This window comes from Phyllobates terribilis, unplaced genomic scaffold (assembly GCF_046119375.1).
Source record: "Phyllobates terribilis strain yellow unplaced genomic scaffold, ASM4611937v1 Scaffold_1__5_contigs__length_1240528914, whole genome shotgun sequence".
In the NCBI taxonomy this organism is placed as follows: Eukaryota; Metazoa; Chordata; class Amphibia; order Anura; family Dendrobatidae; genus Phyllobates; species Phyllobates terribilis.
This window is the reverse complement of record NW_027362761.1, coordinates 186,500,113-186,572,201: the sequence shown is the minus strand read 5'-3', so window position 1 is coordinate 186,572,201 and position 72,089 is coordinate 186,500,113. Positions and strand designations below refer to the sequence as shown.

General features: G+C 44.1%; 1 protein-coding gene across 1 annotated transcript; it reads right to left on the bottom strand.

Annotated features, from left to right (window-relative positions):
* Positions 1-18,885: 18,885 nt before the first annotated feature.
* OSTF1 (osteoclast stimulating factor 1) lies at positions 18,886-60,463 on the bottom strand. Its single transcript, XM_073670677.1, has 10 exons — positions 60,286-60,463; positions 41,195-41,241; positions 40,829-40,879; positions 38,531-38,594; positions 33,114-33,167; positions 28,657-28,764; positions 27,791-27,840; positions 27,294-27,372; positions 21,976-22,074; positions 18,886-19,544 (listed from the first exon to the last, which is right to left on the bottom strand). Exons 1-10 carry the CDS (start codon positions 60,317-60,319, stop codon positions 19,486-19,488), a joined length of 645 nt encoding a protein of 214 aa, XP_073526778.1. The 5' UTR covers positions 60,320-60,463; the 3' UTR covers positions 18,886-19,485.
* Between the last annotated feature and the right edge of the window lie 11,626 nt (positions 60,464-72,089).

Here is a 72,089-nt window from a genome sequence, read left to right as displayed (position 1 = left end):
TGACCTCGCATATGATCTTCTGGATGAACACGTAAAGGTTCCCACAGACACTCTCCAAAAACTTGTAAAAAGTTTTCCTAGAAGAGTGGGAGCTGATATAGCTTCAAAATGGGAACCAACTCCATATTAATTTCTATGGATTTAGAATGGGTGTCATGAGAGCTCTTGTAGGTTTAATGTGCTTGTGTCCCAATACTTTTGTTCATCTACATTAAACATTAGACGTTTTTATTACTGGAAGGTAATGGAAATTTAAATCAATGGTAATATGTTTAATTACAAGTGTGTCGGGTATCCTGAAGTGAGGTCTATTCTCCTCTTTGACTTACCGAGGAGGAGTTGCCAACTAAATGCCCAACTTTTAACATCATATACTTCTTAGGACCAAAATTCTGAACAGATTAATGGCTTAATAAAGTTTTATAATGGTCGGTGCTCTGATTTTTGTGATACACAGATACATTTATGTACGTATATACACTGCCATTCTTTAAAAAAGCATGTAATTCAGCTATGTCAGATTTATCATGGACAATGTCTTGGAAAAATACCATTTCTGCGGCCTATGCAGACAGCAGTGCACATATACCTATTTCTCACTCTCGAGCATTGGCCGGTAATATGTATAGTTCACACACAATTTCTTATTTTTTGAAGTATCTATCAAAGCAGCAGCACATAAGGGAACGCATAACCTTGCTCACCCCTCTGTGCCTGCAGTTTCTCTGATTGCTGATAACAGCACAATGTGTTTTATTTGAGCGGTAAAGGTTGGAAACCTTTTTACCTTAACTCGTACTGGCCTGTACGGCTTGTAACAACTAGTCAAAGCAACTTAAGCAACTCTCTTTTAGTTGAAGGAAAGTTTGCTTTGCTATTCCATTTGTGAAATCTACAGGTCAGAAATGATAGGTCCTGCTGAGCTAGTGGAATGTATGAGTACATACTACCTGCAGAGAGATATAGAAACTTTCAATATTCTCAAATGCTTAAGGGCGATCAACTGATTTATTTCAATTAAATAGAGTGCGCTTACATATACCTATGACTGCACTACTACCGCATCAGAAAAAGTGTGAACATTTGCTTGTCAAATACAGCAATGTAATGCTGAGGGTGAGATCGGCAGCAAAATTCCATGACACATCAACAATAATATAGATAATAATAATAGACATATTGTGGCTCAGTGTTGCCTTGCAGTGCCCAGGTTCTGGGTTCAAATTCCACCAAGGACATCTGCACAGAGTTTGTATGTTCTCCCCGTGTTTGCGTGGGTTTCTTCCCACACTCCAAAGACATACTGATAGGGGATGTAGATTGTGAACCCCAATGGGGACAGCGATGATAATGTTTGTAAAGCGCTGTGGAATTAATGGTGTTACATAATCAAGTAAAATAAATAAACTTTGATCAATTCCCTAGCTTAGTCATATAATGCCCCATGCCTCCATACAAAAAAAAATCAAAAACTCACCTCACTTCTCACCTGCTGCCACTGCTCCGGACTCCTCAGCCGCGTTGCCGGCATCTTCCCGCTCTGCGCTGTGACTGCTCAGAAGAGAGCGCGATGTAAAGACGTCATCGCGCCCTCTGACCTGAGACGTCACAGTGCAGCAGTCGCGGAAGAGACAGGAGCTGCTGCGGAGGCACGGGGAGGGGTAAGTATTGTGCCGGCTGCCGGGGCCCTGAGCAAGCGGGGGGGAGCGGGCGCTGACACCGGCACCGCGCCGCTCATGGGTCCCATAGCACGCCGGGGTGCTGACGTCGGGCCTGCCCAAGAGAGTGGGACGATTTTTTTCTCACTTTTTCTCTGTGTGGTGTCTGTATGAAATCTGTTTTTATTGTTACTCAGCAGCTATTAATCTTTTACAGGACCATTTACAGTTTCCTATATTAAAGAATTGCAATGTATCCATAAAAATCGGATGCTATACTGATGGTAAGTATGGCATCCAATTTTTTTTTTGCACTTACCTGATCTTGGAGTCAAATCGTAGCATGCTGTGATTTTTTACTCACACTGAATTCAGCTGAACCCCCCCCCCCTCGCAGATCTGCACTGCCTTTTTATCGGATTGCACTCGTCCGATTTATACGCTAGTGTGAGCAAACCCTTAGTTAATTGCTTGTGGCCGTAACTGTGTATACCTAAGCTACTGCAATGCCCTTCACATGGGGTAAGTGACATACCGAATCATGAGAACTACATTTCCTCTCTAATTGGAGGTATTTGCTTAAATTATTCAGATTATACCTACTCCATATTGGGATGTGATCTTGGAGATGGGAATACCCCTTTCATGAATCGGGCCAATTGTTTTTTGTTCCAGTGATCCAGCTATCTAGCTAGCTTCAGAGCGGCTAGTAAGCGGTAAAGCATAGAGGCTGCTTGTGCGTCATGCTCCTTGCCTAGGTAACCGCCCAGGATGGGACTGCAGGGTGGCCGCTGACCTAGGCAATGAGCTGCACACTATAAAATAAAAAATCCTTCCATTCTTGAGAGCAGAGAGGATTTCTAACAAGGGTTACGTTGCGAAGTTGTTTATTTTTACAAGCACGTTGCAATTTTTCCTATTCATGAACTTGAGACAACCCCTTTAAGGAAGCTATAACTGCAGCTTTTTTCTTCTCTACCAAAGCTAAAAAAAAAAGCACTTTAATGAAACATCCAAATCCTACAAGAAAGATGAAATCCACAGACTTAAAAAAGAAACACTGTGGATTAATTTATTTAAGCGCACTAAGACCACATGAGGTTAATGAAGAAATGTTACTAAGAGACACTTTTATAATGAATTTATTCCCAGTGCCTCATTTGTGTTAATTACAGTGACCTTTAATTACTTTTATAGCTTTTCTCTTCAGGTTCGGATATTCTGATGTCTTTTTATATTTGTAATGTCACATTATTTTGATTGCAATTATTTAGAGAAATGCTCTTGTTGTTATGGTTTGACTTAATGTCTAATCAAACCAAAATGTTAGTGGATTTATACCTGCACTAGAATGTAATGTATCTCCGGTAAATCAGTATGTCCAGCAAAGCCAGTATGATTTTGTGTTGCTAAGGCTGGATTTACAAATGGTTTTGGGTGGAATTCGGGCATCCTCCAGATTCACCTATCTGGACAATGTTCACAGATTGACGGCCATTACATGTTCCATACACTTGTTGGCAGGGGCTAATGCAGAAATCCTGGGGCTAATAGTAAAGGTATAAATTTGGGCCTACCATGGGCCTGCCTGCGGCCATGACAACAACCAATTGGGTTCCTATGTTTGCATCACAAGAGCACAAAGGGGGTGATAGTGGACCCCTTGTCTAACTTCTTAGATACTGTGTTCACTACAGCATCTAAGTGGTTAACCACATTCTTCACCGCAGAGCTAAGTTCTCCTTACTTATGCCGTGTATATACACTGCTCAAAAAATAAAGGGAACACTTAAACAACAGAATATAACTCCAAGTAAATCAAACTTCTGTGAAATCAAACTGTCCACTTAGGAAGCAACACTGATTGACAATCAATTTCACATGCTGTTGTGCAAATGGAATAGACAATAGATGGAAATTATTGGCAATTATCAAGACACCCTCAATAAAGGAGTGGTTCTGCAGGTGGGGACCACATACCACATCTCAGTACCAATGCTTTCTGGCTGATGTTTTGGTCACTTTTGAATGTTGGTTGTGCTTTCACACTCGTGGTAGCATGAGACGGACTCTACAACCTACAGAAGTTGCTCAGGTAGTGCAGCTCATCCAGGATGGCACATCAGTGCGAGCTGTGGCAAGAGGGTTTGCTGTGTCTGTCAGCCTGGTGTCCAGAGGCTGGAGGCGCTACCAGGAGACAGGCCAGTACACCAGGAGACGTGGAGGGGGCCGTAGGAGGGCAACAACCCAGCAGCAGGACCGCTACCTCCGCCTTTGTGCAAGGAGGAACAGGAGGAGCACTGCCAGAACCCTGCAAAATGACCTCCAGCAGGCCACAAATGTGCATGTGTCTGCACAAATGTTTAGAAACCGACTCCATGAGGGTGGTATGAGGGCCCGACGTCCACAGATGGGGGTTGTGCTCACAGCCCAACACTGTGCAGGACGCTTGGCATTTGCCACATAACACCAGGATTGGCAAAGTCGCCATTGGCGCCCTGTGCTCTTCACAGATGAAAACAGGTTCACATTGAGCTCATGTGACAGACGTGACAGAGTCTGGAGACGCCGTGGAGAGCGATCTGCTGCCTGCAACATCCTTCAGCATGACCAGTTTGGCAGTGGGTCAGTAAAGGTGTGGGGTGGCATTTCTTTGGAGGGCCGCACAGCCCTCCATGTGCTCGCCAGAGGTAGCCTGACTGCCATTAGGTACCGAGATGAGATCCTCAGACCCCTTGTGAGACCATATGCTGGTGCGGTTGGCCCTGGGTTCCTCCTAATGCAGGACAATGCCAGAACTCATGTGGCTGGAGTGTGTCAGCAGTTCCTGCAAGATGAAGGCTTTGAAGCTATGGACTGGCTCGCCCATTCCCCAGACCTGAATCCGATTGAGCACATCTGGGACATCATGTCTCGCTCCATCCACCAACGTCACGTTGCACCACAGACTGTCCAGGAGTTGGCAGATGCTTTAGTCCAGGTCTGGGAGGAGATCCCACAGGAGACCATCCGCAACCTCATCAGGAGCATGCCCAGGCGTTGTAGGGAGGTCATACAGGCATGTGGAGGCCACACACAATACTGAGCCTCATTTTGACTTGTTTTAAGGACATTACATCAAAGTTGGATCAGCCTGTAGTGTATTTTTCCACTTTAATTTTGGCGGTGACTCCAAATCCAGGCCTCCATAGTTAATAAATTTGATTTCCATTGATGATTTTTGTGTGATTTTGTTGTCAGCACATTCAACTTTGTACAGAACAAAGTATTCAATGAGAATATTTCATTCATTCAGATCTAGGATGTGTTATTTGAGTGTTCCCTTTATTTTTTTGAGCAGTGTACAAAGGGCCATTCGGCACTGGACCTCCTATTAGCTGTATGGTCTGCTGCCAAAAACAGTACAACACTTCTTGGTGGTACATGTGTGTGGCCCTCTCCACTAAATTTTGCAGGAGTTGTGACAAGAGAGGATCTCAATTGTGAAAATGCCATACATTCCAGGATTAAAGGAGTGTTCTGAAACTAATATGAATTTTAATCCTAAGTGTCCATATTTTTACTATATTAATTTCATTGCTATTTTTATATATTTTAATTTAAAAGTCCCTACCATTCCCTCTTTAATCTAACTGCTTTTTTTTTCTATCTACTTCCATTTTGAAGACATTTTGTTTGACACCCCCAGTGCATGTTGGGATGCTCAGATGGGATGTCATTCAGGGGGCAGAGGCCGCAGTCATTGCTACAGCCTCTGTCCTCACCCTCAAACGAAGCATCATCAGTGTCATCCATTTCAGGGGATCGGCTAGTTCCAACTCAACTGACCATGCGTCGGTTATCAGTTCCAACAAATACTCAGTACGATGTCCATTGTCACAGTGCAATATTCTTTTCATTGCACAGTGACAGTGCGCTCTCTCGCCGGCACTAATGAGAAGTGACAAGCTGGCAAGAGAGCACACTGCCAGTGCACATTGTAAGGCGAGAACCCAGAGAGGTAGAAGCAGAGACCAGTCACACCCTGGAAACAGACGTCACTCTTGGGAGAGGGCCTTGTCTCTATTCTGGGGACAGAGGCTGTGACAGTACTACAGTCTCTGCCCTCTGATGATGACATAATCATTGAATCCCACCACTGGACCTAGTAATCATGCATAATGGCCAGGGAATTTCCCCAGTCCCACAAATTCACTGCCTCGGTGTAACCTTTGCCCTGTTTTTCAAACCACATAGCTAAGTCATTACCACCTCCAACTCACATTTCATGTGTATGTGTATGGCTTCATCATCTCACGCCTAGAGCCAGTAGCATCTTTCTCTGTGACCTTCCATCTAACTCTCTCACACTCCTTCAATCCACCCTCAACTCAGGTAATCCAGCTCTCCCTCACTACTCTTCTGCTCTCCCTTCACTGTCCACTCATTTCCCAGAGAATTCAGTTAAAAATACGAACAATGACTTACAAGGCCACCAATAACAGGTCTCCTTTATACATCTCTCTCTTTTTTCTCCTTTTGCCTGGTCCTCACACAATCAACTCCAAGATTTCTCCGGTGCATCGCTCTAGAACTTTCGAACCCAACTGGTCAGCCTTCCCCGATCTTCGAAACCTTCAAAAAATCCTACAACCTGCAATAACCCTGCTGCCACCACACTGCCATATGAGCAGCTTCTACCCCCAGTCACTGTCCTCATCCTTTTTCCCTTGGAGATTGCTAGTCTTTGAGTGCAAGGTCCTCTCTCCCTCCCTATACTAGTCAGTTACCCATTTAATCATGGTGCTTAGTTACATCAATTGTGTTATTTGTACTTAATGTCCACCTTATGTTATATATTGATGTATGTTATGCACTATAAACCCTGTTCACACCTCTTTATGTACAGTGCCATGATATTAAGGGTGATACAAAATAAATAATATGTCATATAGAAAGGAGTTGTCCAGAACTACTAGTTAACCCCTTAGTGACCACCAATACATCTTTTCACGGACCTACCATATAAGAGAATAGCATCCCGCGACAGGTGAACATGCAGCAGCTGTATACTATAGCTGTACACTCTGTTTCATCAGCCACATCAGTATTAGCACTGACCATGGCTGCTTAATCCCTTAGATGCTGCTATCAATAATCACGACGGCATCTAAATAGTTAAAAGAGTGCGGGAGGCTCCCTCTTTAACCCCATTGGCGCCTAAGATCGTGATTGTGTGGTCCTGATGGTTTCCGAGGCCAGGCCAAGTAATGGCCCTAGAGTCTGCCAGCTACAGTGATCAGTTCAAATATTAGCAAAATTTTAGTGGTGAAAATACTTTTTTTCATTTCTGTCATGCCACTTTGCGTTAATTCCTGAAAAGCACCTGAAGGGTTAATAAACTACCAGACAGCAGCTTTGAATACTTGAAGGGTGCTGTTTTTAAAATGGTATCGCATTTGGGGGTTTTCCAATATATAAGACCCCCAAAGTCACTTCAAAACTGAATAGGTCCCTAAAAAAATAAGTTTCGTAAAATTTCCTTGAAAAAATGAAAATTTTTCCAATCTCATTGGATGTGGTACTGCTCCATTCCTAAACACTGTGCAAAATTTAGGATAGTGCGCCATCTACTGATAGAATTCTTAAGTGAATTTTGTGCTGTAGTTATTTATTTCTTTTTATCTCTGAAACAAATGTTTTTATTGTTTTTATTAACAAAGAAAGCCTTTAAACAGCAATATAACAATTATATAAATGGGGATAAGAAAAGGAGATGGAAGGGGAGGAATAAAGGGATTATTTATGTATGGTTTAATATGCAATAAACTCAGATAAAAGGAGGAAAGGAGAGGGAAAGGTAATAATGAGTGGAGGGAGGAAGGAGAGAAGGGAGGAAGGAACAGGGGAAGGAATCAATGTATACTGCAAGTAGGGTCAAATACTGAACGTGTGAATGTGGCCTCAGACTGAAGACTCGCTAACACGACTGTACAAACTGGACTAGTGCAATCTGATAAAAAAAAAGGGATTGCACTCGGATCAATGTTATCCAATGAGGCCGTGCAGATCTGCGGATTTTTTCTCCGCTGTATTCAACATGAGTAAAAAATTGCAGCATGCTGCGATCTCCCTCCGAAATCAGATACGTGCGAGAAAAATAAAAATCGGTTGCCATTACAGATACATTACAATTCTGTAAGATAGGAAACTGTAAATGGTCCTGTAAAAGATTAATAGCAGCTGAGTAAAAAGTACAGATTGTATACGGACTGCAGACGGATTGTGAGAAAAATTTGTCCCACTCTCCTGGATAAGAATGGGACAGATTACTTATACGTAAGGGTGACCCCAGCCTTATTCTCAATATGATGTGATCGGCGAGAGATAATAGTGGAGGATTGCTTCTGAGATACCAGAGTATTAATGAGGTACCCTGGTTGCAGTTTGTTTATAAAACAAATTAACTCTGCTTTACTCCCCCTCCCCAGGTCCATCGCTGAGTCCCCACAGCTGCTCCCAGTATACATTATTGTCTGCAGATGACATTATGTGAACAGCGCTTGGTCAATAACGACGTTCAGCAGCTCTAAGTTGACGACACGAGATACTAATCTCACTGATTGGCTGCAGTGCTGTCGATGTGACGTCAGCGCTGCAGGCCATAATGGACAACTGGACCAGTAGCAGAGACTCAGCACTGTACCAGGGGAGGGGGGAGTAAAACTTTTTTTTTTTTTTAAACACACAGAGAAAACCCCTTTAAGGATCAAAGACAGTCCTTTTCACTTCCTGGTGAGCTTGTGGCTGAGCTGTATTTAGACACAGCAACCAGTCTGAAAAGACAGGGACCAATCAGGAGAAAGGAGGCGTGTCTCCGACTCCCTCAGACTCTCTGTAAACACTGTAGCTAAACTGTAGTCACTGATCACACCTCCGCCCTAATGGAGCTGAGCTAAAAGCAGAATCTGCGAAAAATAGCAGGTAATCATCTCCTGAAAGCAATTACTTAGAAAACAAATTTCCGCTCTTGACTGGAAAGATACTTTAATTACAAGTCCGTTTATACATTTGAAAAAACTAACAAGCAACCATTTTGTTCTGTTAAATTTAGCTCTAGTGAAGGAAACTTTATTTTGTGATTAGTTCCACATTTGAAGTACAAGAAAGTTGCAAGTTTTACTGCGCACCGTATTTTTCCTAAAATTTGCAACTTGTCATGCCTCATTCCAAAAGTGATTGTGGTTAAGAAGCGTTGGCCATCACTGGACCAATAGATTTTTAATGACTGAAACTGGAACAAATTAGAATGTTTATGACTTTGGGAACAGCCCAAAATAGATGCAATTTTTGAAGCATGTGCCCCTATATTAATTTGCCACATTTTCCTCTAATGCACCACATTATGTGACTGCGTAAGTATTCAGACTAGAACCAGGCGAAATTAAGGAGTTGAACTAGAACTGGTGTTTCCAATTACTTAATTATTAAAGTTTTAACAAATAAAATCTGCATTCTAAAATAATCATAATTCAGCCCTATACCCATTATATTTTTTACGTTAACTCCCAACACATTTTCAAGATGACACTTAGCACTTTACACTCATAGGCGTATTTCCACAACTTTGTAATAAAGCATAAAGTTTTGTTAGGGCTCATGCAGACGACCGTATTTTTTGTCCTAGTGCAAACAGTCAAAACATCGGATCGCACCAGGACCAATGTTAGTGCACATGTCCGATTCGATGAAAAAAAAAAACATATCATAATGATCAGATTGTGATTAGCATAATCGGACCGATTTTTTAAGGATGAGGGAAAATATGGTCTGTGACCCTAGCCTTAGAAACAAGTATGAATGGTTGTGGCTAGAGGGCCACCTTCACAAGGTAGTATTTTCCCCTCAGTATTAGTCAGCTAGAATTAGGAGTGGATTGATCACGTGGACGGGGTACTTCCAAGTGTTTACATTATGATTTTTCTCTGCAGGTCTCACTCCTGGTTTTGGTTTACAAATACCGATGCAAAATACTGCCGTGTGAGAGAGGCCAAAGTGTGACCCAAGACGAGTCCGGGATGTGCAGCGCTGCCTGAAAAGAAAAGTTTAGGATGTCATCATGATGACATTCGGGTCACCAAAGCTAGGAGAGTTGCCAGATCATGCTCACTTCATGATCTGGCAACTTTGTGTGTCAGTGCAGAACTGAGAGTTTGCTTAGTATAGGAATGCTCCTGCATCCCTATACTAAGGGCGATCAGCCTGCAATTAGTGAAAGTCCCATAGTGGGACAAAGTGTAAAGTTTGAAAAAAAATTGTAAAAATTAAAAAAAAAATAAAAAAAATCACAAAATAATAAAAAAATAAAAATATATTGTACCCATAAATATTTTTATGAAAACAAAAATATTAAAAAAAATTACACATTTGGTATTGCCACATCTGTAACAACCTGACCTATAAAACTGTCCCACTAGTTTACCCCTTCAGTGAACACCGTTAAAAAATAAATAAAAAAAACTGGCAAAAAACGATGCTTTATCATGATACCACAGAACAAAAAGTGGAATAAAACGTGATCAAAAACACTACTATAAATAAAAATGGTACCTCTGAAAACATCATCTTGTCCTGCAAAAAACAAGCTGCCATACAGCTCCATCAACAGAAAACTAAAAAAGTTATAGCTCTCAGAATAAAGCGATGCAAAAATAATTTTTTCTATAAAACTGTTTTTGTGTAAAAGCGGCAACACATAAAAAAAACGCTAAAAATGTGGTACCGCTGATATCATACTGACCCGAAGAATAAAGCTGCCTTATCAATTTTACCATATGTGGAACGACATTGAAAGAAAAAAAAAAAAAATTCCTGAATTGATGGTTTTTGCTCATTCTTCCTCCCAAAAATCGGAATAAAAAGCGATCAAAAAACGTCATGTGCCTGAAAATGGTACCAATAAAAACGTCAAGTCGTCACACAAAAAAAAAACATCACATGACTCTGTTGGCTGAAATATGGAAAAATTTTAGCTCTCAAAATATGGCAATGAAAAAACTATTTTTCGCAATAAAAAGCGTCTTTTAGTGTGTGACAGCTGTCAATCATAGAAACCCGATATAAATTTGGTATCGCTGTAATCGCACCAATCCGAAGAATAAAGTCGCCAAATCAATTATACAGCAAAATATATAAAACCAATTCTTCACCGGTGGTTGATTTGTTCATTCTGTCTCCCAGAGATCGCAGTAAGGCTCGGCTCACATTTATTCTGCGCTCTGCACTTACACTGGGGTTTCCGTGTAAATCTGTGAAATACGTGATTCAGACAGAACCTCCGGCAGAAGATTCCCTATAATGACGCAGATAGAGGCACTGTGGATGCCGTTTGGCCTATGATCTGTCAGCATCCGTATTTTTATTAGGCATGCATAAAAGTGCAGTCGGCCACTTTTGTGCACTTCTGAAATGGACACCACTGAACAGAGGCCAGACGGAGTCTAGAATAACTCTGCTGCCTCATTATAGCGAATGGATCCCTCGGGGGTTCATCTGAATCACATCACTTGGAGATTTAGATAGAAAGCCCGATATAAGTGCTCTGCGTAAAGCGCAGGATAAACATGATCCAAAAAGTTATGTAAAATGTTCCCAACAAAAGCTTCAACTCAATTCATAAAAAAAGCAAGTCTCCACTCAGGGCCATCAACTGTTTATCGGAAATATAGGGGCTTCCACATTACTGGTAGTACAAAGGCTCTGGAAAAGCACTATGGCTCATCACCCCCCTAAAGAAATTGAACAAATTCTGCACTCCCAAATCCAAATGCCTCCCACCCTTCTGAGCTCCAGTGTGTGCCTAAACCACAGCGTCCACATGTTTGGTATTTCTGTAGCGATGAGAGCCCGCCTAATTTACAGGTGCATGTCTCCAGAAGCTTGCGCTGGGCACAACGTACTGGTCACTACAATGGCAGTTTACAATTTTCACTCAGCAACATCTGCTGTTGCTGGTTTCTGGAAAAGACCTATGGAGTCAAAATAGTCACTACACCTGTAGATAAATTCCCAAAGGGGCATAATTTCCAAAATGGGGTCACTTGAGGGGGGATTGGCTATTCTAGCACTTAGGGGCTCTGTATATGGAGTCCGCATACTATTCTAGAAAAATCTGTGCTCCAGGAGGCAAATAGCGCTCCATCCCACTAGAGTCTCGCCGTATGGCTAAGCAGTACTGTACAGCCACATATGGGGTATTTCTATATTCAGCAAAAATTGTGGGACACATTTTTGTGTCATTTTTACCCATTTCCCAATGTGAACATTTAAAATAAAGGGCTAAAACTAAATTTTGGTTGTAAAAATTTAATTTTTTTTCTTCACTGCCCAATGGTATAAAATTCTGTGATCCACATGTGGTGTCAATATGCTCACTGCACCCCTAGATTAATTCATTGAGAGGTGTAGTTGGTAAAATGGGGTCTGCTTTTCTGGCACCTCAGGGGCTCTGCCAATGTGACATGGCACTCTCAAACCAGCAAAATCTGAACCCTAATATGGTTCTTCTTCCCTTCTGAGCTTTGCACTGTGCATCAAAAGTAGTTTTCGACCACATATGGGGTATCGGCGTACATAGGAAAAATTGCATAACAAATTTTTGAGTCCATTTTCTCCTGCTATCCTTGGGAAAATGAAAAAATTTGGGGCTAAAACATTTTTTGTGGGAAAAATATTTTTTTTATTTTTACAGATCCACATTGTAAAATTCTGTGAAGCACCTGTGGGTGCTCACCACACATCTAAAATTCCTTGAGGTGTCTAGTTTCCAAAATGGGGTCACTTGTTGGAGTTTTCCACTGTTAAGGCACATCAGGGGCTCTCCAAACGCGATATGACACCCGCAGACCATTCCATTAAAGTCTGTGTTCCAAAATGTCACTCCTTCCTGAGCCCTGCGCCCAAACAACAGTTTTCTCCCACATAATGGGTACCTGCGAGCTCAGGAAAAATTGCACAACAAATTTCGGGGTCCATTTTCTCCTGTTACCCCTTTGAAAATAAAAAATGTGGGGCTAAAAACAATTTTTGTGGGAAAAATTATTTAATTTTCAAGGCCCCATTTTATAAACTTCTGTGAAGCACTTTGGGGCTCACGATGCTCGCTACACATCTAGATAAGTTCTCTGTGGGGGTCTAGTTTCCAAAATGGTGTCACTTGTGGGGGGTTTCCTCTCTTAGGGGCACATCAGGGGCTCCCCATAGCGTCCGCTAATTATTCAAGCAAATTTTACATTCAAAAAGCCAAATGGCGCTCATTACCTTCCGAGCCTTGCCATGCGCCCAAACAGTGGTTTTCCCCCACATATGGGGTATCGGCTTACTCAGGAGAAATTGCACAATAAATTTTGGGGTCCATGTTACCCTTGCGAAAATAAAAACATTTGGGTCTAAAGTAAAATTTTTGTGAAAAAAGTTAAATGTTCTTCTACATTCCAAAAATTCCTGTGAAGTACCTGAAGGGTTACTAAACTTCCTGAATTGGGTTTTGAGCACCTTGAGGGGTGCAGTTTTTAGAATGGTGTCACTTGAGGGATTTTCTGTCATAAAGGCCCCTCAAAGTCACTTCAAATGTGATGTGGTCCCTAACAAAAATGGTTTTGTAAATTTGTTAGAAAAATTAGAAATTGCTGGTCAACTTTTAACCCTAATAACTTACTAACAAAAATAATTTGAGTTCCAAAATTGTGCTGATGTATAGCAGACATGTGGGAAATGTTATTTATTAACTATTTTGTGTGACATAACTCTGATTTAAGGGCATGAAAATTAAAAATTTGAAAATTTGAGACATTTTCTAAATTTTCATCAAATTTTCGATTTTTTCACAATTAAACGCCAGTCATATCAAATAAATTTTACCAGTATCATGAAGTACAATATGTCATGAAAAATCACTCTCAGAATCAGGGGGATCCGTTGAAGCGTTCCAGAGTTATTACCTCATAAAGTGACAGTGGTCAGAATTGTAAAAATTGGCCTGGTCACTAACGTTCAGACAGCCTTCGGGGGTAAAGTGGTTAACTAGGAAAGATTTGAGAAGAATCAAAAGTTAAGCAACCAGGAACTAATTCTCCTGTGCTGTCATATTTCAGAGCTACAACCTCCTTGGAGTGCCCAGAAGTACAAGGTGTTCAGTGCTCAGAGACATGGCCAAGGTTAGGAAGGCTGAAAACCGACCACCACTGAACAAGACACATAAATTAAAATGACAAGACTGGGCCAAGAAATATTTGAAGACAGATTTTGCAAAGGTTTTATGTACTGATGAGACGAAAGTGACTCTTGACGGACCAGATGGATGGGCCATAACTGCATCAGTAATGGGCACAAACCTCCACTTTGACTCAGACACCAGGAAGGTGGAGGTGGCTACCGCTATGGGCTGGTATTATTAAGGATGAGCGAGAGACTCAAAAGCTACTCCCAAACCTACCGCCAGTTTTTAGATGCCACTTTCTTCAAGCAGTGGTACAGGAAAAATTCTGTATCTTTCAAGAAAACTATGATTTACAGTGCTTTAGTAAGTCAGTAAAAAGTAGGTAGGAGTATTTAAAACAAGAAAATGATAAGGGTGTCCATACTTATGCACCTGTCAAATTTTGTTTGAATGCAGATTGCACATTTTCTGTTAGTACAATAAACCTCATTTCAAGGCAGAAACATTACTGTGTCCAACAGTTATTACATATATCAAACTGAAATAGCTGTTGCAAAAACACCAATTTTTATAAAACATTAAGCTTAAGATTAATAGGGGTGCCCAAACTTTTTCATATAACTGTATATGCATGACAATGCTCCATCACATACATCAAAGTCCTCCACTGCTTGGCTAGCCATTTCTTGGCCCAATCTTGACATTTCAACTTCTGTGTCTTGCTCAGTGGTGGTAAGGTTTAAAGTCTTAAGGCCCCGTCACACATAACGAGATCGCTAGCGAGATCGTTATTACGTCACGGTTTTGGGATCGCTGGAGAGTCGTTTCTTGATCGCTGGGGAGCTGTCAAACATGCAGAACTTCCCAACGATTTTGGCCGCCCCAGCGATCTAACTAACGATCTCGGCGGTCGTTGGGACGCTTTCACACAGCAGCTATTTCAACGATCCACACCTTGATAGGGACTGTACTGTGTCACAAAGGCGTGCATAAAATCACTTTTCCGCGCTCCCTCATCTCCGATTGGTGGACGCTTCTGCGTTCTGATTGGGCGGCCTTGGTTTAACATCGCTACTGCGTCTCCGGTCAGAGGGGAACACTGGTGTGTGCATTGTTCCTGTACAGATGTATGGATGTCCATATATTTATATGAATATATATATATATATATATATAAAGATGTAAATGGCCATTTATGTGTATGCATATCTGTATGTTTGAGAGTATGTATGTGTATATATAGTTATCTGTATACGTATGTGTATATGAGTGTGTGTGTGTATATATATATATTTATGTACTTAAAAATATGTATGAGTACATGGATGAATCTGTTTACATACGAGTACACGAATGTTTATGTGTGTATGTATGTATGTATCTGTATACGCATGTGTATACATATGTGTATATATATATATATATATATATATATATATATATATATATATATATATATATATATATATATATATATACACACACACATACTGCGGTGACTACTGCTACTACTGAAAGAATGAGAAACAAAGCTATTGCATAGTAGAACACACAGTTTATTAGACACATCAGTACAGAACTGTCAGTAGTGTAGAGACATGAGTAGTTGCCCACTATAGGTTCTGATGCTGCCAAGGAACAGCACCAGGACCGTTAAAATACTGGCAGTAGTTGTCGCGGCAGGTCTTCGCATCATAGGTGTTTCTGCCATGTCCCACTGGTTGAAGGCCTGCAATTGCAGGATCGTTTGCACGCCATTCACCGAGCTCCACTTCCCCATTGGCTAGGTCCACAGAGTCCACGAAGCCAGGCGGACAGTACGTAATTGCATCACGTCGACGAAGAAAGTTGTGAAGCGTGCAACAGGCCAAAACAACAGAGTCTATTGATTTAAGCTTCATGTTAATTGGCGTGTGAAAAACTCAAGCGGTTGGCCAGGACAGCGTGTCAGAAAACGTGCTGTGTGGGTGTGTGTGCACGAGACCCCTAAAATATCTGCCATGCAAAAGCATATATACAGATAGAAGCCAAGCCCTCCCTCCCTGAAGAACAATGATAGCAGATAATTGGTAGATGTCCTATAAATGAATTAAAAATGGAAACTCATTTGAGACCCCAAACAATACCTACCTCGCTAAAGATGTCTGATTTCTTCAAAGTGGAGTCACAGCCGGAGAACGCTGGTGGGATCCGAAAACAAGGACGCAATAGCAACCACCAATCGGGGACGAGGGGCGCGGAAAAGTCCAATTTATGCACGCCTACGTGTCTCAGCTCTGAATCGCTAACGAGGTCGTTGATAAGGTGTCAAATACAGCAATGCACACTGCCCAGCGGGAGCGCAACGACCCAGGAATGGTCCAGGAAGCTTTGCAACGATCAGCGATCTCACAGCAGGGGCCTGATCGTTGCTACCTGTCAGACATAACGAGATCGCTAGTGAGATCGCTATTGCGTCACAAAACCTGTGACGTATCAACGATCTCGCTAGCGATCTTGTTATGTGTGACGGGGCCTTTACTGAACTTAGCTATGTCTCTGGACACTCCCAAGAAGTTGCAGTTCTGGAATATGACAGCACTTGAGGATAATAGATTCCGGGTCGCTTCACTTTTAATCCTTCTCAAAACTTTATCAGTTAATGTGCGGGTTTTTTTCCTTGACATGTTTTTTGTGGCCCTATTGATTATTTGCAACAAAACTTTTGATGGTTTTGTGATCACGTCCCAATAACTTAGAGTAACTTAGCAATTTAAAGAGTGCTGCATCCCTCCATAAGACTTGCACACAGTGTGTATATATACAAGTTGTCATTCAAAAGCTCAAATTGTTCCATAAGAAACAAGCCCTCATATGGCTATACAGATAGGGAAAGAAAATCTTATATCTTGGAAAAGGGAGAAAAAACTAAAATGTAAGAATGAAAATTAGTCACAGTGGGAAGTGGGTTAAATAGATACAAAGCTCCCTACATACAGTTCAGTTAGTGGACGCTTACGGCATGCTGTGTAATTTTTTAGTTGTATGTATATATAGTTATATGAAAAAGTTTGGGCACCCCTATTAATCTTAAGCTTATTGTTTTATAAAAATTGGTGTTTTTGCAACAGCTATTTCAGTTTGATATATGTAATAACTGTTGGACACAGTAATGTTTCTGCCTTGAAATGAGGTTTATTGTACTAACAGAAAATGTGCAATCTGCATTCAAACAAAATTTGACAGGTGCATAAGTATGGGCACCTCACCAGAAAAGTGACATTAATATTTAGTAGATCCTCCTTTTGCAAAAATAACAGCCTCTAGTCGCTTCCTGTAGCTTTTAATGATTTCCTGGATCCTGGATGAAGGTATTTTTGACCATTCCTCTTTACAAAACAATTCCAGTTCAGTTAAGTTTGATGGTCGCCGAGCATGGACAGCCCTCTTCAACTGATCCCACAGATGTTCAATGATATTCAGGTCTGGGGACTGAGATGGCCATTCCAGAACATTGTAATTGCTCCTCTGCATGAATGCCTGAGTAGATTTGGAGCGGTGTTTTGGATCATTGTCTTGCTGAAAGATCCATCCCCTGCGTAACTTCAACTTTATCACTGATTCTTGAACATTATTGTCAAGAATCTGCTGATACTGAGTGGAATCCATGCGTCCCTCAGCTTTAACAAGATTCCCGGTGTCGGCATTGGCCACACAGCCCCAAAGCATGATGGAACCTCCACCAAATTTTACTGTGGGTAGCAAGTGTTTTTCTTGGAATGCTGTGTTTTTTTGCCGCCATGCATAACGCCTTTTTGTATGACCAAACAACTCAATCTTGGTTTCATCAGTCCACAGGACCTTCTTCCAAAAAGAAATTGGCTTCTCCAAATGTGCTTTTGCATACCTCAGCCGACTCTGTTTGTGGCGTGCTTGCAGAAACGGCTTCTTTCGCATCACTCTCCCATACAGCTTCTCCTTGTGCAAAGTGCGTTGTATAGTTGACCGATGCACAGTGACACCATCTGCAGCAAGTTGATGCAGCAGCTCTCTGGAGGTGGTCTGAGGATTGTCCTTGACTGATCTCACCATTCTTCTTCTCTGCCTTTCTGATGTTTTTCTTGGCCTGCCACTTCTGGCCTTAACAAGAACTGTCCCTGTGTTCTTCCATTTCCTTACTATGTTCCTCACAGTGGAAACTGACAGGTTAAATCTCTGAGACAGCTTTTTGTATCCTTCCCCTGAACAACTATGTTGAATAATCTTTGTTTTAAGATCATTTGACAGTTGTTTTGAGGAGCCCATGATGCCACTCTTCAGAGGAGATTCAAACAGGAGAACAACTTGCAAGTGGCCACTTTAAGTAGCCTTTCTCATGATTGCATACACCTGGCTATGAAGTTCAAAGCTCAATGAGGTTACAAAACCAAAAAAAGTGCTTTAGTAAGTCAGTAAAAAGTAGGTAGGAGTATTTAAAACAAGAAAATGATAAGGGTGCCCATACTTATGCACCTGTCAAATTTTGTTTGAATGCAGATTGCACATTTTCTGTTAGTACAATAAACCTCATTTCAAGGCAGAAACATTACTGTGTCCAACAGTTATTACATATATCAAACTGAAATAGCTGTTGCAAAAACACCAATTTTTTATAAAACATTAAGCTTAAGATTAATAGGGGTGCCCAAACTTTTTCATATAACTGTAGCTATGTATATAGCATGCAGTAAGCGCCCTCTAGTGGTAGCAGCCAAAATGTTAAGTTTCTAACTATATTTATGCAAGAATTTTAGAGCTCTTTAGCAAATTAATCTTTGACCACTATATATTGTGAAATTAATCAGCACATAAGTATAGACACTAAAATGACTTTGGATTAGAAAACAGATAATGACTTCAGGATGAGACCGATGGCAGGTCGAAATGTCGCATTTATGGCAGAATAAAGAAGTTTGGGGATTTTTTTTCACCTTTATCAATGACTTCAGAATAATCCTCTTTAATAATATGCGTGCATGTGTCATAAGGCTGTTGCATCATAGGAATACAAGATCCAATTAAAGACCATTTATTATTTGCAAAAAGTTAAATACAACCAAGGTCTGATTGTCAAATAATTAAAAAACATTTCATTAATGTTAAAAGTTTTGGTGGGTTTTTTTTTCAGTCACTTAAAATATTTTGATCATGAAAATGTATTAGATGAAGAGCTGATGAAAATTAAGACATTGATCAAAGTTAGACGCTGAACAAAACAAAGAAACATTTAAAGTAGTATAAAAAAGTCAAGTGCAGGCATAGAAAAACCAAATGACCTCCTATTAGGTGGACACGGGTAACAAACATGGAATGGGTTCATTTTCTTCCAGGGATACAGTATTATAAGGCATTTTGCATAATATTACAGAAATACTGGGCCTCATTTATCATAATCGCCTAACAGAAAACCCTAATCTTGTTTCCAACCACCACCACAATGCAGGTTACATTAGACAAGCACTGCGGTCCTATTGGCTGCAGAACAAGGACAGCTTTTCTATTAGACAGTTTTGATAACTTTCTCCCGCTGACTCTTTGCATAGCTTGGGTGCTATTCAGATGAAGACCGTGCACTGGATTGCGGGATTTCTAGAGGAACCATTGTGCGGACGACTAGTCAGAGTCTTCATCATCAAGGTATTCTTCTGCATTGCTGGACGATCGTACAATGTCTACGAAAACAAAAAGTTAAAGGGTGAAGAGTTCCATAACATCTAGTGATATATACTGAGCAGGGGACTCATTAAAATCGACATGCTTTTCTCCTTCTCTACTTTATAGCAAAATTGGCAGATTCTATCCACATGTTGGCAACATGACTGGCACATATCTGACAGTAATAGAGTATGCTTCTGGCCACTGGGTAGACATACAGAGACAGATGTGCTCCAGAATTCTTGGTGCTGTACTTCTACCCACAAAGACCCCTAAATATGGTTTTGAACATGACTTTCACATGGAAATGATACCGTGTTCCCGGCATTAGAGACCCCTGGACAAGCATTTCATTGCGAAACGCGCGTCGGGTGTGGTGGGTCCCCGGTATACTACTCAGGTAACATATGGCCTCTCTTTTCCATGTATATAGTTGCTACATAATTTGTTATGAAAATTCACCTCTATGTTAAAGCTATTGCTGCATAAATAGTTTGATATACACTTGGTATTTGATGGATAACTATAGCCTGTATGTGCATAATCACAATTTAACTATAGTGCATTATTGCTATTTTGGATTGTTTGCTCACAGCAACAATTGTTTATACTATGTTGACTTATGTTTTCATAGGTGCATTTACACCTTTTCTTGGCGTACCCACCGTGCTTCTATGTCTTTTGTTGTCTCACTTTGTATGGGTTTTTAATAATTTTTTTCTGTATCAATAAAATGTACCTTTTAATCTAAATTGTGCTTTCTGTGTAAAGCAATTGTTTTGGAGTTTACCCAGCATTAGAGAGACAAAGGTGAACTTCAGAGGCATATTTTACTCTATTCCTTCCCACCACGGCCAATTTTCATTTTTGCCAATTTGTTTTTTCCTCCGCTTATTCCAAATATCACATCTTTCTTATTTCTCAATCATGTAACACACATGTAATCATGTGACCAAAGGTCTTGTTTATTGCGGGACAAGCTGTAGTTTTGAATGACCGTATTCATTTTAACCATATACCCACATGGTCAAAATTGTTGGTACCCCTCTTTTAATGAAAGAAAAACCCACAATGGTCACAGAAATAACTTGAATCTGACAAAAGTAATAATACATTAAAAATCTGTGAAAATGAACAAATGAAAGTCAGACATTGCTTTTCAAACCTGCTTCCACAGAATTTTTAAAAAAACAGAGAACCTTATTTCTCATAGTCTGGGAGTCTTATATTATTCTATAAGCGTTCTTCTTTTTCAACCCGACAGTAGCCGATCTGATTCATGGAGTATTCCCATCTCCAACATTAGCAAATACGTTCAATTAGAAATTAAGTATAGTTCTTCTGATTCGCTATGTCACTTACTCCATGTGCAGGGCATTGCAGTAGCTTAGGTATCCATGGTTATGACACTAACTATACGAGTGGTCGTAACCATGGATACCTAAGCTACTGCAATGGCCAGCACATGGAGTAAGTGACATACATGGAAGAACTATACTACATTTCTAATTGGAGGTATTTGTTAATATTATTATTACACCTACTACATATTGGGATAGGATCTTGGAGATGGGAATACCCCATTAACTATGAATCATTAAGTACTGTGATATTAAGAGGCTGTAGAATTCAAGAGAGGTATAAAAATTTGTGAAACTTATTTGTAAAACTGCTTTTTACCTAAAAACGCATGATTGCAGAATTTTATGCCTAATAATGTGGCCAAACAGATGTTACCTTAGCCCCATAGGAAGTTATTAAACACACTGCAAACAGTGCATCTCTTCAGCATTCCACTTCACTTTCAGTGCACAGAAAACGCTGAAAAGAATGAACGTATTGATTTTGCTTAAAAAAATGCTAGCAGTTTCTTCATTATTCAATGGAGTGAAAAAAACACCCTCTAGAAAACGACAGTAAAAAAACGTGGGCGTCTTTTGGAGCATTTTGCCATAGTATTGGCTTTAAAAAAAACACTAGCAGTTTCTTTATTATTCAATAAAGTAAAAAAGACAGTAAAATGAAGTCACAAAAGCCACAGGATTCTCCTCCAAAAAACTGCCGGAAGCCAAAACCGTAAAAAAAAATACTCCGGAAGCTACCGAAAAGATGACAAAAAATGCTACAGGAAAAACACGCCAGAGTTTCCTGAAGCGTATCCAGCTTGAAACTCTCATCAAGCTCGTCTTAGTTTAAAAACGTTGTGTGCACATATCCTTAGTGAGGTTTCGAGTCACTGGAGCGTTTTTTTTTTATGCAATTTACCCATCGACTTCTCTATAGGACTGGAAAAATGCATGAAAAAAAGCCACAAAAGTAAAAAAAAAATTTAAAAAAAAAAAAAAAAAAAAACCACCTTAAAAATCAAAGGTATTTTGTATAACAGGAGAACTTTGGAGAGGTTGAAAGAGAATCAAGAACATAAATCATTGTGAAATGCTCACGTACCTTGTCCCTGTCTCTTTTTAAGCAGTGAGGCACATTGTGCATTAGTGGCCATATCCAAAGCCAACTTTTTCTCATTATTCCGTAAATCTGTTCTTGCTCCTATAAAAATAATTCATGCATATCAGAGGACAGAGGTTTAAATCAGTCCGAGTTTGGTTTTGCTTTTTAGCCCTTCCTCTGTGATTTTTTAACATTTTGCCCCTCTGTTGACCAATTTTCACATTTTTGGAAAAGTACATAAAAAATCTTAGATTATCAAATAAAAAAATTCATACTAAACCCCCATATCCATATAATTGGAAAAGTAGATATTATTAAATATTAATAAATAAATAATAAAATGAGGATTGACCCAGTCAATATAAAACCTCAGCACTGACCCATATTATAGGGCCTATATACAGTGGGTACGGAAAGTATTCAGACCCCTTTGAATTTTTCACTCTTTGCTTCATTGCAGCCATTTGGTACATTCAAAGGAATAAAATAACAAAGGAGTGGCTTCAGAACAACTCTGTGATCATTCTTGACTGGCCCAACCAGAGCCCTGTCCTAAACCCAATTGAGCATCTCTGGAGAGACCTGAAAATGGCTGTCCACCAACGTTCACCATCCAACCTGATGGAAGTGGATAGGATCTGCAAGGAAGAATGTCAGACGATCCCCAAATCCAGGTATGAAAAACTTGTTGCATCATACCCAAGACGACTCATGGCTGTACTAGCTCAAAAGGGTGCTTCTACTCAATACTGAGCAAAGGGTCTGAATACTTATGACCATGTGATATTTCAGTTTTTCTTTTTTAATAAATTTGCAAAAAGGTCTACATTTCTGCTTTTTTTCAGTCAAGATGGGGTGCAGAGTGTACTTTAACCCCTTAAGCCCCGCGGGTGGTTTGCACGTTAATGACCGGGCCAATTTTTACAATTCTGACCACTGTCACTTTATGAGGTAATTACTCTGGAACGCTTCAATGGATCCCCCTGATTCTGAGATTATTTTTTTGTGACATATTGTACTTCATGATTGTGGAAAAATTTCTTCAATATCACTTGCGTTTATTTGTGGAAAAAACGGAAATTTGGCGAAAATTTTGAAAATTTTTCAATTTTCAAAATTTGAATTTTTAAGCCCTGAAATCAGAGCGATATGGCACACAAAAGAGTTAATAAATAACATTTCCCACATGTCTACTTTACATCAGCACAATTTTGGAACCAAAATTTTTTTTTGTTAGGGAGCTATAAGGGTTAAAAGTTGACCAGCGATTTCTCATTTTTCCAACAAAATTTATAAAACCATTTTTTAGGGACCACATCACATTTGAAGTCACTTTGAGGGGTCTTTATGACAGAAAATACACAAAAGTGACACCATTCTAAAAACTGCACCCCTCAAGGTGCTCAAAACCACATTCAAGAACTTTAATAACCCTTCAGGTGCTTCACAGGAATTTTTTGAATGTAGAAGAAAAAAATGAACATTAACTTTTTTCACAAAAATGTTACTTTAGACCCAATTTTTTTTTATTTTCACTGGGGTAACAAGAAAAAATGGACCACAAAATTTGTTGTGCAATTTCCCCTGGGCACGCAGATACCCAATATTTGGGGAAGAAACACTGTTTGGGCGCACGGCAGGGCTCGGAAGGGAAGGAGCGCCATTTGACTTTTTGATTGTAAAATTTGCTTGAATAATTAGCGGACGCCATGTTGTGTTTGGAGAGCCCCTGTGTGCCCAAACTTTGGAGCTCCCCCACAAGTGACCCCATTTTGGAAACTAGACCCCCCAAGGCACCTTTATAGATGCATAGTGAGAACTTGGAACCCCCAGGTGCTTCACAAATTGATTCGTAAAAATGAAAAAGTGAAAAAAAAAAACACTTTTTCATTTTTACGAATCAATTTGTGAAGCACCTGGGGTTCCAAGTGCTCACTATGCATCTAGATAGGTGCCTTGGGGGGTCTAGTTTCCAAAATGGGGTCACTTGTGGGGGAGCTCCAAAGTTTGGGCACAGAGGGGCTCTCCAAACGCAATGTGGTGTCCGCTAACAATTTGAGCCGATTTTCCATTCAATTTGTTAGCGGATACCATGTTGCATTTAGAGAGTCCCTGTGTGCCCAAACATTGGAGCTCCCCCACAAGTGACCCCATTTTGGAAACTAGACCCCCCAAGGCACCTATCTAGATTCATAGTGAGCACTTGGAACCCCAGGTGCTTCACAAATTGATTCATAAAAATGAAAAAGTGTTTTTTTTTTCACTTTTTAATTTTTACGAATCAATTTGTGAAGCACCTGGGGGTTCCAAGTGCTCACTATGCATCTAGATAGGTGCCTTGGGGGGTCTAGTTTCCAAAATGGGGTCACTTGTGGGGGAGCTCCAATGTTTGGGCACACAGGGGCTCTCCAAACGCAACATGGCGTCCGCTAACAATTTGAGCCGATTTTCCATTCAATTTGTTAGCGGACACCATGTCGCGTTTGGAGAGCCCGTGATGTGCCTAAACAGTGGAGCTCCCCCACAAGTGTCCCCATTTTGGAAACTATACCCCTCAAGGATTTTATTAAGGTGTATAGTGAACATTTTGAACCCAGAGGTACGGCACAGAATTTGTTTACATTAGGTCATCATATTGAATAAGTTGTCATTATTCTTGAGCGCAAGTGCTCGCTACTTGAGTTTGCATCGGGTACTCAGGTATGCACCATGTACAGCGTGTGCTCGAGTCCCTGCTCCGCATGTTTCACGGTTATTAGACACCCAAAAAAAAACATGCGGGGATCGCTCGTGCATGGCAGGCAATCCCCGTAAAGTTTTTTGGCCGCGAAGCATATGGGGCAGAGACTCGAGCATGTCACTCAAATACCCACGATACTCAATGCATACCAGAGCACCCGATGCAAACTCAAGTAGCGAGCACTTGCTCTCAACACTAGTCGCCATATCGTCATCTTTTTTTCTTACTTTTGAAAAAAATCCCAACCCCAGCCCTAGCCCCAGCACAACCCTAGCCCCAGCACAACCCTAGCCCCAGCACAACCCTAGCCCCAGACCCAGCCCTAACCCTAGCCCAATCCTAACCCAAGAGTTTATTTTTGACGCCGTTCCTTGTGCGGTATAAGTGATTAGACGACTTTATTCTTCGGGTCGGTGTGATTACAGCAATGCCAGAATCATATGGGGTTTTTATGACTGACAGCTGTCACACACTAAAAGACGCATTTTTTGTAAAATCTAGTTTTTGCATCGCCATATTTTGAGAGCTATAATTTTTCCAGATTTTGGCAGACAGTCATGTGACGGCTCGTTTTTTGCGGGATGACTTGACGTTGTTATTGGTGCCATTTTCAGGCACGTGACATTTTTTGATCGCTTTCTATTCCGATTTTTGGGAGGCAGAATAAGCAAAAACCAACAATTCAGGAATTTTTTTTTTTTTTTTTTTTTATTCTGTTCCGCGTGTGGTAAAATTGATGAGGTAGCTTTATTCTTCAGGTCAGTACGTTTACAGCGGTACCACATTTGTATCATTTTTCTATGTTTTGGCGCTTATACACAATAAAAGCCATTTTATAGAAAAAAATATTTTTTTAGTATCGCTTTATTCTGAGAGCTATAACTTTTTTATTTTTCGGCTGATGGAGCTGTATGGCGGCTTGTTTTTTGCGGGACGAGATGACGTTTTCAGTGGTATCATTTTTATTTATATGCGTCTTTTTGATCGCATGTTATTCCACTTTTTGTTTGGCGGTATGGTGATAAAGCATTGTTTTTTGCTTCGTTTTTTTTTTTTTTTTTTTTTTTTTTTTTTTTTTACCGTGTTCACTGAAGGGGTTAACTAGTGGGACAGTTTTATAGGTCAGGTTGTTCCGGACGCGGCGATACCAAATATGTGTACTTTTATTGTTTTTTTTAAATTTTTTTTATAATAATATTTATTGATGGGTACATTTTATTTTTATTTTTGGTGTATTATTTTTTTTATTTTTTTATAATATTTTTGCACTTTTTTTTTTTTTTTTTTTTTCCACTTTCACACAGTTTATACACTTTATTACTTTGTCCCACTCTGGGACTTTCACTTTTTTTTTTCTGATCGCCTGCATGGCACAGGAATGGAGCACCATCCCTATGCCATGAAGGCTGTCAGAAGTGCACAGTGTGAAGATTGCTTGGAGATGCACTGCGCATGTCCAAGCAATCTTCCTGCTCTCTGGTGACCCGGATGTTGTCATGACGACATCGGGTCGTCATGGCAACACCCAGGAAGCCTTTGCAGACTGCGCTGGAAGCCGGAAGAGGAGGCGAGTATCGCCGATCACCTCCCCTTGCCCCCGCAATGCCGCGATCGACTTCGATCGCAGCATCGCGGGGGTTAATGTGCTGGGAGCGGTGCAGGACCGCTCCCTGCACATAGTACCGGGTGTCAGCTGTGACAATCAGCTGACACCCGGCGGCGATCGCGCCCGCACAGCCTGTGTGCGCGATCGCGATGACGTACTAATACGGGTCTGGCTCTTAAGTCCCAGGGCACAGACGCGGATTAGTACGTCAGATGTTATTAAGGGGTTAATGAGAAAAAAAAATGAACTTTTTAGAATTTACCAAATGGCTGCAATGAAACAGAGTGAAAAATTTAAAGGGGTCTGAATACTTTCTGTACCCATTGTATATACTGCAATAGTCATTACCGTTTGTTAATTAATGCCATGTGAGTGTAGGACAAATACAATTAAAGTGCAAAAGTGCTAAAAAAGAGAAAAAGTGTACATCTCACCCATTTGAGCCATAGGGATATTGGATTCCACTAAGTTTCAACGGGCAGGCAATGTTCAGTTATCATGCCTATCTGCCCTGTCATGCCCCATGGTCCAATAGCCTCTTCGTACATCGAGGCGGGACTGTTGGTAGGGTTTTCGGCTCTGCCGTGGCACCTTCGCATTTAAATGCTCCCGCCCAACAAGGGCAGTGCCCAAGTATAGCTCTCATCGTTTATCCCAGGGAGGGATCATTTCTGGGATAAACAATGAGAGCTATACTTGGGTACTGCCCTTGTTAGGGCGGGAGCATTTAAATGCGGAGGGGCCACGGCAGAGCCAAAGACCCTACCAACAGTCTTGCCCCGATGCACAAAGAGGCTATTGCACCAAAACGTCAAAGGTGAATTAAACAAGAACCAGGCTACGTATTTTTTTACTAAAGTAATCCATTAAATCATTATAGCAGGGCCATTATGGTCATACCTTTACTTTAACAGGTTAAATCGTGATGACAGGTTCTCTTTAAAAAAAAAAAAGTGTGACACTTAAACTCACCTTTTAAGAGCAACAATTCTACGATGTCTGCATATCCTTTCCATGCAGCAGCATGCAGAGAAGTGTCACCAAGCTTGTTCTAAAAGATGAAAGCAAATCATAAGCCTCAGTCTCTCTACTTGACAGCACACAGCTAAAAGCACACACACCCCATCTAAACAGTACGATTCCCTGTGCCTTCAAAATGTATCCTTGAGACACTCACAAGATCTGCTCTACTCACAGTACAGTAATTTTTCTTCTAACATCTGGGCGACACGTATGTTACCAAGAGCAGTTTATGGAAAAGGCTGAACACGCCAGAAGAACTACTGAGATTACAGCGATTGAAGAGAGAAGACCCTCAGCTCAGGTCCATGATGTGCATTTGATTTTGGGTTTGCAACTGAATGAGTTAATTTTGTGTCTTTATAGAGAATAGATCGCCAGTATGTACATTATAACGCGTCATAAACGTAGATTTTACCATTGCATATGCAAAAGACAGGATCACATACCTGTTGGTTGAGTTCAATGTTTGGCTGTGACAGCAAGACTTCTACAACATCTAGAAGATGAAAGAGTGAAACGTGTAAGAATCACCAAATACACAAGTCACATGTGACAAAACTTTACCTAACAACAGATCTGTCACATGTGACAAAACTTTACCTAACAGGAGACTATGGTGCACTTTTTACGATGATATTACTGTGTGTGGTCTACCAAAAGTATTGGGCCCATTGTATAACTGCTGCTAAGAAACAAGCCAACGCACTCATCGCTATGAGCTATTTTCATGAGAGACGCTTCCTCCCTGGGCAATGACTGACGCTGATGGCCGCTGATGCATCACCCTGTGCATATAATGACCCTCATTGCTTGTGAAGTAACACTTGCTTCTGACCAGCTTCTCCATCCTCCTATAGATCGCCATCCAATAATCCCTGAGCTGCCACCATTACACTTTGTCTAGTGCCATCCATGATAGCGTCATGCTCTTACTAATCTAAACCTCTGTCTCTTCTCTTTTTTTTCCCCTAATCGCATGGTAACCGCAGAGAAAGTAAAAGAATATGTACATAGTAGAGGGAAAAATGAAAGAATGTCTATTATATTATCATTATTTTAGATTTACATCTATTGGGCTATACTTCTAATACCTTTTCAGTAAAGTTTCTAATGAAATGCGACATTACATGAATTTAACATATAAAAAAGGGTTTTATGTCGCAGGATAGCAACAATTTGCCCAAATTCTAAAAATTTGTACGCTTCAATCCAACAAAAAGGCATCTGGAGAAGCAATTTTCAGTATAGCATTCCAGTTCCAAACAAAAGTAAAATATAACAAATGATATAAAAATACAGCAGCTACAAATACCTCTATGTCCCCCATGACATGCCCAATATAAGGCAGTGCTTCCAGCTTTATCCAAGCCATTGACGCCAACTCGGTTCTCTAAGCATTCTCTTAGCCAGCTAAGGTTACCTGGAATGTAGAAAAGAAGATGCAATAGGAAGACATACAAGATTTCACCCCCTTATACACATTCCAAAAGGCTGAAATGTTGATTAATAATTACTAATATACTGTGGATACAAAAAGTCTACACACCCCTGTTAAAATGCCAGGATTTTGCCCTGGAGAAAGCTCTGAAATGATTATTCTTGGTAAGGTTTTGTGTTTTGTTTTTTACACCTATACTGTATAACCCATAATCTGCACAATTCAAGAATAAAAAAATCTTTTTAGATGGAAAAAGAAAAATAAAGAACTAAATAATGTGGTTACATAAATATTCACATGCTTAGGCCAAGGCCCCACTATCAGTATTTGGTCAGTATTTTTTCTCAGGAGTGGGAGCCAAAACCAGATGAGGAACAATCAGAGAAAAGGTATAATAGAAACAAGTCACCAATTCTGCATTTATCACCCACTCCTGGTTTTGGCTCCCACTCCTGAGAAAAATACTGACCGAATACGGATAGTAGGGCTTTGGCCTTAAACTAAGAGACACCTAATGCTTTCAGCATGGCACATCTAGAATTGGCAATCTTTGCCAACTCTTCCTTGGAGTAGCACTCCAAATCTGTCAGATTGCAAGGGCATCTCCCGTGTACAGCCCTCTTCTGGGCAACCCACAGATTTTCAATTGGATTCAAGTCTGGGCTCTGGCTGGGACACTCCAAAACTTTGATCTTATTCTGGCAAAGCCATTCTTTTGTTGATTTGGCGGTATGTTCAGGGTCGTTTTCATACTGAAAGGTGAAATTCATCTTCAGCTTTTTAGCAGAGGCCTGAAGGTTTTGATGCAAAATTTAATATTTGGAGCTGTTCATAATTCCCTCCACCTTGACTGAAGCCCCAGCTAAAGCTACCAAAAAACAGCAGCCTCAAAAGCAGAATAAAGCCTCCACCATACCTCACTATGAGTATGCTATACTTTTAGTGAGGCTAAGTATTGGCTTTGCGCCAAACATACCTTTTGATATTATGGCCAAAAAGTTCAACCTTGGTCTCATCAGACCATAACACTTTTTCTCAAATGCTTTTGGCAGACTTGATGCATGTTTTGACAAACTATAGCCAGGCTTGGATGTTTATCTTTGGAAGATGTGGCTTTTTTCTTTCCACCATAATCCCAGGCCAGACATATGAATAATAGATTGTTTTCACATGCCGTACACAACCAGTACTTGCCAGAAATTCCTAGTTGCTTTAATGTTACTGCCTTTTCATCAATTTTTGAAGGCTATCCAGCTCTAGGTAATGTCACTTTTCTGCAAATTTAAGCCACTTCTTGATGATAGTCTTCACAGTGTTCCATGGTATATCTAATGCCTTAGAAATATTTTTGTACCCTTCTTCTGACTATTAAATTTCAACTATGAGATCCCTTTGCAGTGTTGCAAGCTGTTTACAAACCATGGGTTTTGCTGTAAAATACAACTAAGAAATATCAGGAAAATCTTACTAGGACAGCTGAACTTTTCATTTGGTTAATCAGATGGCAGGTGTCTACTGAGTATTTAACAAGAGTTTAAGAGCTCATGCAAACGTCCATGGATCTTGGTCCGATCCCGGACCGCAATGCACAGACTGGCCACAACTCTCCTGACCTGAGCGTGACAGATTGATATTTCTGTGAGGCTTGAGTTGGGAGACCATCAGCCAGTCCATTGCTCGGACCGATTTACACGTACGTCTGCATGAGCCTCAAGGCTAATTCTGCACACAACCACATGCCCAATTATGAGAGGGTGTTCACATTTATGCAAGCATATTAGTTTTGGTATTTTCATTTTCCCCTCCCCACTAACTGATTTCAGTTTGTTTCTCAATTAATTTGCACAGATTATAAGTAATATTAAAAGGTAGAAAAAGTTCTCAAATTATTACTATTGGTATAATCGTTTTTTACATGCCAAACTTTGTATTTTAACTGGGATATGTAGAATTTTTATATCTGCTGTATCTGTTTTGGGGAAAAAACTGGAGAAGAGTCATCTACATTTCGAATGCATTTTGTGTACCAATTTTTTTTGCCACTTTCAAGATTTCTACCCGCTGTCAGTTATATGTTACTAATATTCAGAGGCTAAAACCCTGTAAAAAAAGCTAGACCTGCTTACAGTTAAAAAGGAGTTGTCTGTGTGAGCTAAACAGACTGCACTCCAGAATAAGAAATTTTACCTGCACTGACACACTATAGTAAACTAGAAGGAAAGGAGGAAGATTTGGACTTCACACTCTACTTAAGAACACCATGGGCAGCAGTTGGGGAAGGATAGGGCTGTGCTGCCTTATTTACCACCAGTACAGCTGAGTTGCCAGAAATAGCAATGCAGTACGAACCCCAACAGCAGCAGAGTCATAATGCTGCCAGGACAAGGCCAAGAGTGTGCAAGGGGTGCAGTGATTTCTCCTTCATGGAGTGTGGCATGGCATTCAATGTATTTAGGCAATATAAAAATTTGTTTTTAAAATTCTGTTCATACAGAAAATTGACAGTTTCTCAAACAGCTAATTAATAGAATTTGATTAAAGAGCATCTGTTGGTAGGATCAACCCTCCTATGCCATCTATATGGGCATATAGGTAATAGGAAGCTGAATAAAATGACACCTTGATATCGCCGATCCGATGTCTTATTCCAGAGAAATCCATGCTTTCCTTAATACTGTAATAATAATGACCTGTTAAGATCTATGGGTCGGACAAAGATCTCCCCAAGAACCTTCCTCTAGACCATATTTTAAATAAAATGGGGAGTTACCAGTGTGATATGTAATGGCTGCCCTCCTGATCTCACTGCAGAGCTGTGCGTGATCACAACTAACACAGTACAGCACTTTCTTTTTTTACAATTTTTTTTTTAGGGAGGAGTAGTCACAAAAAAAAAGATTTTTTGAGATTGTGTCGTTTACTGATCAGATTAATTAATCTTATATTTTGATAGATCAGATTTATGAATGCGACGATAACAAATGTTTCATTTTTTATTTTCAATAGGAGAAAAGGAGGGTGATTTGAACTATTTTTATTACTTTTGTTTTTTAGTTATTTAACCTGCAATCATCCGATTGCTTATACTATGTACTGCAGTACCACAGTATTGCAGTATATAGTGTAAATCTTGGTCTCCTTTGAACCTCAGCATACAGCTGATATTCAGAAGAGTACCAAAAATGGTGGTGATGAGAACCTCCAGCAGGCCCCCAGCTGCAATAGTAACCCATTAGCATGGTAATAGTAACCTATCGGTTGTGGTGCCAAGACCGCAACTCAGGGTGCTGATGGGAGCCAATAAGCACGATCAGTGGCACGTAATCCATTTAAATGCTACTGTGAGAGATCGATAGCAGCATTTAAATGGTTAACAGCTGCAGCCGGAGTTCATTTCCCACCAAAGCTGTTCGAGACATATGCCGGCTTTTAAATATAGCTGGTATCTGCCGCGTGTGGAAAGCTCAACTTCTCAGCCATATCCACAAGCATTCACCCCCACTGTTATTGACTGCTGCACCGACGTCACTTCAATTAGCACTACAGCTTTGCCAGTGTAGACGGCACAATCCACTTGGAGCCGCTGAAATCATAGATTGGCTGCAGTGCTCTTGACGTGACATCAGCATTGCAGATGATAACAGACACCTTGAACAGCAGCATGGACTCAGCGCTAAACCCGGAAAGGTGAGGAAAGCAGTGATTGTTTTTTTTAAAACAAATTGCAGTTTGAAGAGAGGGGTTTTTATGAAACCAGAAAACCCCTTTAAATCCCCAACCCTAAGGCGGAGTTCACATGTTCCGGTCATGTGGATTTTTTTTGCTGCAATCAAGGCAAAACCAGACAATTCTATCACAATTACAGCAAAAAAAAGTCACAGTAGCATAGAGCGCATGAAGACCGCCTATCTGATACACCTTTGCACAAGAGAGATTTGGGATTGTAACATTTTTTCCCAAAACGTGTCTTAATTTACTGACAAAAACAATATAAAAAAAAAAAAGTGTCAATGAACAATAACTCCTTTTACATGGTTAATGGTGACAATCTGGTACTCATGAAAACGATAGATACTAAAATTGCATTTTGCTATCCTAATATATGCATTCATGAGACCTGTCAGCAACTGTTCACATATGGAAGAAGCAGTCCAAGAGCATCGACACAACCTTAGTGCACTAAAAAAAGTAAAAAATAAAAGACACTTCAGGAAAAAAACGCAGCCATTTCCAGATTTGTCTTCCTCTAACATCTTTATGCAGAAAGGAATGACAGGATCTCTTAAAAAAGAAGAAAGTCCAGGTAAGGAAACCTGGCAGAGGACACTCACCTCTTTTAGCTGCTTCATGCAGTGGATTGTCAATGGATTCAGCCTGTTCTGCAACTGGAAAGAAAAGCAAGGATTTCCATTTTTCATTCTGGCACTCTGCTACGTCTGACAAATATGTGCAAGCAGCCAAATATCTATTCGAGAAACATTTCATTATACAAATTTTTTATTATTGTTTTTTTTTTTATATACATTGGCATTTTTAGGGCAATTATTAAGATAGGCATTGCACGTCTTGGAACCATGGTCATTACTTGCATAGTATTAGTGGTATAGTGCTGCCTATCTGCCCATTGATTGAGAGATCCAGGATTTTGCAGGTCTGCAGCAGAACTTGATTGTGTTACATTCGGAATTTGACAAGATTTCATTGGGATTGATACAAATTTTGGTTTTCACAAAGTTTGCTGCTTTAGGCTATGTTCACACGTTGCTTTTTCACTGTGTTTTTCTGAAGCCAAAATCCACTTACAAAAAGCAGGCTTTGCTGATTTTTTTTGGTGCAAATTATGTGTGTCATTTGTCTACAGTACATGTTTAATAAAGTTAGTTTTATTCACCAAAACCACATGGTTGCGTTTTCTGCACTTTGCTTTCTATGGTGAAAAAAAACACTGTAAAAACGCTGAAAGAATTGACATGGTGCAGTTTTCAAAAAAAAAAAAAAATAGAAGTTTTCCAATTCAATCAGGAAAAAAAAATGGTGTACACGAGATTTCTTAAATCTTATCTCTTTCACTGGTACTGTAAAAAGCAGCTTTCAATTTGCATAAAAAAATTAAAAAAAAAAAAAAACCTGCTGCAAAAACACAATATGTGAACATAGCCTTCATTTTATTCAGATGCTTCCATGGTTACTTAAAGAAGTTGTTCACTACTTTTTATTATCCCCCCGGGGCCCCTAAGGATTTTTGTAATTACCTTATGTTGCCGTTACTGCCTGTGAGCGGCGCTATCCTTGGCTGCTCACAGGCATCACGTGACCCCGCGCTGACGTCACAACAAGTGAGGCGTGACATCAGTGACGCGCTGCCCGCGGTGGATGCTGGGTTGCGGGCAGGGTTTCCCCGCACGTCACACCCAGCATCGACCGCTTGCTTTCCCAATGAATGAGGAGAGGGAAAGAACGTGGTGCATGGTGGGTGTGACGTGCTGGGTAACCCCGCACACAACCCAGCATCCACCGCGGGGAGCGCAGAAGAGGGACCCCCGGCTGCATCCGGAACCATGACGTGACATCAGCGGATGTCAGAGCCAGCTGCAGACGGGGGTCACGTGATGCCTGTGACGGTCAGCGATAGCGCCGCTCACAGGCAGTAACTGCAACAGAAGGTATTTACGAAAACCCTTAGGGGCCCCAGGGAAATACATTGGGGGGGGGGGTAATAATAAGTACTGGACAACCCCTTTAAGAACAATTATAAGCAATTCATAAGTTTTCACACTTGTATTGACAATTACAACAAATTTATGCAAAGACTAAAAATTGTAGCTATATTTTTCAAAGCTTCTGCAATTTGCCCTGGAATGCCAGACACCGACCTATTTAAATCACCTTTGCCTTGTGACATGGCGCTCAACATCCTGGAAAACATTGTCCATCATCAAATTGCTCCTGGATCGTTGGTAGAAGTTGACCTTGGAGGATGTTTAGACGCCATTCTTTCTTCATGGCAGTGTTCTTGGGCAGAATTGTGAACGAGTCCACTCCCTTGGATGAGAAGCATGAATTGTCTTGTGATGGTTTACTGTTGGCATGACTCACCCCAGTACTCCGCAGTCCAATCTCTGCACTTCCTGCAGTTATTTTCTCCGATTAAGCCCTCTTCAGACTGTTTGGGACATCTGGAAAACTGATTGCCCGGAGAAGAAAAAGGGAGCACTACCATGAGTCCTGTGTCATGCCAACAGTAAAGCATCCTGAGACCTTTCATGTGTGGGGGCTATTCATCATCCATGGAGTGGGCTCACTCACAATTTTGCCCAAGAACACTGTCATTAATAAAGAATGGCATCTAAACATCCTCCAAGATCAACTCTGTAATGAACAATGCATTTCCCAACATGATGGAGCAGTAGGTCACAAGGCAAAATGATAACCAAGGGGCTCAATGAACAAAGCATTGTAATTTAGGGTCCTTGGACAGGAAACTCCCCAAATCACAGTACCATTGAGAACCTGTGGTCAATTCTCAAAAAGTGGGAGGACAAACAAAAACACAGAAATTCTGCTAAACTTCAAGCCCTGATTAAAAATGGGTCAGAATTTGGCTCAGAAGCGGATATCCAGCATATCAGGGTGAAGGGCAGAAGTCTTTACAAAATAAGGGTCAACGCTAGTGAGGAGCGCGAGTGCTCGTTACTCGAGTTTGCCTAGGGTGCTCAGGTCTGCACCGAGTATCGCGGGTGCTCGAGTGTCATGCTAGAGTCCCTGCGGCCGCATGCTTCGCGGCTGTTAGACAGCCACAAAACAAGGACTCCTGTCTAACAGCCGCAGGGACTCAAACATGACACTCGAGTACCCGTGATACTTTGTGCATACCAGATACCCTAGGCAAATTCGAATAACGAGCACTTGCGCTCCTTACTAGTCAACACTGTAAATACTGAGTCTTGATGTAGGTCAATAAAAGTGGAAAAACGTCTAAAAAAAAAAAAAAAAAAAAAAAGGCTGTAGCAATGGCTCAAAAAAAAAAACGCAAAATCAGTGTGGATTCTATTAAAATGTTTTATTTGGATTCGTGGCTACAAGCCTAAAGCTAGCCATAGACCTGAAATAACTACTGGTTGCCATCTTCTCCATTTGCACCATAAGGCCACGGCACCACCATCAGTATTCGGTCAGTATTTTTTCTCAGGAGTGGTGGGAGCCAAAACCAGGTGAGGAACAATCAGAGAAAAGGTATAATAGAAACAAGTCACCAATTCTGCATTTATCACCCACTCCTGGTTTTGGCGCCCACTCCTGAGAAAAAATACTGACCGAATACGGATAGTGGGGCCTTGTCTGTTGGATTTGTCCATTAGCAAGATTATTATCAGCAAGTAGAGGAATAGACGTCCATTTGAATAGCTAGATGACAAATCTGGAGTTACTACAGTCACATCTAAAAAGAAGAACACTCCAATAATGAGAACATTGTCACTTTGAGGAGGAATACATGTTATTCTGTCCATTTCTGCATTTTAAAAAGATAAAATTAAGACTTCCTCTTTAACCCAAAGACACAAGCTAACATCAAGGCTTCAATACCCTCCCTAGCTTCCCCTGCTGTCAAACTGCTTGCTCTGCAAATGGTTCTTAGTGGGGAAAATGACACCGTCATCCTCTTGGCCTTTATAAGTAGTAGCTCAGTGAATGCTATTGGCCTTAGGCCATCCACATTGCATCTGGGCCACAAGTCAGTGAATCCTTCAGGCCTTCTGACTGAAGCCATGAAAAATGTGATTCGGGTGCAATCTCTAAGAGCCCGTTCACTTTAATGAGGCAAATGAGTCATTATGTTCTCTATCTTGCCTCTGCTTTGGCAGGGTCTGCCTTATTGAGCCTTACAGCGCCGAAACCATCACCCCACACAACTCTATAAACATTCACACCTGGCAAACACATCAATGCCCTAAACAAACAGGGAGAGCTTTGGTCTATATGTGGGTGCTATATAAGCAAATAAAAGAAAAAAAATGATGATTAAAATGTAATGTCTATTGCTAGTAGGAAATCATCTAGATTTCACCTTGTGACCAAGTATATCTGTGAAAAGCGAGCTGTCAAAGTGCCGGGACGGCTCCCAGGAGGAATAAGGCTCATTTTCTCCTGGCAGTCAGGCTTTCAGTGCTGCGGCCGGACAGCATTGTAACACTACTTACCGGCAGATTAACCCCATATCTGCACATTAATAGCATTTGGGACCCAACAGGTTCCCTTTATATCCCAAAATGCTATTAACCTGTAGATATGGGGTTAATCTGCAGGTTAATCGCGTTCTAAATCTGTACGACTACTGCACTGAAAGCCCGACTACTAGGAGGAAATTACAGGTGCATCTCACAAAATTAGAATATTATCAAAAAGTTAATTTATTTCAGTTCTTCAATACAAAAAGTGAAACTCATATATTATATAGAGTCACTACAGAGTGATCTATTTCAAGTGTTTATTTCTGTTAATGTTGATGATTATGGCTTACAATGAAAACACAAAAGTCATTATCTCAGTAAATTAGAATAATTAACAAAAAACACCTGCAAATGCTTCCTAAGCATTCAAAAAGGTTCCTTAGTCTGTTCAGTAGGCTCCACAATCATGGGGAAGACTGCTGACTTGACAGATGTCCAAAAGGCAGTCAGAGCAGCCATCTACCAGGATATTTTAGAGCACTTCATTCTTCCCTCTGCCGACAAGCTTTTTGGAGATGGAAATTTTATTCTCCAGCAGGACTTGGCACCTGTCCACACTGCCAAAAGTACCAATACCTGGTTTAAATACAACAGTATCACTGTGCTTGATTGGTCAGCAAACTCACCTGACCTTAACCCCATAGAGAATCTATGGGGTATTGTCAAGAGGAAGATGAGACACCATACCCAACAATGCAGACGAGCTGAAGGCTGCTATCAAAGCACCCTGGGCTTCCATAACACCTCAGCAGTGCCACAGACTGATCGCCTCCATGCCACGCTGCATTGATGCAGTAATTGATGTAAAAGGAGCCCCGACCAAGTATTGAGAGCACTTACTGAACATACATTTCAATGTTTCGGATTTTAAAAACATTTTTCAAGCTGTTTTTATAAAGTATTCTAATTTACTGAGATAATGACTTTTGTGTTTTCATTGGCTGTAAGCCATAATCATCAACAGTAACAGAAATAAAGACTTGAAATAGATCAATCTGTTTGTAATGACTCTATATAATATACGAGTTTCACTTTTTGTATTGAAAAACTGAAATAAATTAATTTTTTGATGATATTCTAATTTTGTGAGAAGCACCTGTAAGTTTATTACTCCCGGCAGTCTCAGGCTTTCAGTCATAGAGGCGTGGCTTCAGTCACCTTTCAGTACAGAGCATCATATGTAACCATGCCCCGGCCAACTGATAGCCGGCTCTGCACCGATGGATGGCTGTGCGATTTCCTTCCAGTAGCCAGGCTTTCAGTAGTGGGCACACAGATTTACAACGCCATAAACCTGCAGATTAACCCAATATCTGCAGGTTTACAGCATTTGGGATATGACCGGTTCCCTATAAGTTTACAAAAATGTATTTAGCAGTCAGACAAATACCTATATTTTGAACTCTATAACCCACATAAAACACGGGGGACTTTTTAGCTGTGCCAACATATTAGATTATCATGAAATCTGCAATCTTTGACAGCCCCAGTCTGATGAAGGTGCCACAGAAGAATCTTACCATAATTACTTGGTATCAGCCCAGTTTTTCCTTTACAGGTGCCCTTCCACCAATTTGTATCACTCTGAAAAAGAGAACATTTTTCAGACTCAAGTATTCACCATACACAAGTATTCTCAATGAAGAGCAATGACAGGAGCTAAAAACCCTGTAAGGCGGCTTTCAAACAAGTGTAACATTTCAGCGCTGGTGTTATGGACGCACCCCTAAGACCTCCAGTGGGTCATCAGAACCGGAGTCAGATCGCTACTGCTCTGATTCTGTCAGTGTCTGACAGCAGCCTTTTAGCCTACCCAATGTAAAGGTGCAATGATTATAGAAGGATTTAGGATCTGTGTGACAAGAATCCTGAATACAGTCGTGTGTGTGAGGTCTTACACTGATCAATCATCAGTGAACCTATAAATATATACTTTATATATCCAGCTAGAAATAAACATCTGCAGATAAATTTCCACATATTTCCAATATGTTGTTGGCTATTTTGAAGCATTTGTCACAACTGATGGAGCATTCTGGTGCTCTCACAGTGCCATTTTCTCATTATAGCAAACTAGCTATTGAACCCGTTCTACGCCCAGGTGGCGAGCATTTATATTGGTATATGGTCTCAATCCTGGTACGTGCTGCTCCCATCCTGTCATGTGGTGCTCCCATCCTGCGCCCCCATCCTGTCATGTGGTGCTCCCATCCTGCGCCCCCATCCTGTCATGTGGTGCTCCCATCCTGCGCCCCCATCCTGTCATGTGGTGCTCCCATCCTGCGCCCCCATCCTGTCATGTGGTGCTCCCATCCTGCGCCCCCATCCTGTCATGTGGTGCTCCCATCCTGCGCCCCCATCCTGTCATGTGGTGCTCCCATCCTGCGCCCCCATCCTGTCATGTGGTGCTCCCATCCTGCGCCCCCATCCTGTCATGTGGTGCTCCCATCCTGCGCCCCCATCCTGTCATGTGCTGCTCCCATCCTGCACCCCCATTCTGGTATGTGCTGCTCCCATCCTGCGCCCCCATCCTGTCATGTACCGCTCCCATCCTGCGTCCCCATCCTGTCATGTGCCGCTCCCATCCTGCGCCTCCATCCTGGTATGTGCTGACCCCATCCTGTCATGTGCTGCTGCCATCCTGCGCCCCCATCCTGTCATGTGCTGCTGCCATCCTGCGCCCCATCCTGTCATGGGCTGCTGCCATCCTGCGCCCCCATCCTGTCATGGGCTGCTGCCATCCTGCGCCCCCATCCTGTCATGGGCTGCTGCCATCCTGCGCCCCCATCCTGTCATGGGCTGCTGCCATCCTGCGCCCCCATCCTGTCATGGGCTGCTGCCATCCTGCGCCCCCATCCTGTCATGGGCTGCTGCCATCCTGCGCCCCCATCCTGTCATGGGCTGCTGCCATCCTGCGCCCCCATCCTGTCATGGGCTGCTGCCATCCTGCGCCCCCATCCTGTCATGGGCTGCTGCCATCCTGCGCCCCCATCCTGTCATGGGCTGCTGCCATCCTGCGCCCCCATCCTGTCATGGGCTGCTGCCATCCTGCGCCCCCATCCTGTCATGTGCTGCTGCCAGCCTGCGCCCCCATCCTGTCATGTGCTGCTGCGGGATTGTGGCGCCAGAATCAGCGCCTGCGCAGTCCGCGCTTTCCGGCGCCATTTTGTTGAAGACACACCACAAGTCATTGAGAACACTGTGGATTTTGCTGCAGGATGTCATAGATGTCAATTACTTTGTTTCTCATTTGTTCTTGAATTTCTTTGGATCGCAGCATGATGTCTGGCTTTTGAGGACCTTTTGTCTACTTCACTTTGTCAGGCAGGTCCTATTTCAGGGATTTCTTGATTCAGAACAGGTGTGGCAGTAGTTAGGCCTGTGTGTGACTAGGAAAATTTAACTCTGCTTCCAAAAGATGTGATAAATCACAGTTAATTTATGTTTTAAGGGGTAGGGGGCAATCAGTTTTTCACACAGGGCCCTGTAGGTTTGGATTTCTTTTTCTGTTAATAATAAAGACCTTCATTTAAAAACTGCATTTTGTATTTACTTGCTTTATCTTTGTCTAATATTTACATTTGTTTTGTGATCCGAAGCATTTAAGTGTGACAAACATGCAAAAGAATAAGAAATCAGGAAGGGGGCAAACACTTTTTCACACTACTGTATATATTTTTTTCCACCCACATATGGTATATATACTTCCCCACCCCCCACATACATACGGTATATAGTATCTGCATATATTTTCTTACTCATCAGTATAAATCTAGGAAATGAGTCAGACGAAGATTGTGGGTGAATAACACGCTTACCATATCTGAAATGTAAAGAATATCCCCTTCATCAAAGTATAGTTCATCAGGCTGAAAATATAACAGACAATACATGTAAACTCAATCCTAATACAACTAGAAACTGAAGATGAAATGATCTAGTTTGTGGGACCGTTGCTGCTGCCCAGCAGAATCTATTCTGAGAAACATAGTATATGTTAGACCAGTATACATTTATTCTTTCCTATCACCCCGACATGGTGGTTTTGTGACTGAGAAAGCCACATTCTGTTCTTATTCTATTTTAACACTAAGACGCTAGCACTCCTCTGACCTGTGGCCCATCTTACGCATCTTACAATGCTAATCCTAATCATTTCATAGAAGAATGATGATCGTTCATACCGTTCTAGGTTCAAATGTGTACAGCGCCCGGAAAACTTTCACTTGCCCTGCAAAAAAAAAACAAGATAGAAACCATCATTAATAGTATCATTTAATCATGGAAACCATCTTCAACTACTTTGTAAGTTTTAATTTAATGGCAAGTGGACATGCTGTATAGCAAAAAGACACCAGCATACTTAACTATGGGGATTTACCACTAGCAGATATATAAGTCAGGGCTCTTCTAGGTGGAAACCTCACTGGTACATGAGGGTATTTCCATACACAAGAAGAGGCCGTGAAACTACTGGTCCAGCATTTTCCTTTGACTATTTGACAGTTTTATTTTGTGCTTAACAATAAGAATTGCACAAATCTTCCCTAAAACGATCCTGCTGAACTAAAGACCGGCTTTTGCTGCAACAAAACAAAAAGACTGAAGCATGCACCACCTCCGGCGGCCATTTTTCTGGAGTCCACCCCATATGAGAGGATAGAAAGGTGTGGGGCTCCGTCTTCCACAAAATGTCGGCGGAGCCCCCACAGCACCGAACACCTGGAGCAGAACATGGCAGACAGCATGTTGCCCGCAGCCAACTCCTGCCTCCGAACACCCCGTCCAGCCTCCGCAGCATCTCCTGCCACACCCGCATCTCCTGCCACAGCCAGCAGCAACCCTGGGATACCGCTCCACCGCAGCCGGTAAGGTGATTTCGATTTGTAAGACGCACACCTATTTTCCCCCCAAATCTGGGGGAAAATAGTGCGTCTTATAAACCGAAAAATACGGTAGATAGCAGATAAATATAGTCAGACAGATATACAGTCAAAAACTTGCACAACCCTCCGACATATTATAAAATTGCACCCGTGGAGGTAAAGCAGACAGCTGATATTATCAGCCTGGGAAGGTCCATGGTTATTGGGCCCTACTCAGCCTAAAAATACTAGCTTGCAGCCGCTCCAGAAGTGGAGCATCACATGAGATGCTCCATTTCTGGCACATAGTCTTTGCTCTTCCCAATTGCCCTGGTCCGTTGGCAATCAGGGTAATGAGGCTTGGGTTCCATGTCAGCTGTGAATTGTCCAAACACAGCTGGCCTCAAAAAGCCCTGGTGTTCGTAATGAAAGGTGTTTATCAGACTCCTCCATTGCTAACCCAGTAAGTAAAAAAAAAAGTTCCCACGCAGGTCCGACGTAGTCCAGCCCCTATTGAGATTCGTTTGGAGGCTCCATAGGCTTCAGCAACAGCCACCCCCGGCTCACGCTGTGCTCCGCGACACCTGGAAGCTCTGCACAGGGGTAACATCAGTAATGTTACTGGTCTTCACAGTCGCCGGGTCTCATGGAGCGACCCGGCACCTCTGCAGAGCGGTGACACTAGTAACATCACTGCTCTTTAGACGTTCCTGCTCTCTCTGTGCTCTAGACTACATTGGACCTGTATGGGAACTTTTTTTTTTTTTTTTAATAAAATGGTGACCAGGGAAAGTGTGGGGAGCGTTTATTTAAATAAAGATTGTGTGTGTGTGTGTTTTTTTATTTTTACTTACTAGGTTAGTGATGGGGGTGTCTGATAGACACCTCTCTATTACTAACACCAGAGTTTCATGTCAGCTGTGTTTTTGGACAATTCACAGCTGACATAAACCCTAAGCCCCATTACCCCAATTGCCGATGCATTAGGGCATCAGGAAGAGCCAAGGCGAAGCGCCAAAATTTTCACATCTAATGTGATGCACCTCTTCTGGGGTGGCTGCGGGCTGGTATTTTTAGGCTGGATAGGCCGGCCAGGATTGCCGCCATCACATATTTAACAACCTAGACTGTAGACAGGTGATGGAGGTTTTTCGTGGATCCACCATTAAGTAGCTATTCCTCATAACTCCCAGATATACATATCCATGTTCACCTCAACATGTAAGTGTTCTCAGAAAGGAGAGGGGAATAAGGCACTGACAGACATTGTTGGCAGCAGTATCTCTCCCATAGGAACAAAACATCATGCATGAATGAAAGGGTGTGAACATTTGCTGTCTTCAGTAGCTTGCCGCTACTCTGTCTCCTTGTTTAGAAGGGGCAGAGCACTCCTGACGATTTGCAGTTCAGACCAGTGGCACAGTCGCGTGGTCGTGAGGCTGTGCATTCTCCTATGCACCTTTGCCACAGCAACATGGAAGTAGGGCCGGCACACAAACTGGCTGGAGCCAGCAATCAGGCCAGCCATAGAGTTAAGATTGAAAATGTCTAGGACACTGGCAATTTTGTTGTGGCCGGTAACCTAGGCAACGAGCAGTAAATTAAAGAATTAAAAAATCCCTCCGTTATTGAGAACACAGAGGATTTCAATAAGTTAATTGCACAGTTGCTTTTTTTTTTTACAATCACTTTGCAATTTTACCCATTAATGAACATGAGGACAATCCCTTTAAGTGCATGATTATATGAATAACAGTCTGCTGTGTTGAATTTTAACTTGGAACAAATGCATTTCCTATACAGCAGTTGAGAATACATCAATTATGCAACGTATGTTTCAAAATGCAGTAAGAAACTGAACAAAATCCAGCAATAACGCTGAGCTGCCTGCCCGTACACACGCTGAATCACTAATGGCCAACTTCTGCTGTAACACCATGCCAGGAAGTGAAGGAAACGAGTTGAGACATCTTTCCTGCACCTAAAGCTAGTTCCACCCTGTACAATAGTGTTTCAGAGAGCGGACAGATAACGTCTGTATCTGAGCCGTCATACCCACTGCTACGTCCCACCATGTCAATTACGTGGAGTCCAGTACAATGGACTGTGCTCCTGTGGATGGAGCAGCGCCCCCTCCTCTGGGTTGTAGACTCAGCAGATGGTTATATAGAGATGGTGTCCTCTCATGATTGGCAGGAAAGGGAGGGGACAGCATATATCACTCAATCAGCTGTCTCCGACGCTTCTATTTAGCACCATAAGGCCGGGTTCACATAAGTTTATTTCACGATCCGTATACAGACCATAATGTCTGGACTGACCCAGTCTTATAGACAGGCATGAGACTAAGTTTGATTCTGGAGACTTGTCACCAGACTGGGCATTATGGTCCGTATATGGGCCGTGAAGTATGCTAGTGTGAACCTGGCCTCAAGGATTTCTAGGAATAGAAAGAAGGGACTGCTTTTTTTCTAGAAAAGCACCATGTGTGTCTTTGGGTTGTGTATGGTATTGCAGTTTATCTTGTCCGGTCACAAGATACTGATGACCTATTCCTAAGGTAGGCCATTAATATCAAGTTGGAGGGGATCTGACAATCACCAACCCCATAACTCATCTGCCAGCAGCTCCATTCAATGTGCAGTGGCTGCTGCCAAGTACTGCAGAACAGCTCCTAATCTCTTCAATAATGTCTGTATCTGTATAGCAGCTGTTCTGAAACTTCCCGGAAGTTTACAGTTTGCAGCCGTGGGAGCTAGCAGCTGATTGGTGGGGAGCTGGGTGTCCAACACCCATGACCTGATATAGATGACCTATGCAGAGGACAGTTCCTCAATATGCTATGAAACAACCTATCCTTTAATTACAGGACCGATGGCCAAACCTTTCAGAAAAATAAATCAGATGATTTTGTAAAATAATATAAAACACAATAGAAATAAAAAGAGTCAGTGTACACGTATATGCATAAATGTGCCTGGCACTGCGCTCAACTCCCAGCACCCATTGACAAGCATGCATACGGATGCTTCCACCACTGACCTTTAGGAGGGGAGGTTTTACATACACTGTCACATCAGACACAAGAACATCACAAGGGACACTGACAGTGAAAAGTCAAAATAAAATTGGAAGACTAGTATCTCATGATACAGGGAGTCAGGGAGACTAGAATATCACTGTTATGTACCAGTGATTATGATCACATAGCATTGTGGGTTATAGATCATTTAGTGACAAAAATGTACAATTGGTGGAGAAAGGTTGAACTTGATGGTCTTTTCAACCTATGTAACGGACAGAATTTTGCCTGGAGTTGTTTAGCTACATATGGATGTACAGTGGGTACGGAAAGTATTCAGACCCCATTACATTTTTCACTCTTTGTTTCATTGTAGCCATTTGGTAAATTCTAAAAAGTTCATTTTTTTCTCATTAAAGTACACTCTACACCCCATCTTGACTGAAAAAAGCAGAAATGTAGACATTTTTTGCAAATTTATTAAAAAAGAAAAACTGAAATATCACATGGTCATAAGTATTCAGACCCTTTGCTCAGTATTGAGTAGAAGCACCCTTTTGAGCTAGTACAGCCATGAGTCTACTTGGGAATGATGCAACAAGTTTTTCATACCTGGATTTGGTGATCGTCTGCCATTCTTCCTTGCAGATCCTCTCCAGTTCCGTCAGGTTGGATGGTGAACGTTGGTGGACAGCCATTTTCAGGTCTCTCCAGAGACGCTCAATTGGGTTTAGGTCAGGGTTCTGGCTGGTGCTTAGGGTCATTGTCTTGTTGGAAGGTGAACCTTCGACCAAGTCTGAGGTCCAGAGCACTCTGGAAGAGGTTTTCATCCAGGATCTCTCTGTACTTCCCACATTCATATTTCCTTCAATTGCAACCAGTCGTCCTGTCCCTGCAGCTGAAAAACACCCCCATAGCATGATGCTGCCACCACCATGTTTCACTGTTGGGATTGTATTTGGCAGGTGATGAGCAGTGCCTGGTTTTCTCCACACATACCGCTTAGAATTATCACCAAAAAGTTCTATCTTCGTCTCATCAGATCAGAGAATCTTATTTCTCATAGTCTGAGTCCTTCATGTGTTTTTGAGAAAACTCTATACCCATATGTCTTGCACTGAGGAGAGGCTTCCGTCGGGCCACTCTGCCATTAAGGCCCAACTGGTGGAGGGTTGTAGTGATAGTTGACTTTGTGGAACCTTCTCCCATCTCCCTACTGCATCTTTGGAGCTCAGCCACAGTGATCTTGGGGTTCTTCTTTACCTCTCTCACCAAGGATGTTCTCCCACAATTGCTCAGTTTGGCTGTACGGCCAGGTCTAGGAAGACTTCTGGTGGTTCCAAACTTCTTCCATTTAAGGATTATGAAAGCCACTGTGCTCTTAGGAACCTTGAGTGCTGCAGAAATTCTTTTGTAACCTTGACCAGATCTGTGCCTTGCCACAATTCTGTCTCTGAGCTCCTTGGGCAGCTCCTTTGAGCTCATGATTCTCATTTCGTCTGACATGCACTGTGAGCTCTTATATAGACAGGTTTGTGCCTTTCCAAATCAAGTCCTATCAGTTTAATTAAACTCAGCTTGACTCCAATGAAAGAGTAGAATCATCTCAAGGAGGATCACAAGGAAATGGACAGCATGTGACTTAAATATGAGTGTCTGAGCAAAGATTCTGAATACTTATGACCATGTGATATTTCAGTATTTCTTTGTTAATAAATTTACAAAAATGTCTACATTTCTGTTTTTTCTTTTCAGTCAAGATGGGGTGCAGGGTGTACATTAATGAGAAAAAAATGAACTTATTAGAATTTACCAACGGGCTGCAATGAAACAAAGTGAAAAATTTAAAGGGGTCTGAATACTTTCCGTACCCACTGTATAATGATCCCAAAGACTTTTATAGGGGTTGTCTTTTTATTCAGAATGGATTTAAAGGCAGGACAATGGTACACAACATTTAACAAGCCATTACTAAGCCTCGCCGCTGTGGTCGCTGCTGCAGATCTGGCAGAAAAGATTACACTGACTTAAAACTGCATCAGTGCTGAATTCTCATGTAGTCATAAACCGGATTAGGACAGATGTAAGGCTATGTTCACACGTTGCGTTTTTTCAAAATGCAGAATGTCACTTTCAGTGCTTTTTCACCCATAGAAAGCAATGGGTAGTGCAAAAACGCAGGTATCAGGTTTTGCTGTGTTTCTGGTGCCAAAACCTGAGGAAGTTGAATCAGGTTATTTTTTATGCACTAAATTTTATCAGCATGTGCAAGAGACAAATGTACAGTGACAAAAACACAGCAAAAACTCAGCAAAACCTGCTTTTTTTGACGTTGCTTCTTTACTGCCAAGAGAGAAGGTTTTGCCTGCGGAAAAAAAACACAGCAAAACGCAAAGTGTGGATATAGCCTAAGGGTAAGGCTGTGTGACCACGTAGCGGTTTTCAAGCGTTTATGCTGCGGAATTTCCGCAGCGTAAACGCTTGTGAAACGCTAGGTAATCCGCCCCCCATGGTCCCCAAGGGGATTCCGCATGTTCTATGCACATGCTGCGGATTTTTCCCCAGCGTTTATGCTGCGTACAAAAATCCGCAGCATGTTCATTAATTTTGCGGAAGCGCCGCCATTGACTTGCATTGAGATGCATAGAATCCGTGTCTGTACATTTGTACAAGCGGATTTTATGCGTCTCTGTGTGCAGATGGTACCCAGTTCTGGAGGAGAGGAGACTCTCATCCAGACCTGGGTACCATTGTACCTGTAAAAAAAAGAATAAAATAAAAAATAAAGTTTATACTCACCTTTTCGAAGGCTTCTCTCTGCATGCAGGCAGCGCTGAAGGACCTTCGGTGACGTCACAGTCATGTGACCGCAGGCCCTTCACCGCTCTGTCTCGCGATATGCCGGCAGCCGGGAACCAGCCAGGAAGCAGCGCTGCAGCACACGCCGGGGCATCGGGGGTGAGTATAACTTTATTTTTTTTTTTTTTACGGTCACACTATATAAATCCATGCCGTTTGCATGGATTTATATAGTGTGACCTAGTTGTCAAGCACTTTCCAAGTGATGCTAAAATCGCTTGGAAAGTGCTTGTCAATCTGCATGCGGAAACACATGTGAATCCGCATGTATTCTGCAGGAAAAAAGCATGCACAATCTGCATGCGTTTTTTCTGCCAGGGAGATGCAGAAATGCTGCAGAAATTTTCTGCTTCATTTCTGCATCGTGGGCACATAGCCTTACAGATCTCACCATTAGACAAGCTCACTTACAAATTCACTGGTAACTCATTACACTGTGTTCCAAATTATTATGCAAATAATATTTTCTCAGATTTTCCCAAATTACCTATATGAATTGCAGTCATTGTAATTTTCCAGTCAAATAACTATTAGAGTACAATTGAAAGGTTTTTGTACAAACTGCCTATGATAACAGTATATTTAAAAAAAAATAAAACACTCAAAATGCACTCAAAATGCATGTTCCAAATTATTATGCACAGCAGAGTTTTCAACCTTTTCATTTTAATAAAGAACAAAAAAATAGTCATTTTTGAAATTATAAGCATTAGCAGGTTATTACAAACTGAAATCAAACAGTTTTCAACTCAAAACTTTATTCTAGGTGATGTTACATTTGCACATAGGACCCCTTGTTTGAAAGGAGCTTCTGAACTCTCTCGTCCATTGAATTTGTCAGGTTTTGGATGGTTTCTGCTTCAATTGTTTTGCATGAGGACAGAATACCCTCCCAGAGCTGTTGCTTAGATGTGAACTGCCTCCCGCCATCATAGACACTCCTTTTGATGATGCTCCAGAGGTTCTCAATGGGGTTGAGGTCAGGGGAGTATGGGTGCCACACCATAAGTTTGTCCCCTTTAATGCCCATAGCAGCCAGAGATGCAGATGTGTTATGTGCAGCATGAGACGGGGCATTATCATGCATGAAAATGATCTTGCTGCGGAATGCACGGTTCTTCTTCTTGAACCATGGAAGGAAGTGCTGTTTGAGAAACTCCACATACATTATGGAGTTCATCTTTACCCCTTCAGGGATCCTAAAGGGGCCGACAATCTCTCTCCCCATGATTCCAGCCCAAAACATTACTCCACCTCCTCCTTGTTAGCGCCGTAGCCGTGTTTGCATGGGGTGTCCATCAACCAGCCATCCTCCACTCCATCCATCTGGACCATCGAGATCATTTTCATGCATGATAATGCCCCGTCTCATGCTGCACATAACACATCTGCATCTCTGGCTGCTATGGGCATAAAAGGGGACAAACTTATGGTGTGGCCCCCATGCTCCTCTGACCTCAACCCCATTGAGAACCTCTGGAGCATCATCAAAAGGAGTGTCTATGATGGCGGGAGGCAGTTCACATCTAAGCAACAGCTCTGGGAGGGTATTCTGTCCTTATGCAAAACAATTAAAGCAGAAACCATCCAAAACCTGACAAATTCAATGGACGAGAGAGTTCAGAAGCTCCTTTCGAACAAGGGGTCCTATGTGCAAATGTAACATCACCTAGAATAAAGTTTTGAGTTGAAAACTGTTTGATTTCAGTTTGTAATAACCTGCTAATGCTTATAATTTCAAAAATGACCATGTTTTTTGTTCTTTATTAAAATGAAAAGGTTGAAAACTCTGCTGTGCATAATAATTTGGAACATGCATTTTGAGTGCAGTTTGAGTGTTTTATTTTTTTAAAAATATACTGTTATCATAGGCAGTTTGTACAAAAACCTTTCAATTGTACTCTAATAGTTATTTGACTGGAAAATTACAATGACTGCAATTCATATAGGTAATTTGGGAAAATCTGAGAAAATATTATTTGCATAATAATTTGGAACACAGTGTATGTTATGTATGGTGATACATAGAGGCTGTAGAAGCTAACTTGTAAAAAAATGTTATTATACTATAGAGAAAAATTATTTTAGTTGACAATACATGTATTAAAGTGTGAATTTACAGGGGTTAGGCTGTGTGCCCACGATGCGTTTTTCAAGCGTTTACGCTGCGGAATTTCCGCAGCGGAAACGCTTGGTAAACCTTCCCCCATGGTCTCCAATGCAATTTCGCACTTTCAATGCCCATGCTGCAGATTTTTCCGCAGCGTTTATGCTGCGCTCAAAAATCCGCAGCATGTCAATTAATTTTGCGGAAGCGCTGCGTTTTCGCCGCCATTGACTTGCATTACAAAGCGCCAATTCCGCAAGACTGCATCTGTACTTGCGTAATTGGCGCGTTCTAATGTGCGGATGGTACCCGGGTGTGGAGGAGAGGAGAGTCTCATTCACACCCAGGTACCATTAAAAGCTGTAAAAAAAAGAATAAAATAAAAAATAAAGATTATATTCACCTTCCGACGGCACCTGGACTCCTTCTCTGTGCTTGCGGGCAGATCGCGGGCAGATCTGTAGGACCTGTGCTGACGTCACAGTCATGTGACGGCAGGTCCTTCAGTACAGCGTACTGCGATCTGCGGGCAGCCAGCACAGGAGTGCAGCAAGACTCAGGGGGCCATCGGAAGGTAAGTATAGGTTTATTTTTTTATTTTTTACCATTCTTTTACGGTCACACTATATAAATCCATGCCGTTTGCATGGATTTAGGCTATGTGCCCACGATGCAGAAATGAAGCAGAAAATTTCTGCAGCATTTCTGCATCTCCCTGGCAGAAAAAAACGCATGCAGATTGTGCATGCGTTTTTCCTGCAGAATACATGCGGGTTCACATGCGTTTCCGCATGCAGATTGACAAGCACTTTCCAGGCGATAGCATCACTTGGAAAGTGCTTGACAACTAGGTCACACTGTATAAATCCATGCAAACAGCATGGATTTATACAGTGTGAACCGTACAAAATAAAACAAATAAAGCTATACTCACCCCCGAGGCCCCGGCGTGGCTGCAGCGCTGCTTCCTGTCTGGTTCCCGGCTGCCGGCATATCGCGAGAGAGCGGTGAAGGGCCTGCGGTCACATGACTGTGACGTCACCGAAGGTCCTTCAGCGCTGCTGGCATTCAGAGAGAAGCCTCCGGACAGCTGAGTATAAACTTTATTTGTTATTTTATTCTTTTTTTACAGGTACAATGGTACCCAGGTCTGGATGAGAGTCTCCTCTCCATCCGCACATAGAGACGCATAGAAGCCACATGTAGAAATGTACAGTCGCGGTTTCTGTGCGTCTCAATGCAAGTCAATGGCGGGAGTTCCGCTGCGCTTCCGCAAAATTAAATGACATGCTGCGGATTTTTGTACGCGGCATAAACGCTGCGGAAAAAACCGCAGCATGTGCATAGAACATGCGGAATCCCCTTGGGGACCATGGGGTGCGGATTACCTAGCGTTTCACAAGCGTTTCCGCTGCGGAAATTCCGCAGCATAAACGCTTGAAAAACGCTACGTGGGCACACAGCCTTATATATTGTGACCTAGTTGTCAAGCACTTTCCAAGTGATGCTAAAATCGTTTGGAAAGCGCTTGACACCCGCATGCGGAACTGCATGTGAAGAACGCTTCACATCCACATGTCCCTGGCAGGAAAACGCATGTACAATCCGCATGTACAATCCGCATGCGTTTTTTCTGCCAGGGAGATGCAGTACCCTCCAGGACAGAACTGACATGAGGAGACCTAGTGCTGTGCAGTTTTCCCAATATCAGATAGATAAATGTAACTCTTGTCTGTCCCACCACTGTGTGAAGGTTTCTAAAGCTCTAATTCTGTATGCATTTCTCTATGAATTCGCTAATAGCGCCAATAGCGGTGCTGCCCATAACAACCAATCACAGAGCAGCTTTTATGTTATCAGAGCAGTTTAAGCAAATGAAAGCAGAACTCTAATTGGTTGCTGTAAGCCACAAAGACAGCTTCTCTTTTTAGAACAACATACCGTAGATAATGGCCTGGTTGCAGTTATAGGCAGGGGGCTTTAATGAGAAGGCATTGCTTGCTTAGTGACTGATAGTCCTACTTCTGTTCTGCCTCAGCTATCACACAACCAAGCTGGAGCGGACAGCCGTCCCTCCCCGACAGCAGCAGGCGCGCAGTGTCCATCTCCACCCTGTGCAGTGAGGGCAGTGTAATCAGACATGTGCTGGGTCACTGCAGAGTAAGAAGAGGATATCCACTATAGAGTAGCAGGAATCTACTGAGCATGTGCGACCTGTTATTCAAGAACTAGAAGACTTATCTATGGGTAATCAGGTAGGTAAAGCCTCTGACAAGCGGGGACAATATCCAGAGCAGCCAGCACTTTTGAAAATTGGAAAACTTCATTTATTTGAGCATTTGAAGCCACTTAGCTATGACTGATACTGTGGAAATAATCCTTTAAAAGGAAATCTACCATCAAGTTTTTGATAACACATCTGAGAGCAGCATGGTGTAGGGTCAGAGGCCCTGATTCCATCTATGTAATGCCTACTGGGCTGCTTATGGCTGTTGTGGTAAAAATCTCAGTTTTCTCTGCTGCAGATCTAGCAGTTTTCTGAATGCTGAGCTGTGTATAGACCCACCCACCACTGTGACAGCTTTCTGCCTATGCAGAGTGTACACAGGAGGCTGCCAATCAGTGGTGGGGGCGGGGTTATACAGAGCTTATGAATATGTGGATTACATGGCAGGTTACTAGTCCTCTAGTGATTATATCCCTCTCATAAAACAGTGATTTTATCAAATCTACAGCAAGCAGCCCAGTAAGTGACATAGCTAGAATCAGGGTCTCTGGCTCTACATCATGCTGCTCTCAGATTAAGTTGCAAAAACTTGGTGACAGATTCCCATTAAGGGCCCGCAGAACTAGTTTAGTGCTGTGTACCAGGAAATACTGCACGGTCCTATTCACTTGAATTACTTTAGTGATATTTCTTTCTATGCTGTGAATAACTCTTTAAAGTAACAAAAAAAACAAATAAGGGCATTTACAAAAAAAATGTAACTTACATATAAGAAAACCCTAGTCCTCGGTGCCATGGCAGTCACAGTGATGTACCAGACATCATTTTCTGTAACCAAGGAAACATATTCCATTATGGACACCAAGTGCATTGGTATACCAGTATGTCATTCATAGGGTCAATGGAGATCACTGATACATGACTGCAAAACATTCTACAAATATCAGGCTCTATTCACATCTATGCTGGACGTGGTTCTGTCAGATCTGACAGCAAGAATACTACAATATGCCACATCAAACAGCAGAAAGACCCTGACAGATTTCGCAACTTAAATGTGTGTTGCTGCGGTGCGCTGCTCCCTCCGCAGCCGCGCTCTGCGTGCTGCACCCTCCCCAGCCGCGCTTTGCGGTGCGCTTCTCCCTCCCCAACCGCGCGCTGCGTGCTGCGGTGCGCTGCTCCCTCCCCCAGCCGCGCTCTGCGTGCTGCTGTGCGCTGCTCACTCCCCAGCCGCGCTCTGCGTGCTGCTGTGCGCTGCTCCCTCCCCAGCCGCGCTCTGTGTATTCTGTAGTGCGCTGCACCCTCCCAAGTTGCGCTGTGTATGCTGTAGTGCGCTGCACCCTCCCAAGTTGCGCTGTGTATGCTGTAGTGCGCTGCACCCTCCCAAGTTGCGCTGTGTATGCTGTAGTGCGCTGCACCCTCCCCAGCCGTGCTGTGTATGCTGTAGTGCGCTGCTCCCTCCCCAGCCGTGCTCTGTGTTGTAGCGCGCTGTTCCCTCCCCAGCCGTGCTCTGTGTTGTAGCGCGCTGTTCCCTCCCCAGCCGTGCTCTGTGTGTGCTGTAGCGCGCTGTTCCCTCCCCAACCGTGCTCTGTGTGTGCTGTAGCGCGCTGTTCCCTCCCCAACCGTGCTCTGTGTGTGCTGTAGCGCGCTGTTCCCTCCCCAACCGTGCTCTGTGTGTGCTGTAGCGCGCTGTTCCCTCCCCAACCGTGCTCTGTGTGTGCTGTAGCGCGCTGCTACCTCCCCAACCGTGCTCTGTGTGTGCTGTAGCGCGCTGCTCCCTCCCCAACCGTGCTCTGTGTGTGCTGTAGCGCGCTGCTCCCTCATCAACCGTGCTGTGTGTGCTGTAGCGCGTTGCTCCCTCCCCAACCGTGCTGTGTGTGCTGTAGCGTGCTGCTCCCTCCCCAGCTGCGCTGTGTGTGCTGTAGCGTGCTGCTCCCTCCCCAGCTGCGCTGTGTGTGCTGTAGCGTGCTGCTCCCTCCCCAGCTGCGCTGTGTGTGCTGTAGCGTGCTGCTCCCTCCCCAGCTGCGCTGTGTGTGCTGTAGCGTGCTGCTCCCTCCCCAGCTGCGCTGTGTGTGCTGTAGCGTGCTGCTCCCTCCCCAGCTGCGCTGTGTGTGCTGTAGCGTGCTGCTCCCTCCCCAGCTGCGCTGTGTGTGCTGTAGCGTGCTGCTCCCTCCCCAGCTGCGCTGTGTGTGCTGTAGCGTGCTGCTCCCTCCCCAGCTGCGCTGTGTGTGCTGTAGCGTGCTGCTCCCTCCCCAGCTGCGCTGTGTGTGCTGTAGCGCGCTGCTCCCTCCCCAGCTGCGCTGTGTGTGCTGTAGCGTGCTGCTCCCTCCCCAGCTGCGCTGTGTGTGCTGTAGCGTGCTGCTCCCTCCCCAGCTGCGCTGTGTGTGCTGTAGCGTGCTGCTCCCTCCCCAGCTGCGCTGTGTGTGCTGTAGCGCGCTGCTCCCTCCCCAGCTGCGCTGTGTGTGCTGTAGCGCGCTGCTCCCTCCCCAGCCGTGCGCTGTGTATGCTGTAGTGCGCTTCTCTCTCCCCAGGTGTGCTGTGTATGCTGTAGTGCGCTTCTCTCTCCCCAGGTGTGCTGTGTATGCTGTAGTGCGCTTCTCCCTCCCAGGTGTGCTGTGTATGCTGTAGTGCGCTTCTCCCTCCCAGGTGTGCTGTGTATGCTGTAGTGCGCTGCTCCCTCCGCAGGTGCGCTGTGTGTGCTGTAGTGTGCTGCTCCCTTCCCAGCTGTGCGCTGTGTATGCTGTAGTGCGCTGCTCCCTCCCCAGCTGCACTGTGTATGCTGTAGTGCGCTGCTCCCTCCCCAGCCGTGCGCTGTGTATGCTGTAGTGCGCTTCTCTCTCCCCAGGTGTGCTGTGTATGCTGTAGTGCGCTTCTCCCTCCCAGGTGTGCTGTGTATGCTGTAGTGCGCTTCTCCCTCCCAGGTGTGCTGTGTATGCTGTAGTGCGCTGCTCCCTCCCCAGCTGCACTGTATATGCTGTAGTGCGGTGCTCCCTCCCCAGGTGTGCTGTGTATGCTGTAGTGCGCTTCTCCCTCCCAGGTGTGCTGTGTGTGCTGTAGTGCGCTGCTCCCTCCCCAGCTGCACTGTGTATGCTGTAGTGCGCTGCTCCCTCCCCAGCTGCACTGTGTATGCTGTAGTGCGCTGCTCCCTCCCCAGCTGCACTGTGTATGCTGTAGTGCGCTGCTTCCTCCCCAGCTGCACTGTATATGCTGTAGTGCGGTGCTCCCTCCCCAGCTGCACTGTATATGCTGTAGTGCGGTGCTCCCTCCCCAGCTGCGCTGTATATGCTGTAGTGCGGTGCTCCCTCCCCAGCTGCGCTGTATATGCTGTAGTGCGGTGCTCCCTCCCCAGCTGCGCTGTATATGCTGTAGTGCGTTGCTCCCTCCCCAGGTGCACTGTGTATGCTGTAGTGCGCTGCTCCCTCCCCAGCTGCACTGTGTATGCTGTAGTGCGCTGCTCCCTCCCCAGCTGCACTGTATATGCTGTAGTGCGGTGCTCCCTCCCCAGGTGCGCTGTGTGTGCTGTAGTGCGCTGCTCCCTCCCAGCCGTGCTCTGTGTTGTAGTGTGCTGCTCCCTCCCCATCCCTGGCCACATAAGTAGTTACATGTCCCAGCTAGAAGAGTAAGCATGGTAACTGGAGGGACCTGGCAGTACTAATAGATTAGAAGCAGGGCTCGGTGTGGCAATTATGCTGAGTGGAAAACCCTTTAACTTACATCCCTTTTATAACTATAAAATTCCCATAATGCCAATTTAAAGGATAATATAATGTGACGCCGGCCTCCTGAAGCAGCAACCCTGCCTCCTGTGATCCCCTCCACCACCGTCGGTAAACTCACTTCGGATAATAAGATGCAGCCCCATTTTCTTGCCAAATTTGGGGGGGGCACGTCTTACAATCCGAAAAATACGGTAATTGGTGCACAATGTACGCCTGTTACCCCAGTCACTCACGTTACAACCCCATTCAGACTACAAGATAGGAGAAAGAACAAGCACCACGTTGTAGCTCTCTATGGGTTATGTAACAGACTGTGTTTCAGGAAGCAGGACACTTTCACAGAAGCAGCCAGACAGGAAAGCCTAAGAGAAATACTAGAAGTGGAGTATGGCAGACGATGGTCTGCGGCCATGTATATATCTATGAAAGGCACCGTACGGGAAGGCTGAGCTGCTGCCATTGTGAAGAGACTGGCTGCTAGGAATATACTACCTAACCACCAGGTAATTTACCTCCATTCACGTCTGAGCACTGGCAGTAAAAGCGTACATATAATTAGAATTACCTCTGTATAGTTAGCAGAGGCCGCCAAGTATAAGTATGCCAGGTATGTGTGCCACCTGTGATGTAGCGTCTGCCTTCTATTCTGCACACTGTTCTGTTGGCTTTATCCGACCAGTCATCTCTGCCAATGGTGGATATAGTCGGCTCCGAGTGCAGCCCCGTCTGCATAGCTGGTGGGTGGCGAAGCTGCCCGCTATATACATGCACCAGTCTGATCCATAGATTGGACCCCAGGTCCATGTGAGAAGTAAACCATGTGGGCAAACACATAGCCTATCATTGGAGGACAACACACAGACCAAAATATGTTTGTGTAAATGCACCCATGGTGTGAGTGGGGGACACAAGAATTATGTTCTCCACTCTCCCCCAGTCCACCATCACACTTATAGTTGAGTGCAGCATGCTGCTCAGTGGTTAGCACTTGCCTTGCAACACTGGGGTCCTGGGTTCAAATCCCACCACGGACAACATCTGTAAGGAGTTTGCATGCTCCCCGTGTTTGGGTGGGTTTCCTCTGGGTTGTGGGTTACAGTTAAATTAGACAAAATGAACAATTGGGGGAGGAAGGTTGAACTACGTTACTTCTCCAATTTCCTCCCACACTCCAAAGGCATACTGATAGCAAAATTAGATTGTGAGCCCCAATGGGGACAGAGATGATAATGTATGTAAAGCGCAGTGGAATTACTCGCTATAAGGCTATGTGCCCACGTTGCATTTATGAAGCAGAAAATTTCTGCTTCATAAATGCAAGTCCTCTCCCGGAAAAACGCATGCGGAATTCCGCACGCGTTTATCGCGCATTTTTCGCGCGTTTATCACGCGTTTTCCACATGCGGAATTGCCTTGCGTTTTTTATGCATTGGACAAAGGCAATTCCGCTTGCGGAAACGCAAAATTAAATGACATGCTGCGGATTTTTGAATGCAGCATAAACGCTGCGGAAAAATCCGCAGCATGTGCATAGAACTTGCGGAATCCCATTGGGGACCATGGGGTGCGGATTACCTAGCGTTTTACAAGCGTTTCCGCTGCGGAAATTCCGCATCAAAAACGCTTGAAAAACGCTACGTGGGCACACAGCCTTAAAGTGAGTAAAATAAATAGTCAAAACAAGGACAGTTTTCTGCCATCATAGACTGATCCAGGGGAGCACACTGTTCTGCTTTTCCTACCAGTCTGTGACCGAATGGCAGCGCTCAGCGGTCTCATGCATTACTGTAATGGCAGAAATGACTGATTACCTAGTCCACACCGGGCAGCAGCCGGGGAATAAAGGGAAATGAAAAAAAAGATGTTCCCACCACCAGCATAGACTTCTTTACAGTCTCTGGCACAGATTCTGTCACCTCTATCAGTAATTAATGGAAAGGCAGGACATATGCCTGGGTGATCCTGTGGGTGGGGGGAAATGGGGTGCTCAACTCAGTAGACACTTATTATCTAACTTGTGGATAGCTTATAAGTGACTATTGTGGTAAATCACTTTTAAACCGTCTAAACAGCTTCCATATTAGTTAAAACATAAAAGAAAAAGGAAAATTATAGTCTGGATAAAAAGCAATCGACTCATAGAAAATTATCAGGCGGCAGCGGGGAGTCATACGTGAACATACAGGTCGCCCTGTCTTTTCATTCATAAGTAGAGATTGCCATTATTCAGGTTAATGACAATGTAACTGCTCAAAAAACTTCTGATTATTCAGAGACAGCAGTTTGCAGGCGGGGGTCCGCATGCTGAGACTACCATAAATCGCTAAAAGGAAGGAGAAGCGCTCAGCTGGGTACTGCGGTCCTGTCAGACTGAAGAAGGGCTCGATAGACGGTCTAAGCGCCCATCGTCACAGCTCTCCACTCAGCACTTCTACCTTTATGTGTCAGCAATTGTGGATTCTCAGCTCCTGGATCCCTGATGATCAAAGTTACCAGCATGTCTCTGAAGAGTTTCTGGATCACCAATACATTTTAAAATCACAGTTTTTATGTACAAAAATAAAATGATTATTAAACCCAAAAAAAAAACTGATAGGCATTGTACCAGGAAAAGTAACAATTTCTAGTAGCATAATTAAATAAGCAGTTCCATCAGAATACATATAAAGACTAGTGCCTTAGTTAGATAACCAGATCGAAGCTCCAGAAATGTATTTTGCAGCTAATGCCTCATTCACACCTCTGTGTCACATCCCGAGCATGGACCATGATGGCGGGTCTCCTGACCCGAACCTGACACCCTCGTGTATGCCGATCAGGCTGCCAAGTTCAGGTCAGGAGACCCGCGGACAGTCTATGCATCGTGGCCCCTGCTCGGGCTGTGACAGAGGTGTGAATTCAGATTTGCCTGGTAACATGATGGGTAAATCACACAAAGGAATATCAGGATGAATGCCTGTTCTCTAAATAAAGGCATGACTCGTGTTTGCCAGAATACACTCCATTCTGGCTCATGAAAGGAGATCCCTCAGATGGGCTATGGGTCAGTGATAGGGCCTCAATGCAAAATCATAGCTATCCTATGGCACAGGTGGCACACACCAGCCATAGAAAGGAGATGAAGCACTGGCCCAGAGAATAGTCCACATTATCGTGAAATTCAGGCGAGCTCCACCTGCTGATATGGTGTAACATGCTACATAAGTGTCAGAGAACATCAATTCCCAAATCCTAGGGACCCGTCTAGAGCCGAAAAAAAGGCCTTTAAAGGAATTGACCGGGATTTTAAATTTTTAAAATGTGGCTAATAGGAAAGGTCGTGAAATACAGAATAACCAATGCCTGCTCAACTGCCCGTCATCCCAGCACTGCTGCGCCAATGCACCCTGCCAGTCTAGGTTTATATTGTGGCAGCCAAATGAATGCACGTGACAACAACCGCCAGGGTCCACAGGAGCAGTGACACGGGAGCAGCGCGGTATAGAACAGGTGGTACTTTATTTTTGTATAAATGCCGGCAGCCCAGGCTCATTTTCACCTAGATTCCAGCCTATATTAGTCCAGATGAATGGAGCTGTGGCATACCAGAGCGCAGCGCCTCATCAGAAAGCCTCTGCTCAGCCTCATATCTGCTGCACATCCCTGCACAGCTGTCCGCTCCTTCTGACGTCATGTAACCTACACGTACACGCGGAAAAAGCCTTGTACGGCCATGATTTATCACTGAGCGGGGATATTGTGCCACTAATAAGTAGAAGCATTGTTCTGGGCACAGGCAGTGGGTATTATATGGGCATTATGCAGTGGTTACTACATGGTGCCATTATTCATACACTATGGAGTGGAATTATTCAACCACTATATTGATGTATTATTCAGGCGCCATGTAGAAATATTATACAGACACTAGACAGTGACATTATTCAGGCCCTATATGGAGTTAGTATACGCCACCAAGCGGCGGTATCATACTGGCACCATAAGAAGTTAATATACCTGCACCATGTGACACAGTAATGACAGCAGTTGGTGCTCCTGCCCCCCTCACAGATACACACTGCTCTGTGCCATGCTGCGGTGCCACCACAACCTCAGGGCAGGTAGAAGTCACTTCTGGTCGGGGAGTGGCAGCCTGCAGCACCTCATGGGCTTAGTGACAGGAAGTCCAGAGCCACCATCACCTATGCTCTGCCCCTCACCAACATGGCAGGCTCCCGTGCTCTGCCCGGTGACAGCAGGGTGGAGCGGACCCTGCCGCAGAGCTCCTCTCCCGGCTGCAGGCGGAGGCTCCGGAGCCCGGTACAGTCTGTCTGCGGGGAGCCCGGTACAGTCTGTCTGCGGGGAGCCCGGTACAGTCTGTCTGCGGGGAGCCCGGTACAGTCTGTCTGCGGGGAGCCCGGTACAGTCTGTCTGCGGGGAGCCCGCAGGTCGGCAGCCCCGGGAGGCCGTGTGTGGGGCAGGGGCAGCCTCTCTCACCTGGCTTCACTGGCTTAGGTGGCGGCTTGGACATGGCGAGAGCAGAGCTGGTGTCCCGGGGTGCAGGCTGCGGATGGACCGAGGATGAGGGAGGGAGTCACTGTCCGTGCTGAGAATGAGGAAGTGAGCGCTGCACCGGGAGGAGGGCTGTGCTGTCCCCGCCTCATCCACGCAAGCAGGAGCGTCCGCGGGCGGCACACGGGGAAACACTACACAGTCCACAGCAAAACACTGCACCTGTGTATACAGGTGGCACACAGCAAAACACTACACAGTCCACAGCAAAACACTACACAGTCCACAGCAAAACACTACACAGTCCACAGCAAAACACTGCACCTGTGTATACAGGCGGCACACAGCAAAACACTACACAGTCCACAGCAAAACACTCCACCTGTGTATACAGGCGGCACACTGCAAAACACTACACAGTCCACGGCGAAACACTGCACCTGTGTATACAGGCGGCACACTGCAAAACACTACACAGTCCACGGCGAAACACTGCTCCTGTGTATACACGCGGCACACAGCAAAACACTACACAGTCCACAGCAAAACACTGCACCTGTGTATATAGGCGGCACACAGCAAAACACTACACAGTCCACAGCAAAACACTCCACCTGTGTATACAGGCGGCACACTGCAAAACACTACACAGTCCACGGCGAAACACTGCACCTGTGTATACAGGCGGCACACAGCAAAACACTACACAGTCCACAGCAAAACACTACACAGTCCACGGCGAAACACTGCACCTGTGTATACAGGCGGCACACAGCAAAACACTACACAGTCCACAGCAAAACACTGCACCTGTGTATATAGGCAGCCCACAGCAAAACACTACACAGTCCACAGCAAAACACTGCTCCTGTGTATACAGGCGGCACACAGCAAAACACTACACAGTCCACAGCAAAACACTGCACCTGTGTATATAGGCAGCACACAGCAAAACACTACACAGTCCACAACAAAACACTGCACCTGTGTATATAGGCGGCACACAGCAAAACACTACACAGTCCACGGCGAAACACTGCACCTGTGTATACAGGCGGCACACAGCAAAACACTACACAGTCCACAGCAAAACACTGCACCTGTGTATACAGGCGGCACACAGCAAAACACTACACAGTCCACAGCAAAACACTACACCTGTGTATATAGGCAGCACACAGCAAAACACTACACAGTCCACAGCAAAACACTGCACCTGTGTATATAGGCGGCACACAGCAAAACACTACACAGTCCACAGCAAAACACTGCTCCTGTGTATACAGGTGGCACACAGCAAAACACTACACAGTCCACAGCAAAACACTACACAGTCCACAGCAAAACACTACACCTGTGTATACAGGCGGCACACAGCAAAACACTACACAGTCCACAGCAAAACACTGCTCCTGTGTATACAGGTGGCACACAGCAAAACACTACACAGTCCACAGCAAAACACTGCACCTGTGTATATAGGCAGCACACAGCAAAACACTACACAGTCCACAGCAAAACACTGCACCTGTGTATATAGGCGGCACACAGCAAAACACTACACAGTCCACAGCAAAACACTGCTCCTGTGTATACAGGTGGCACACAGCAAAACACTACACAGTCCACAGCAAAACACTGCACCTGTGTATATAGGCAGCACACAGCAAAACACTACACAGTCCACGGCAAAACACTGCACTTGTGTATACAGGCGGCACACAGCAAAACACTACACAGTCCACAGCAAAACACTGCACCTGTGTATATAGGCAGCACACAGCAAAACACTACACAGTCCACAGCAAAACACTGCACCTGTGTATACAGGTGGCACACAGCAAAACACTACACAGTCCACCGCAAAACACTGCTCCTGTGTATACAGGTGGCACACAGCAAAACACTACACAGTCCACAGCAAAACACTGCACCTGTGTATATAGGCAGCACACAGCAAAACACTACACAGTCCACGGCAAAACACTGCACCTGTGTATACAGGCGGCACACAGCAAAACACTACACAGTCCACGGCAAAACACTGCACCTGTGTATATAGGCAGCACACAGCAAAACACTACACAGTCCACGGCAAAACACTGCACCTGTGTATACAGGCGGCACACAGCAAAACACTACACAGTCCACAGAAAAACACTGCACCTGTGTATATAGGCAGCACACAGCAAAACACTACACAGTCCACGGCAAAACACTGCACCTGTGTAAACAGGCGGCACACAGCAAAACACTACACAGTCCACAGCAAAACACTGCACCTGTGTATATAGGCAGCACACAGCAAAACACTACACAGTCCACAGCAAAACACTGCACCTGTGTATATAGGCAGCACACAGCAAAACACTACACAGTCCACGGCAAAACACTGCACCTGTGTATACAGGCGGCACACAGCAAAACACTACACAGTCCACAGCAAAACACTGCTCCTGTGTATACAGGTGGCACACAGCAAAACACTACACAGTCCACAGCAAAACACTGCACCTGTGTATACAGGCGGCACACTGCAAAACACTACACAGTCCACAGCAAAACACTGCACCTGTGTATACAGGCGGCACACAGCAAAACACTACACAGTCCACAGCAAAACACTACACAGTCCACGGCAAAACACTACACCTGTGTATACAGGCGGCACACTGCAAAACACTACACAGTCCACAGTAAAACACTGCTCCTGTGTATATAGGCAGCACACAGCAAAATACTACACAGTCCACGGCAAAACACTGCACCTGTGTATACAGGCGGCACACAGCAAAACACTACACAGTCCACAGCAAAACACTACACAGTCCACAGCAAAACACTACACAGTCCACAGCAAAACACTACACAGTCCACAGCAAAACACTGCTCCTGTGTATACAGGTGGCACACAGCAAAACACTACACAGTCCACAGCAAAACACTGCACCTGTGTATATAGGCAGCACACAGCAAAACACTACACAGTCCACGGCAAAACACTGCACCTGTGTATACAGGCGGCACACAGCAAAACACTACACAGTCCACAGCAAAACACTGCATCTGTGTATATAGGCAGCACACAGCAAAACACTACACAGTCCACAGCAAAACACTGCACCTGTGTATACAGGTGGCACACAGCAAAACACTACATAGTCCACCGCAAAACACTGCTCCTGTGTATACAGGTGGCACACAGCAAAACACTACACAGTCCACAGCAAAACACTGCACCTGTGTATATAGGCAGCACACAGCAAAACACTACACAGTCCACGGCAAAACACTGCACCTGTGTATACAGGCGGCACACAGCAAAACACTACACAGTCCACGGCAAAACACTGCACCTGTGTATATACTCAGCACACAGCAAAACACTACACAGTCCACGGCAAAACACTGCACCTGTGTATACAGGCGGCACACAGCAAAACACTACACAGTCCACAGCAAAACACTGCACCTGTGTATATAGGCGGCACACAGCAAAACACTACACAGTCCACGGCATAACACTGCACCTGTGTATACAGGCGGCACACAGCAAAACACTACACAGTCCACAGCAAAACACTGCACCTGTGTATATAGGCAGCACACAGCAAAACACTACACAGTCCACGGCAAAACACTGCACCTGTGTAAACAGGCGGCACACAGCAAAACACTACACAGTCCACAGCAAAACACTGCACCTGTGTATATAGGCACCACACAGCAAAACACTACACAGTCCACAGCAAAACACTGCACCTGTGTATATAGGCAGCACACAGCAAAACACTACACAGTCCACGGCAAAACACTGCACCTGTGTATACAGGCGGCACACAGCAAAACACTACACAGTCCACAGCAAAACACTGCTCCTGTGTATACAGGTGGCACACAGCAAAACACTACACAGTCCACAGCAAAACACTGCACCTGTGTATACAGGCGGCACACTGCAAAACACTACACAGTCCACAGCAAAACACTGCACCTGTGTATACAGGCGGCACACAGCAAAACACTACACAGTCCACAGCAAAACACTACACAGTCCACGGCAAAACACTACACCTGTGTATACAGGCGGCACACTGCAAAACACTACACAGTCCACAGCAAAACACTGCACCTGTGTATATAGGCAGCACACAGCAAAATACTACACAGTCCACGGCAAAACACTGCACCTGTGTATACAGGCGGCACACAGCAAAACACTACACAGTCCACAGCAAAACACTACACAGTACACGGCAAAACACTGCACCTGTGTATACAGGCGGCACACAGCAAAACACTACGCAGTCCACAGCAAAACACTACACAGTCCACGGCAAAACAGTGCACCTGTGTATATAGGCAGCACACAGCAAAACACTACACAGTCCACGGCAAAACACTGCACCTGTGTATACAGGCGGCACACAGCAAAACACTACACAGTCCACGGCAAAACACTGCACCTGTGTATATAGGCGGCACACAGCAAAACACTACACAGTCCACAGCAAAACACTGCTCCTGTGTATACAGGTGGCACACAGCAAAACACTACACAGTCCACAGCAAAACACTGCTCCTGTGTATACAGGTGGCACACAGCAAAACACTACACAGTCCACAGCAAAACACGGCACCTGTGTATGCAGGCGGCACACAGCAAAACACTACACAGTCGACAGCAAAACACTGCTCCTGTGTATACAGGCGGCACACAGCAAAACACTACACAGTCCACAGCAAAACACTGCTCCTGTGTATACAGGTGGCACACAGCAAAACACTACACAGTCCACAGCAAAACACTGCTCCTGTGTATACAGGTGGCACACAGCAAAACACTACACAGTCCACAGCAAAACACTGCACCTGTGTAAACAGCCGGCACACAGGAAAACACTACACAGTCCACAGCAAAACACTGCTCCTGTGTATACAGGTGGCACACAGCAAAACACTACACAGTCCACAGCAAAACACTGCACCTGTGTATATAGGCAGCACACAGCAAAACACTACACAGTCCACAGCAAAACACTGCACCTGTGTATATAGGCGGCACACAGCAAAACACTACACAGTCCACAGCAAAACACTGCTCCTGTGTATACAGGTGGCACACAGCAAAACACTACACAGTCCACAGCAAAACACTGCTCCTGTGTATACAGGTGGCACACCGCAAAACACTACACAGTCCACAGCAAAACACTGCTCCTGTGTATACAGGTGGCACACAGCAAAACACTACACAGTCCACAGCAAAACACGGCACCTGTGTATACAGGCGGCACACAGCAAAACACTACACAGTCGACAGCAAAACACTGCTCCTGTGTATACAGGCGGCACACAGCAAAACACTACACAGTCCACAGCAAAACACTGCTCCTGTGTATACAGGTGGCACACGGCAAAACACTACACAGTCCACAGCAAAACACTGCTCCTGTGTATACAGGTGGCACACAGCAAAACACTACACAGTCCACAGCAAAACACTGCACCTGTGTAAACAGCCGGCACACAGCAAAACACTACACAGTCCACAGCAAAACACTGCTCCTGTGTATACAGGTGGCACACAGCAAAACACTACACAGTCCACAGCAAAACACTGCACCTGTGTATATAGGCAGCACACAGCAAAACACTACACAGTCCACAGCAAAACACTGCACCTGTGTATATAGGCGGCACACAGCAAAACACTACACAGTCCACAGCAAAACACTGCTCCTGTGTATACAGGTGGCACACAGCAAAACACTACACAGTCCACAGCAAAACACTGCTCCTGTGTATACAGGTGGCACACAGCAAAACACTACACAGTCCACAGCAAAACACTGCTCCTGTGTATACAGGCGGCACACAGCAAAACACTACACAGTCCACAGCAAAACACTGCTCCTGTGTATACAGGCGGCACACAGCAAAACACTACACAGTCCACAGCAAAACACTGCTCCTGTGTATATAGGCAGCACACAGCAAAACACTACACAGTCCACGGCAAAACACTGCACCTGTGTATACAGGCGGCACACAGCAAAACACTACACAGTCCACAGAAAAACACTGCACCTGTGTATATAGGCAGCACACAGCAAAACACTACACAGTCCACGGCAAAACACTGCACCTGTGTATACAGGCGGCACACAGCAAAACACTACACAGTCCACAGCAAAACACTGCACCTGTGTATATAGGCAGCACACAGCAAAACACTACACAGTCCACGGCAAAACACTGCACCTGTGTAAACAGGCGGCACACAGCAAAACACTACACAGTCCACAGCAAAACACTGCACCTGTGTATATAGGCAGCACACAGCAAAACACTACACAGTCCACAGCAAAACACTGCACCTGTGTATATAGGCAGCACACAGCAAAACACTACACAGTCCACGGCAAAACACTGCACCTGTGTATACAGGCGGCACACAGCAAAACACTACACAGTCCACAGCAAAACACTGCTCCTGTGTATACAGGTGGCACACAGCAAAACACTACACAGTCCACAGCAAAACACTGCACCTGTGTATACAGGCGGCACACTGCAAAACACTACACAGTCCACAGCAAAACACTGCACCTGTGTATACAGGCGGCACACAGCAAAACACTACACAGTCCACAGCAAAACACTACACAGTCCACGGCAAAACACTACACCTGTGTATACAGGCGGCACACTGCAAAACACTACACAGTCCACAGTAAAACACTGCTCCTGTGTATATAGGCAGCACACAGCAAAATACTACACAGTCCACGGCAAAACACTGCACCTGTGTATACAGGCGGCACACAGCAAAACACTACACAGTCCACAGCAAAACACTACACAGTCCACAGCAAAACACTACACAGTCCACAGCAAAACACTACACAGTCCACAGCAAAACACTGCTCCTGTGTATACAGGTGGCACACAGCAAAACACTACACAGTCCACAGCAAAACACTGCACCTGTGTATATAGGCAGCACACAGCAAAACACTACACAGTCCACGGCAAAACACTGCACCTGTGTATACAGGCGGCACACAGCAAAACACTACACAGTCCACAGCAAAACACTGCATCTGTGTATATAGGCAGCACACAGCAAAACACTACACAGTCCACAGCAAAACACTGCACCTGTGTATACAGGTGGCACACAGCAAAACACTACATAGTCCACCGCAAAACACTGCTCCTGTGTATACAGGTGGCACACAGCAAAACACTACACAGTCCACAGCAAAACACTGCACCTGTGTATATAGGCAGCACACAGCAAAACACTACACAGTCCACGGCAAAACACTGCACCTGTGTATACAGGCGGCACACAGCAAAACACTACACAGTCCACGGCAAAACACTGCACCTGTGTATATACTCAGCACACAGCAAAACACTACACAGTCCACGGCAAAACACTGCACCTGTGTATACAGGCGGCACACAGCAAAACACTACACAGTCCACAGCAAAACACTGCACCTGTGTATATAGGCGGCACACAGCAAAACACTACACAGTCCACGGCATAACACTGCACCTGTGTATACAGGCGGCACACAGCAAAACACTACACAGTCCACAGCAAAACACTGCACCTGTGTATATAGGCAGCACACAGCAAAACACTACACAGTCCACGGCAAAACACTGCACCTGTGTAAACAGGCGGCACACAGCAAAACACTACACAGTCCACAGCAAAACACTGCACCTGTGTATATAGGCACCACACAGCAAAACACTACACAGTCCACAGCAAAACACTGCACCTGTGTATATAGGCAGCACACAGCAAAACACTACACAGTCCACGGCAAAACACTGCACCTGTGTATACAGGCGGCACACAGCAAAACACTACACAGTCCACAGCAAAACACTGCTCCTGTGTATACAGGTGGCACACAGCAAAACACTACACAGTCCACAGCAAAACACTGCACCTGTGTATACAGGCGGCACACTGCAAAACACTACACAGTCCACAGCAAAACACTGCACCTGTGTATACAGGCGGCACACAGCAAAACACTACACAGTCCACAGCAAAACACTACACAGTCCACGGCAAAACACTACACCTGTGTATACAGGCGGCACACTGCAAAACACTACACAGTCCACAGCAAAACACTGCACCTGTGTATATAGGCAGCACACAGCAAAATACTACACAGTCCACGGCAAAACACTGCACCTGTGTATACAGGCGGCACACAGCAAAACACTACACAGTCCACAGCAAAACACTACACAGTACACGGCAAAACACTGCACCTGTGTATACAGGCGGCACACAGCAAAACACTACGCAGTCCACAGCAAAACACTACACAGTCCACGGCAAAACAGTGCACCTGTGTATATAGGCAGCACACAGCAAAACACTACACAGTCCACGGCAAAACACTGCACCTGTGTATACAGGCGGCACACAGCAAAACACTACACAGTCCACGGCAAAACACTGCACCTGTGTATATAGGCGGCACACAGCAAAACACTACACAGTCCACAGCAAAACACTGCTCCTGTGTATACAGGTGGCACACAGCAAAACACTACACAGTCCACAGCAAAACACTGCTCCTGTGTATACAGGTGGCACACAGCAAAACACTACACAGTCCACAGCAAAACACGGCACCTGTGTATGCAGGCGGCACACAGCAAAACACTACACAGTCGACAGCAAAACACTGCTCCTGTGTATACAGGCGGCACACAGCAAAACACTACACAGTCCACAGCAAAACACTGCTCCTGTGTATACAGGTGGCACACAGCAAAACAATACACAGTCCACAGCAAAACACTGCTCCTGTGTATACAGGTGGCACACAGCAAAACACTACACAGTCCACAGCAAAACACTGCACCTGTGTAAACAGCCGGCACACAGCAAAACACTACACAGTCCACAGCAAAACACTGCTCTTGTGTATACAGGTGGCACACAGCAAAACACTACACAGTCCACAGCAAAACACTGCACCTGTGTATATAGGCAGCACACAGCAAAACACTACACAGTCCACAGCAAAACACTGCACCTGTGTATATAGGCGGCACACAGCAAAACACTACACAGTCCACAGCAAAACACTGCTCCTGTGTATACAGGTGGCACACAGCAAAACACTACACAGTCCACAGCAAAACACTGCTCCTGTGTATACAGGTGGCACACCGCAAAACACTACACAGTCCACAGCAAAACACTGCTCCTGTGTATACAGGTGGCACACAGCAAAACACTACACAGTCCACAGCAAAACACGGCACCTGTGTATACAGGCGGCACACAGCAAAACACTACACAGTCGACAGCAAAACACTGCTCCTGTGTATACAGGCGGCACACAGCAAAACACTACACAGACACGGCAAAACACTGCACCTGTGTATATACTCAGCACACAGCAAAACACTACACAGTCCACGGCAAAACACTGCACCTGTGTATACAGGCGGCACACAGCAAAACACTACACAGTCCACAGCAAAACACTGCACCTGTGTATATAGGCGGCACACAGCAAAACACTACACAGTCCACGGCATAACACTGCACCTGTGTATACAGGCGGCACACAGCAAAACACTACACAGTCCACAGCAAAACACTGCACCTGTGTATATAGGCAGCACACAGCAAAACACTACACAGTCCACGGCAAAACACTGCACCTGTGTAAACAGGCGGCACACAGCAAAACACTACACAGTCCACAGCAAAACACTGCACCTGTGTATATAGGCACCACACAGCAAAACACTACACAGTCCACAGCAAAACACTGCACCTGTGTATATAGGCAGCACACAGCAAAACACTACACAGTCCACGGCAAAACACTGCACCTGTGTATACAGGCGGCACACAGCAAAACACTACACAGTCCACAGCAAAACACTGCTCCTGTGTATACAGGTGGCACACAGCAAAACACTACACAGTCCACAGCAAAACACTGCACCTGTGTATACAGGCGGCACACTGCAAAACACTACACAGTCCACAGCAAAACACTGCACCTGTGTATACAGGCGGCACACAGCAAAACACTACACAGTCCACAGCAAAACACTACACAGTCCACGGCAAAACACTACACCTGTGTATACAGGCGGCACACTGCAAAACACTACACAGTCCACAGCAAAACACTGCACCTGTGTATATAGGCAGCACACAGCAAAATACTACACAGTCCACGGCAAAACACTGCACCTGTGTATACAGGCGGCACACAGCAAAACACTACACAGTCCACAGCAAAACACTACACAGTACACGGCAAAACACTGCACCTGTGTATACAGGCGGCACACAGCAAAACACTACGCAGTCCACAGCAAAACACTACACAGTCCACGGCAAAACAGTGCACCTGTGTATATAGGCAGCACACAGCAAAACACTACACAGTCCACGGCAAAACACTGCACCTGTGTATACAGGCGGCACACAGCAAAACACTACACAGTCCACGGCAAAACACTGCACCTGTGTATATAGGCGGCACACAGCAAAACACTACACAGTCCACAGCAAAACACTGCTCCTGTGTATACAGGTGGCACACAGCAAAACACTACACAGTCCACAGCAAAACACTGCTCCTGTGTATACAGGTGGCACACAGCAAAACACTACACAGTCCACAGCAAAACACGGCACCTGTGTATGCAGGCGGCACACAGCAAAACACTACACAGTCGACAGCAAAACACTGCTCCTGTGTATACAGGCGGCACACAGCAAAACACTACACAGTCCACAGCAAAACACTGCTCCTGTGTATACAGGTGGCACACAGCAAAACACTACACAGTCCACAGCAAAACACTGCTCCTGTGTATACAGGTGGCACACAGCAAAACACTACACAGTCCACAGCAAAACACTGCACCTGTGTAAACAGCCGGCACACAGGAAAACACTACACAGTCCACAGCAAAACACTGCTCCTGTGTATACAGGTGGCACACAGCAAAACACTACACAGTCCACAGCAAAACACTGCACCTGTGTATATAGGCAGCACACAGCAAAACACTACACAGTCCACAGCAAAACACTGCACCTGTGTATATAGGCGGCACACAGCAAAACACTACACAGTCCACAGCAAAACACTGCTCCTGTGTATACAGGTGGCACACAGCAAAACACTACACAGTCCACAGCAAAACACTGCTCCTGTGTATACAGGTGGCACACCGCAAAACACTACACAGTCCACAGCAAAACACTGCTCCTGTGTATACAGGTGGCACACAGCAAAACACTACACAGTCCACAGCAAAACACGGCACCTGTGTATACAGGCGGCACACAGCAAAACACTACACAGTCGACAGCAAAACACTGCTCCTGTGTATACAGGCGGCACACAGCAAAACACTACACAGTCCACAGCAAAACACTGCTCCTGTGTATACAGGTGGCACACGGCAAAACACTACACAGTCCACAGCAAAACACTGCTCCTGTGTATACAGGTGGCACACAGCAAAACACTACACAGTCCACAGCAAAACACTGCACCTGTGTAAACAGCCGGCACACAGCAAAACACTACACAGTCCACAGCAAAACACTGCTCCTGTGTATACAGGTGGCACACAGCAAAACACTACACAGTCCACAGCAAAACACTGCACCTGTGTATATAGGCAGCACACAGCAAAACACTACACAGTCCACAGCAAAACACTGCACCTGTGTATATAGGCGGCACACAGCAAAA

Excerpts from the sequence above, each read along its gene's own strand:
- OSTF1 (XM_073670677.1), bottom strand. The coding sequence starts at position 60,319 with ATGTCCAAGCCGCCACCTAAGCCAGTGAAGCCAG. Across the intron at positions 40,880-41,194 it reads ACACATTTGAACCTAGAACG|CCTGATGAACTATACTTTGA; the intron begins GTATGAACGATC and ends TTATATTTTCAG. Across the intron at positions 28,765-33,113 it reads GCATGAAGCAGCTAAAAGAG|GTAACCTTAGCTGGCTAAGA; the intron begins GTGAGTGTCCTC and ends TCTACATTCCAG.